This window comes from Bombina bombina, chromosome 4 (assembly GCF_027579735.1).
Source record: "Bombina bombina isolate aBomBom1 chromosome 4, aBomBom1.pri, whole genome shotgun sequence".
Classification (NCBI taxonomy): Eukaryota; Metazoa; Chordata; class Amphibia; order Anura; family Bombinatoridae; genus Bombina; species Bombina bombina.
The window spans coordinates 228,066,658-228,138,746 of record NC_069502.1 but is presented as its reverse complement, the minus strand read 5'-3'; the positions used below and the strand labels follow the sequence as shown (position 1 = coordinate 228,138,746).

Sequence of the window (72,089 nt, the reverse complement as noted above, 5' to 3'; positions counted from 1 at the left end):
GTTAAAAGTAAATGTGTTTCGCTTGCACGCTAATCTAATGCACGCAAAGAGGAGAAATTAGAACATTGTGATCACGTTAACATACTACACCATGGACGTCAATGGATAGAGAAAAGTGGTTTATACTTGATTTATGTAAGTGGTTGGAGAGAGAGTTAGCTAATTAAAAAATAGTTATACCAGTGACCAAAACCAGAATTTAGTTTCAATTGTTTCTTTTGCAGAGTGTATTTTTATAATATTCTAATATAATGTGGTGCTAGTGGTATTCATTGCAATACAAATGCAATATCATATTTGGGGTTTAGTGATAGGATGTTTTTTTTTTAGATTAGGGTTTATTTTTGGGCAGCAAAAGAGCTAGTTGCCCTTCTAAGGTCAATACAGAGCTAAATGCCCTTTTCAGAGCAATGCTAGTTAGGGAGTGAGGAAAAACCCCTAGCTCTCTAGCTAATTTGTATTATAAACTTAGAAAGCGCCAAAAAAGTAATCACAATTGCAATTTTGCCCGTGAAAATAAAAAAGTAACCTCCCTGATTGCGGGGATAACCGGAGCTAAAAAGTAAGTAATTTAGAATAAATAAATGAATAAATCTACAGACCGCTTGTTGCAACAAGAAAAAAACCATGACCCACATAGGGATTCAAATTCTCAACTGTCCGCTTGTAAGGTAAGCAAGTTAGCCACCTAGCTACATCAGCACAGCAAATTCCCCAATAAATACAATTTCCATTCTGAAGCTACATAGACTGCTGAATGGAAATAAAACAGACCTGTCTCATGGCTAATATATATATATATATATATATATATATATATATATATATATATACACATTAAAAACTTTACTAAATAAAGTGCCTTCCATAGCTGAGAGTGTCTTAAAAATTATATATACTTACCATAAGACACCCATCCACATATAGCAGACAGTCAAACCAGTACTGAAACATATCAGCAGAGGTAATGGTAGAGGAGTATAATGTTGATCTGTAAATGGAAGCAGCAGATATATCCCTGTGATCGAATTTACAGAGAGCCTTAGAATAGATTTTCCATAGGCGAAAACATGGTGTCATCAGGCAATATTCACTTCACATCCCTCAGACAGACACTGTACTTAGAGAGGAACTGGGCTTCAATATGCTTAGAAGCGCCTTTCACTGAAGAATTAAGCACATCATGCTTCACCACCTTCTATAGAGGTAAAGTTTATAAAACTGGGGTATGAGTGAGGTGGGAGATGTATTTATAGGCATTTGAGGTTTGAGGAACTTTGCCCCCTCCTGGTAGGAATGTATATCCCATCAGTAACAAGCTTGTGGACTCTCGCCACCTATATGAAAAATATTGATACTTGTTTTTATAAGAACCCAACAGATGGTAATTCCATTTTAAAAAGTCATGTCATCCGAAACATGTATTAAAGCTATCTCTAAGGACCAATTTCTGAGAACAAAAAGAATATGCTCTACCAATTTGGCCTACAATAAACAATGTAGGAGTGATAGGCTTCTGGAAAGGGAGTACCCTAATAGTTTACTTGAAACAATTAGGTCCTTAGTAGACTGTATCCCAAAAGAATCCCTATTGGAGTACAGACAGGAGAAAACTAAAAAAATTTAGACAACTGTCCAATTTTGGGGATAAACTGGTATTTAGTAACCCTACAGTTCAGAGTACAACAAAATTTGTAATGTCATTAAGGAATGCTTACTAATTCTTATTTTTATGGGCTGTAAATTTGTAGCTAGGAAAGCAACAACTATTGGTAATATGGTATCACCATCTTACCTCACTGAGAAAAGTACAAAGGCCTGGCTTGTGAGAAAGAAGGGTTTCTATAAGTGCAGAGCAAACAGATGTAAAATGTGCAGTTATGTCATGGAGGGAGAAACTTTCATTTCATATGTGACTAATAGAACATACCAAATCAGACATATTTTAAACTGTAACTCCAATCATGTAATTTACCTTCTCGCCTGTAGGGGGCGCAATATCCAATACATGGGCAAAAAGAAGAGATTATTGGAAGATAGAGCTCTGTAACATATCAGGGACATAGAGAACCCAGAACCTTTACTCCTGTAGCCAAAAACTATCCATGCAGGGAATGCAGCATTATTATCAATTCAGGCCATAGATTATGTTCCATGTTTAAAAAGAGGAGGTAACAGGGGGGCAATCCCATATATGGCGCAGGTTTCGGTGCAAACGTGGAAACCTGCTTTGCCCGTAATTTCACATCGCACATCGGGGTATTACATATACCCCGCCGGCAGTTCCTAAAGTGCCGTAAGTCTGATAAACTAGCCATGTCCAGAAATGAGCGTAACTACAAATTTCTGAAGTCGCTAGTGACTTACGGCACTTTAGAAACTGCCGGCGCCTAAGAAAAGTAAAGATCATTTTAAATCTCCCGTAACAGTCTAACCTGCCTCCCAAAAATAGCCTGACACGTAAAAACCCCTTATATTCGCAATCCCCCCTCTCACTACTAATAATAAATGTATTAACCCCTAGACCGACAACCCCCCACAACGCAATAAGCCTAATTATTAACCCCTAAACTGCCATAGCCCACAACGCAATTAACCTATTTAAGTATTAACCCCTAAACTGCCATAGCCCACATAGCCTATTAAATGTATTAACCCCTAATCTGCCGCCGCCAACGTCGCCGACACTATAATAAAGTTATTAACCCCTAAACCTAAGTCTAACCCTAACCCTAACACCCCCCTAACTTAAATATTATTTCAATAAATCTAAATAATATTACTATTATTAACTAAATTATTCCTATTTAAAACTAAATACTTACCTATAAAATAAACCCTAAGGCCTAGATTTAGAGTTTGGCTATCAGCCAATCGGAATTCGAGGGACGCCATCTTGGATGACGTCCCTTAAAGGAACCGTCATTCGTCGGGAAGTCGTCGGAGAAGAAGGATGGATCCGCGATGGAGGTCTTCAAGATGGAGCCGGTCCTCATCGGATGAAGATAGAAGATGCCGCTTGGAAGAAGATGGTTGCCGGTCCGGATCTACTCTTCTTCCCGGATAGGATGAAGACTTTGGACCCTCTTCTGGACTTCTTCAGCCGTCGGATGATGGATGCCTAGCCCCCGCTTGGGCTTGGATGAACATTTCGGAGCCTGGAACGATCGGTGATACCTGGCATGGTGAAGACAAGGTAGGAAGATCTTCAGGGGCTTAGTGTTAGGTTTATTTAAGGGGGGTTTGGGTTAGATTAGGGGTATGTGTGTGGTGGGTTGTAATGTTGGGGGGGGGGTATTGTATGTTTTTTTTTACAGGCAAAAGAGCTGAATTCTTTGGGGCATGCCCCGCAAAGGGCCCTGTTCAGGGCTGGTAAGGTAAAAGAGCTTTGAACTTTTGTAATTTAGAATAGGGTAGGGCATTTTTTTATTTTGGGGGTCTTTGTTATTTTATTAGGGGGCTTAGAGTAGGTGTAATTAGTTTAAAATTGTTGTAATATTTTTCTAATGTTTGTAAATATTTTTTTATTTTTTGTAACTTAGTTCTTTTTTATTTTTTGTACTTTAGTTAGTTTATTTAATTGTATTTATTTGTAGATATTGTATTTAATTCATTTATTGATAGTGTAGTGTTAGGTTTAATTGTAGATAATTGTAGGTATTGTATTTAATTAATTTATTGATAGTCTAGTGTTAGGTTTAATTGTAACTTAGGTTAGGATTTATTTTACAGGTAATTTTGTAATTATTTTAACTATTTTAGCTATTAAATAGTTCTTAACTATTTAATAGCTATTGTACCTGGTTAAAATAAATACAAAGTTACCTGTAAAATAAATATAAATCCTAAAATAGCTATAATATAATTATAATTTATATTGTAGCTATATTAAGGTTTATTTTACAGGTAAGTATTTAGCTTTAAATAGGAATAATTTATTTAATAAGAGTTAATTAATTTCGTTAGATTTAAATTATATTTAATTTAGGGGGGTGTTAGTGTTAGGGTTAGACTTAGCTTTAGGGGTTAATACATTTATTAGAATAGCGGTGAGCTCCAGTCGGCAGATTATGGGTTAATGTTTGAAGTTAGGTGTCGGCGATGTTAGGGAGGGCAGATTAGGGGTTAATACTATTTATTATAGGGTTAGTGAGGCGGATTAGGGGTTAATAACTTTATTATAATAGCGGTGCGGTCCGCTCGGCAGATTAGGGGTTAATAAGTGTAGACAGGTGGAGGCGACGTTGTGGGGGGCAGATTAGGGGTTAATAAATATAATATAGGGGTCGGCGATGTTAGGGCAGCAGATTAGGGGTACATAGGGATAATGTAAGTAGCGGCGGTTTATGGAGCGGCAGATTAGGGGTTAATAATAATATGCAGGGATCAGCGATAGCGGGGGCGGCAGAATAGGGGTTAATAAGTGTAAGATTAGGGGTGTTTAGACTCGGGGTACATGTTAGAGTGTTAGGTGCAGACGTAGGAAATGTTTCCCCATAGCAAACAATGGGGCTGCGTTAGGAGCTGAACGTGGCTTTTTTGCAGGTGTTAGGTTTTTTTTCAGCTCAAACAGCCCCATTGTTTTCTATGGGGGAATCGTGCACGAGCACGTTTTTGAAGCTGGCCGCTTCCGTAAGCAACTCTGGTATCGAGAGTTGCAGTGGCGTTAAATATGCCTGTACGCTCCCTTTTTGGAGCCTAACGCAGCCATTCTGTGAACTCTCAATACCAGAGGTATTTAAAAGGTGCGGCCAGAAAAAAGCCAGCGTTAGCTACGCGGGTCGTTACCGACAAAACTCTAAATCTAGCCGTATGATAGCTACAATATAATTAATAATTACATTGTAGCTATTTTAGGATTTATTTTTATTTTACAGGCAACTTTGTATTTATTTTAACTAGGTTCAATAGCTATTAAATAGTTAATAACTATTTAATAGCTACCTAGTTAAAATAATTTACCTGTAAAATAAAACCTAACCTAAGTTACAATTACACCTAACACTACACTATCATTAAATTAATTAAATAAATTAACTACAATTACCTAAAATTAAATACAATTACATAAAATAAACTATTGTACAAAAAAACAACAACACTAAATTACATAAAATAAAAAAAAATTACAAGAAGTTTAAACTAGAAATCCTTCCTGGCCGACGGACTAACGACGAATGAAGGTTCCTTTAAATGACGTCATCCAAGATGGCGTCCCTTGAATTCCGATTGGCTGATAGGATTCTATCAGCCAATTGGAATTAAGGTAGGAAAAATCATATTGGCTGATGCAATCAGCCAATCGGATTGATCTTGCATTCTATTGGCTGTTCCAATTAGCCAATAGAATGCGAGCTCAATCCTATTGGCTGATTGGATCAGCCAATCGGATTGAACTTAAATCCGATTGGCTGATTGCATCAGCCAATAGGATTTTTCCTACCTTAATTCCGATTGGCTGATAGAATCCTATCAGTCAATCGGAATTCAAGGGACGCCATCTTGGATGACGTAATTTAAAGGAACCTTCATTCGTCGTTAGTTCGTCGTCCAGGAAGGATGCTCCGCGTCGGATGTCTTCAAGATGGAGCCGCTCCTCGTTGGATGGAAGAAGATAGAAGATGCCACTTGGATGAAGACCTGTCCGGATGGAGGACCTCTTCTGCCCGGATCGGATGAAAACTTCTGCCCGGCTGGAGGACCACTTGTGCCCGGATCGGATAAAGACTTCTGCCCGGCTGGGTGAAGATGGCTCAAGGTAGGGTGATCTTCAATGGGGTAGTGTTAGATTTTTTAAGGGGGGATTGGGTGGGTTTTAGAGTAAGGTTGGGTGTGGGTAGTGGGTTTTAATGTTGCAGGGGGGTGTATTTCTTTTTTTACAAGTAAAAGAGCTGATTACTTTGGGGCAATGCCCCGCAAAAAGCCCTTTTAAGGGCTATTTGTAATTTAGTATAGGGTAGGACATTTTATTATTTTGGGGGGCTTTTCTATTTTATTAGGGGGCTTAGATTAGGTGTACTTAGTTTAAACTTCTTGTAATTTTTTTTATTTTATGTAATTTAGTGTGGGTTTTTTTGTACTATAGTTTATTTTATTTTATTGTAATTGAAGTTAATTTATTTAATTAATTTAATGATAGTGTAGTGTTAGGTGTAATTGTAACTTAGGTTAGGTTTTATTTTACAGGTAAATTTGTAATTATTTTAACTAGGTAGCTATTAAATAGTTATTAACTATTTAATAGCTATTGTACCTAGTTAAAATAAATACAAAGTTGAGTGTAAAATAAAAATAAATCCTAAAATAGCTACAATGTAATTATTAATTATATTGTAGCTATCTTAGGGTTTATTTTATAGGTAAGTATTTAGTTTTAAATAGGAATAATTTAGTTAATAATAGTAATATTATTTAGATTTATTGAAATAATATTGAAGTTAGGGGGGGTGTTAGGGTTATACTTAGGTTTAGGGGTTAATAACTTTATTACAGTGTCGGCGACGTTTGGCGGCGGCAGATTAGGGGTTAATACATTTAATAGGCTATGTGGGCTATGGCGGTTTAGGGGTTAATACTAGAATAGGTTAATTGCGGTATGGGCTATGGCGGTTTAGGTTTATACAGTTTATTAGTTATTGCGGTGGGGGATTGCGGTTGACAGGTAGATAGACATTGCACATGTGTTAGGTGTTAGTTTATTTTTCAAGGCATTTTTGGGAGTTACGGTGCTCCCATACTCAGCGCAAGGCCTGTTAAAATGGAGTAAGATTTCTCCATTTCCGCCACGTAAGGCCTTGCGCTGGATATTGGATACCGATTTACGATGCGGTCCCATGTTAGCTTATGGGAGTTAAAATTGCGGGCGAAAGGGGAAATATACGTGCCGCATTTATATGCGGCACTGTATATAGGATACCAAAAACGAGCAAAAAACGGCGTTGCCGGCTTTTGCGGGCGATGCTGCATATGTAATGGGGCCAGGGAATATAGATTAAACTATAAGGAAGCACAATGGATCTTTCATCTAAACACCAGACTCCCCTTAGGTATCAATAAGGAGTCATATGTAAACCTATTTATTTAAAACTCTCAATTATTATTTTTCCTTGTCCATATAAGATAGATTAATAAGTATGCTGACTTACATTTGCAAATTTGAGTATTGATTGTAATTGCCACACCTGTTATGCAATTTTGATTTTCACAGGACATGAAAGAGTTAATTAATACAGGTGATTTTAATTGTGTATTTTGCTTTAAATAACATCAGGGAAAGCTATGTTAGGCTGTGAACAAGTGCTGTGGACCCGCACAAAACATGTCTGCTTCCTGCTTTTCCTGCTTTTGTATTGATAGCCTTTTGGCTTTCTATCGGCTAGATTTAGAGTTCTGCGGCCAAAGGGGTGCGTTAGCTACGCGTGCTTTTTTTCCCCCGCACCTTTTAAATACCGCTGGTATTTAGAGTTCACAGAATGGCTGCGTTAGGCTCCAAAAAGAGAGCGTAGAGCATAATTTACCGCCACTGCAACTCTAAATACCAGCGTTGCTTACGGACGCGGCCAGCTTCAAAAACGTGCTCGTGCACGATTCCCCCATAGAAAACAATGGGGCCATTTGAGTTGAAAAAAAACCTAACACCTGCAAAAAAGCAGCGTTCAGCTCCTAACGCAGCCCCATTGTTTTCTATGGGGAAACACTTCCTACGTCTGCACCTAACACTCTAACATGTACCCTGAGTCTAAACACCCCTAACCTTACACTTCTTAACCCCTAATCTGCCGCCCCCGCTATCGCTGACACCTGCATATATTTTTTAACCCCTAATCTGTCGCTCCGCATACCGCCGCCAGCTACGCTATCCCTATGTACCCCTAATCTGCTGCCCCTAATATTGCCGACCACTATGTTATATTTATTAACCCCTAATCTGCCGCCCCCGCTATCGCTGACACCTGCATATTATTATTAACCCCTAATCTGCCGCTCCGTACACCGCCGCCAGCTACATTATACCTATGTACCCCTAATCTGCTGCCCCTAACACCGCCGACCCCTATATTATATTTATTAACCCCTAATCTGCCCCCCACAACGTCGCCTCCACCTACCTACAATAATTAACCCCTAATCTGCCGTCCGGATCTCACCGCTACTATAATAAATGTATTAACCCCTAAAGCTAAGTCTAACTCTAACCCTAACACCCCCCTAACTTAAATATAATTTTAATCTAACGAAATAAATGAACTATTATTAAATAAATTATTCCTATTTAAAGCTAAATACTTACCTGTAAAATAAACCCTAATATAGCTACAATATAAATTATAATTATATTGTAGCTATTTTAGGATTAATATTTATTTTACAGGCAACTTTGTAATTATATTAACCAGGTACAATAGCTATTAAATAGTTAATAACTATTTAATAGTTACCTAGTTAAAATAATTACAAAATTACCTGTAAAATAAATCCTAACCTAAGTTACAATTAAACCTAACACTACACTATCAATAAATTAATTAAATAAAATACCTACAATTATCTACAATTAAACCTAACACTACACTATCAATAAATTAATTAAATACAATACCTACAAATAAATACAATTAAATAAACTAACTAAAGTACAAAAAATAAAAAAGAACTAAGTTACAAAAAATAAAAAAATATTTACAAACATTAGAAAAATATTACAACAATTTTAAACTAATTACACCTACTCTAAGCCCCCTAATAAAATAACAGAGCCCCCCAAAATAAAAAAATGCCCTACCCTATTCTAAAATTAAAATAGAAAAGCTCTTTTACCTTACCAGCCCTGAAAAGGGGCCATTCTTTGGGGCATGCCCCAAAGAATTCAGCTCTTTTGCCTGTAAAAAAAAACCATACAATACCCCCCCCCCCAACATTACAACCCACCACCCACATACCCCTAATCTAACCCAAACCCCCCTTAAATAAACCTAACACTAAGCCCCTGAAGATCTCCCTACCTTGTCTTCACCACACCGGGTCCCGATCTGTCCAGAAGAGCCTCCGATGTCTTGATCCAAGCCCAAGCGGGGGGCTGAAGAGTGACGTCCATCCTCGGGCTGAAGTCTGGATCCAAGCGGCGGCTGAAGAAATCCATCATCGGGCTGAAGTCTTGATCCAAGCGGGCGCTGAAGAAGTCCATCATCGGGATGAAGTCTTCTATGAAGCAGCATCTTCAATCTTCTTTCTTCCGGAGCCATCATCTTCCAGCCGATGCGGAACATCCTCTTCTACCGACGCCTATTTGCTGAATGACGGTTCCTTTAAATGACGTCATCCAAGATGGTGTCCGTCGAATTCCGATTGACTGATAGGATTCTATCAGCCAGTCGGAATTAAGGTAGGAAAATTCTGATTGGCTGATGGAATCAGCCAATCAGATTCAAGTTCAATCCGATTGGCTGATCCGATCAGCCAATCAGATTGAGCTCGCATTCTATTGGCTGTACCGATCAGAAGGTTTAAAAATTGAATCCAGCTGTTTAACAGACTTATTCTCCGGAACTTAGAATCCGGAGCTCCTAAAGTTCACAACACTTCTCTTACAAAAGAACAAAATGTGTTCGAGCTTAAAAGGACATAAAACACAACATTTTTTTTCATGATTCAGATAGAACATACAATTTTAAAAGACTTTCCAGTTTATTTCTATTATCCAATTTTTTTGTTTTCTTGTTATCCTTTGGAAAAAAGGCAGGAAGGTAAGCTCAGGAGTGTGCACGTGTCTGCAGCAGTGATGTGCAGTCACTAGAGGCAGGTGAGGCAGTGCTTCACCTCTCATATGGGCAAAAATATATATTTTTTTATTGGCTTTAAAAAAAAATTTCCCCAGCATTTTTTTTTCACAGCTAGATGTTGTGCAATGGAGAGGCATAAGCAGGTCTGCCCACCATTACACAACATGCTGTGCCACCTACTGGATGAAAGTGGTTAAGATCATTGCATGGCCCATAAGTGCTTTATTTGAGGCAGTCCTATTTGGGCTGAACCAATCCAGTGAGAGGCATAAGTAAGTGGAACTTAGGGTTGGGGCTGGATGCTAAATTATATAAAACAAAACAAAAATGGAAAAAAAAAACTTTCATTTATTTTGTTGCTGTCCTGTGAAGCTGCCAGCTTTTGCTAAAGTGAAAAAGAGAGTTCTGTTCTTCCCATCTAAGTGCAGTGGAATGTTCCACTGTCACTTCCTTAATACAGACAGAGGCAGAGCAGAAAGAGAGATGCAGTCAATGAGCAGTGTTTTAGCCACATCTTAGTAAGTTCTGCAACCTTAGATTTCACTGAAAGGGATTCTGTTAGTGAAAATGATAATTTAATGAATGTGGTTTAGTGTTTTTTTTTTTTTTTACTGTTTTACAACAGTTAAAGGATCGTTTTTGTATTTTGTTTTTTCAAACTTTACACCCACTAATCTAGCAGCTTGCCTCTGTACTAATTTATAGTCTTACTTTCTGAACTCTCTGTAGCTCTGCTGTTTTATTACTTTAAAATGCAATGGTACCTCCCTCCCCACCCTTGTGTGTGTGTGTCTCTCTATCTATCCATCTCTCTTCTTATGTGTTGTTCTCCCCCATGGTCTCTTTCTCTCTCTGTCTCTCTTCCTCCCCCTCTGACTCTCTCATCCCTTATGTGTCTCTCTAACCCTCTGTGTTTGATTGTCTCTCTCTCTCTCTCTTTCTCTCTCTGTCTCTCTTCCTCCCCCTCTGACTCTCTCATCCCTTATGTGTCTCTCTAACCCTCTGTGTTTGATTGTCTCTCTCTCTCTCTCTTTCTCTCTCTCTAACTCTCTGTGTGCGATTGTGTCTCTCTCTCTCTCACACCCTCTGTGTGTGATTGTGTCTCTCTCTCTTTCTCTCTAACCCTCTGTGTCTCTCCCCCCATCTCTCTCTCCCTCTCCCCCGAGTGCTTTTCTGTGTTTCTGTCTACCTTTTATTTATTTAATGAATGAATTGGTAGTGCCATCTGATGGTGTGGCTTTATTTAAAGGGGTGGGGTCAAGCGCCCCACCATCTTTAAATTTCACCAGCCGCCACTGGATCAAGACATTTTTATATTTACTGAATAATGAAAGAATCTATAAGCATAATTTGCAGCATTAAAGTAAAAAATATGTTTTAAACATATTTTAACCCTTTTAGTGCTAATGACGGCTCTGAGCCATCACAGAGTTTCTCACTCTGGTGCTAATGACGGCTCAGAGCCGTCATGAGCACTCTCCCACCTTGAGGGAGATCTGGGGGCTCCATACTGATCCTACCCCAGTGATCGTGCCTGTAGAGTGACAGGCATTGACGGGGCTTCACGTGATGAGCGGTGACGTCACGCGCAATTACGTGATGACGTCACCGCGCAACTTTATTTATACTTAACAATGTTAAGTATAGGAGGAGGGGGCATGCTGCTTAGAAGCCTGTATCTCAGGCATCTAAGCAGCTACAGACCCCCAAGACCCATTGTTGGAAAGGTAATCGCCTAACCTTCCCAACAGTATAAGTCTTGGGGGGTCTGTAAAAAGAAATAAAAAAGTTTAAAAACTTCAAAAATAAAAATAAATAAATAAAATATTAGCACCCAGGTGGGAAATGGCTTAGCAGCCAAAGGGTTAATGGGCATGGATTTCTATATCTCATAATCAGAGCTAGCATTTTGTTATCTGGCAAGTGTTTCTGTTACAATCCTTTAGACTAAAATCAGATGTTTACTAAGTTGACCAGTTTTCCAAGAAACCATTTAAAGGGACATGAAACTCATATGTTTTCTTTAATGATTTAGAAAGAGCATGCAATTTTAAATAACTTTCCAATTTACATCTAATATCTAATTTTCTTCATTCTTTTCATATCCTTTGTTGAAAATCATATCTAAATATGCTCAGTAGCTGCTGATTGGTGACTGCACATAGATACCTCATGTGATTGGCTCACCCATGTGCATTGCTATTTCTTCAACAAAGGATATCTAAAGAATGAAGGTGTATCCTAGCCACTGCCTCACCAGCCTCTGACGTCACTGCACGTCACTGGTCTGCAGTATTATATGGCAGCAGTTTTGCAACATTGTTATACATCAGCAAGAGCACTAGATGGCAGCACTATTTTCTGTCATGTAGTGCTCCAGATATGTGCATGTTACCTATCTAGATATCGCTTCAACAAAGAATAACAACAGAATAGAGCAAATTTAATAATAGAAGTAAATTGGGGGGGGGGGGATAAATTATACTATCTTTCTGAATCATGTAAGAAACATTTTGGGTTTCATGTCCCTTTAAACAAAAAAGAGGAAGATTCAGTTTCCTGGTCAAAGACTTAGAGGATAAAACAGAAGAACCAGGGCTTGGAATATTCGGCATAACAGACATTGACTTACTTAAATCAGATAAGATAGTAGAGGGATTATCAGAAACCAACTTCTTACTCTTACTTGGAGGGGACATGGCCGCCTACATCTCACATATAGTAGAGCGTACAAAATCTTTAAATCCTGGAGCAAAATCTGAAGAACTCCAATGTGTAGAACAAACAGGAGAGGACAAATACCCTTAGAAGCAAGATCAGCATTAGACTGATCAGAATGCGTAAGATGATCTGTAAGTGATTTGCAAAGCTGAGCAGGGGAATTATAAAAGCCAGCTTCTAAAAAAATACACTTAAAGGGACATTAAACATTAAATTAATGCTAGATAGAAATGATGCATTCAAAGAAAAGATTAGTCTGAGAATAACATGTAGATGTAGTATTAAAATTTAATTAGCTGTTTAAATATTGGCAAAGTAAGTGTAAAGTTTTAGTGTCTATAAAACAATGGGAGCTGCCATGTTGTAACTTAGGTTACCGTCTCTGCTGTGACCAATTAGGGACCGTTATAAATAGGTCACTAGAGTGTGCAGCCAATGGCAGTGTGGAATAGAACAGTGTTCTGCACTACCATTTCTAGCAGGAACTGAAAAGCTTACAATTTCAGAATGGAATTACAAAGGGGGGGACAAAAATAATGAAAGTATATTGCAGAGGTTTTTTTATATATAAGATTCATCATTTTATATTACCGTGTCAAAGTGTTTAATATCCCTTTAATATTAATAGGAAAGTGTTCAGAGGATCTGGCTTCTTAGGTACTAGTATTAACAGAAGATGGGAGAGGATTAATATGCTCCATAATGAAAAAGAGATTAACAGGAAGGTAATGAGAAAATCAAAATACAGAAAATGATTTAAACAGAACAATAAAGGCAGGATAGAGACACCTTACCCCCAAATAAATAACTCTAAGTAATGAAAAGACTCCCTTGCCAGAGGCTAAATCAAGTTCAGAAGGGTTAATACTCTATTTAGCATTGGATGAAGAGTCTAAACATAAAGACATACAAAAGAGACTAAGCACATGAAAAAATGAAGCTAAAAACCCAACATGTAAATGACATTGACATACAAAAAAACAAGGCAACGTGTGGAAAAAAAACGGCATGTGCAATCGCGCAGACGCGTGAAAAAAACGACGTGCATCTTAAAGTCAATGTGTAAAGAAAACAATTTGCACAATCAAGCCGATGAATGAAAAAAATTGAAATGCACAAACAAGCCGACGTGTGAAAAAAAGTACCTCAAGGCCTACTTAGTAGAAAGCTACTCCAGTGCTGTGATAGCAGAGAATCTAAATATAGGGAGTAAAACATTGAACCAAAGGGACTGGTCCCAGCGACACCAGTGCAGGTCTGCCACTACTCCTACTCCACAGACATCCCTCTGTCCAAACAGTAATCTTTACAATAAGAATGTCCACAGCACCTGTTCAAGGTTTTGACTTCTTTATTCAGATATGAAATAACAGCGACGTTGAATAAAGAAGTCATAAGCATTCTTATTGTGGGGATTTCGCAGTGTCCCTGGTCGACACGCGCACCTTTCTCTATTCAGTAGTGCAGTGTTACTTATTGTTACATCTTTCCAAACAGTAGCTCTCTGAGGGGAAACTGGGCCTCAAATCAGTATGAGAACTCTTCTCACAAACAACTGAAGCACCGCCCTTCTTTACCTTCCACCTGTGAATGCAAAGACAAGAGTAGTTTCCAGTAAGGTTGGAGAGGTTTTGGGATCTTTACCTCCTCCTAGTGGTCAGGAGTATAACTCCCAGGAGACATGGATCATGGACTCTCATCACCTTAATGAAATAAATAATGGTATCTCCCCTAATCTAAAGTGACAAAAACTGCACAGCCTGCAATGGAACTTAAGTAAGGGTGGGGGTCATGGACTCTCACCATATCAAAATAAATTATGTATCAGGTAAGCATACATTTTGTTTTCTTTCATCAGATGGTGAGAGTCCACAAGATATCACATGTGTGGAAATCTATAACCAAGCAGCGATGTCCACAAATCACCAGGATAGAACAGACCAGAATGGGTTAAGACAACAATTTAAGGCAGGCACATTACTAATCAACTTTCCTGCCAAAATCAGCCTCAGAATAGGCAAACATATCAAAGTTGTCAGTATATCCCAGGTTACAAATATAATTTATTTATTATAAGTCTTTAAAATAACCTCAAATTGAAATGTATATACAAAACAATTGAAATTAATATTTATTCCTAAATTCTTAGATTAGTTAAATTTATAAACACATTGAAAAATATTAAGTAGAGACTAACTTATGAATCAATTATACACGTTTATCCCTTTATAATATTCTATACCACAGATCATAAAAATATATCTCTAAAATGAACCTTACTTACAATAAACACCACACATGAGAATCCCAGCACAGTCTATAATTTCCAGCTTAGTTCACTCCAAATATCAGAATATGGACTATTAGCTTAACAATGCTTAGTTAAACTTCCAAAATCCCAAGCCGCTACAGATGCGGAAGTGGCTGCCGAGTCCGGGGGAGAACAGAGCATACCAAATGCTTAGGCTACAGGGGTGCAGGCTGCCAGTTAAGCGGCCGGTGTGACCGCAAATGCCAACAGAAAAAAAGAGAATAGGCAGCTGCTCAAAAGAGTGAATAAATGTGAGGGCTGGCAAAACAAGGTAAAAACAAATAACCTTTATTGAACCATTAAAAATGCTTAGGCAGTACAGGGCACACAAACTCCCTGACTAGTTTCGTGCTCTGTTGAGCACTTAATCATAGGGTGATTAAGTGCTCAACAGAGCACGAAACTAGTCAGGGAGTTTGTGTGCCCTGTACTGCCTAAGCATTTTTAATGGTTCAATAAAGGTTATTTGTTTTTACCTTGTTTTGCCAGCCCTCACATTTATTCACTCTTTTGAGCAGCTGCCAATGCTTAGTTAAACACTATAACAAAATACTTTAACAGCCAATTGATATGCCAATCTATCTGAGCTGAAATAACCTCTTATTTAGCCACCATAAAACAAGTTTTAAAATATATCACAATAGCTACAAATAACTTAATACACCAGAGAAATTTAACTACAGTAACCAGTTATATGAGATTTCACAATAGTAAAACTGATTTATAAATATAAAAGTACAAATTATTTTCTGGCAAGCAAAAAGTTGGAAAAGGACCAACCAAAGTGGGGGTTTAAACCTAAGCACTCTTCCCTATTAGAATAGTAGTAATGATTATTTAAAATCTATACAATTTAATTAATAATTATTAAAAGAGAGAATCAAATTTCTCCAAATAACCAACAAGTCACAATAACTTAATTAAAAATGAGCAATCCCCCCCTGTTTTCTGGCCGATATCTGGAGCCGTCGGCATCAGGTGTCAGGGGTGAGAGACATGTGGAAAAGTGTATATTACAACAAACGCGTTTTGGCTGTCTAAGCAGCCTTTGTCAATGTTTTGAATTTTTGAAAATAAGCAAACCGAAGCCCGGTGCCACCATGTCTTATACAGCCACAAGCTGCGATATTCAACCAATCAGAGGCTACCTGGTCCAACAACACCCTCATATTGGCCAATTGTGATATAGAGGCTGTTTGTCCAATTGGCACTAACATTTGCCGGTCCGGCCCCTCTGGATGACAAATCATAAGAGCTCATGTATTCAGGGGCATGTACATACATAAATAAAATTATTTAGCATTAATGTGATTAGTTAAAACTGCACAGGACTATGGATATAAATTTAAAATACCAATTGTGCTCTTTAAATTACCAGCTGCAATCTAACTGTAACAACAAAATACCTTTGATTTAAATATTATATATAGAGCAGTCATATACATCACTAAATAACCAAGAGTGTTCAGCTTCCAGAATTTCTTGTGGTCCATCTAAGAAAGGATTTTTCCCACTATTGTGAGGATACAGGCCTCAAAATTGTTATTCTCCTTTGTCCAAGAAAGTGTCCTAAAATGGCAGAGAATAAACTTGGCACAAAACCTGTGTATTTTTCTCTCCAAAAGTTATGCTTCTTTGAGTCAGTCCTGTCTTAGTGTGTGTGTGGGTTCTTATTCAAAATAAAAGAACCCCTCCTCCTTTTCTTTAATCATTCCCACAAGATTTTGATAGGCCCTCTGAGCTTGTCTCTTTGATAGGCCCTTAACGGAGCTTGTCCCTGATTGGCTCTGGGAATGTAAACATCTCATAGGCTATTTGGAAAATGTATAGGCTCCAACAGTCAATTTGTTTTGGCTGTCATACCAGTTTTAGTCCTATAGGGGGTGGCAGACAACCAGAAATGCCATTTCATCATCAATACTGCTACAGCTTAATATCTCGCCCTAATATGTTGATTCATTATGCTATAATTTCTTGTATTAATAATCTTATCTGGTCAGCATATATGTGTCCCATCTAATACAATTTAGCACGTATTTATAGAGACTAAACATGAGTATATTTTTAGTATCATATTAGTAAGCAATTATACAGTTAATTATTTGCTCTCCCCAGAATAATAGCTTTCAACATCCTGGCATTATATTGTATCTTTTTTTTTTTTTTTTGAGGAATGGAAATTACATGAACAAGCATCATGCGATTACAGGTAAACAGAATTCGAGTCATAAAAATGCATGACATACTGATTGTGAAACACCAACATTGTTATTTGATTTTATACCGCAAAAAAGGTGTACATTAAAATTCCTCCTTTTTCAGTTTTATTCTGTTTTCCTTGTTTGGGATAACATTATGGAGTCTCACCATTTGTGTAATAAAACTTGGTTATAAACATTTTCCCCTTAGTAAAACATAACGGCCACTTTTGGACCGCTGACAACCAGGTAAGATTAGGGTGGGGAGTGTGAGGGAAAAGAATTGCGGGGCCACTTTTGGACCCAGTTTGTGAATTATGGGAACCTTGTGGGTCTGAAGTATCGAAGAGCATACAAACTAATATTTGGCAGCTTAGGATCTCTTCAGTAGCTGTAATACATGTTGTAGTGTGAATATATCGTTAACACTGAGGAACTAGTAAAGCATTTGTTGGGACCTTTTACAAATCCCAGAATCCATATTGTTAGCGGGCTGGTATGGTTAAAAAAGGGATGAAGCAGACTTTAACTCAGGTAGTTGCTTACCATCTTGATTATGTTTCTGTGACGGGGTTAAACAATGAAGCACGCCACAGAAGTTAGGTAATTTTATCTCAGGAATTCAATATATGGACAAATTGTGACCTTATTAGGAGGGACTAAATACTTATCAGATGGGTGGGGAACAGGACTCATATATAATAAGACTCATCAGCCCGGTATCTGTAAATCTGTTAGGCTATATTGTCTGTTGTGTGAAGATACTAGATTAATCCCTTGAATCCGGACATGCCTTTATCTCAACTACAGGGAGCTCGGTAGTGACACTAGTAAACTATGGAATATGAATAACAGACTATGTGTACTTGGTAATAGGAGCCCTATGCCAAGGGTTTTGGCCAGCCTCTAATGTTTTCAAGTGGTTATGCCCCAATGAGATTAGGTATATAAATGCAATGCCTGCCTTGTAATTAACCACTATAATAATCCATTGCAGGAGTGAGTAAAACACTGGTGTCTATGTTAGCATGATGCACTAAATATAAATAGTAATGAACACACTAATTACATCTGACCTAAAAGTTTTGCATACATTTCTCCAGTAAGGTTATAGTAAATACTGTAGAGCCCCAATAGATAATGTCCCCTTCATTTCAAGCTTCAGTACCGCAATTAGGATCAATGTATTTTGCGATTAGGTACATAAATCAAGCGGAGCTGAAAGGTACAGAGTCCCCAAAAAAGAGAACCCCTTTTCTCTTTTTGTTGAGAACAGTCCCCTTGGTTATTAATAGTATTAATAGGTGGTTCAAGAGGCGGTAAGAAACAGTTCCTTCACTGTCACCTATATCTCTACAGTCTGCATGGGTTATAGTAACCAACTTATAGGTTCTGTGCCTGAGCAAGTGTAAAAGATATAAGATAGGGCTGGTAAAGTGTAAAATAAAACTAATTGTGTACACATCTTCTAAGGGGAATTAACAAATAAAATATGGGGCAATATCAGCCTTGGGCTTCATGGGAAAAGTTTAATAGTGCCCTTTGATTGGGAGGCGAGTGTGTAGAGTAAGAATTACCAGCTATCAGCTGGAGGTTTAATGTCCTGCAATCACCGTGAGCTGACGTCTGCTAGCCTATGCCAGAGCGGGTGGCATGTACAACACCTCGGGTGCCCTGAGAGCAAAAAGTATACAAGGGAGCTATCAACAGGCCACTATGTAATGTGCGACTCACGCATCTCCAAGGAAGACAAATCCAGCTTCCACATTGACCCCGGGAAGATGACTGCAAACTGAACGCTGACCACTTGTTCCCGTGTCTGCTCCGGGCTTGCAATTTGGGAGATTTCCTCCTGGTAGGACTCGTTGTGCAGATTTCTTTAGCGACTAACCTATGTCGCCAATTACCCTGTGTGAACAGGTAAGGCACTCACTTTCTAGTAGTCAGGGGTAAAGGTGTTCTAGGTGGTGGTTCGGCGCCATCTTGTGTGGAGAGAAACCCCACGTGTGCAGTCTTGCTCCCTGTAATCACCCCACAGGGTCTAGGGTTGCCTTCTTTTATGGGATGTGACTGATGGTCCGAGTAGGTGTCTGTAGTCAGTGGGGTGCTCTGCGGAACAAGGGATACTCCTAATTCAGAGGTATCTGCCTCCTCACTGCCAGTGGAGTCGGGATCCGTATCAGGCCAAATTGTTGTTAAGCTGCATGCAACAGTTGCCTCTAGATCCTCATTGCCGACCATCGACTTATTACTTATATAGATTTTGTTGTCTGGTTGTGTATTGAGCAGGCTCGAATTAACACAGTGTTTGGAGGGCCCGTTGTCTCTTGCCCCTTCTACAACTATTAGGTCAGACCCAGTGATAGGGGTATTTCCATCATATGCCCATGCTGCCTCCATCTTCTTTGTTAGCTGCAAAAAATGTTCATTCAAGAGATTGCATATCCCCTCGATTAGGAAAGCTGCATCAGGTTCCATTTTGCTGAAGTTTTCAGTGTCTTTGCATTGCATACCCGGCTTGCAAGATACCGGGGGGGGGGGGGGGTTGAGAGCCTCTCACTCAGGTGACTGCCTTAGGCCTCAATGAGGTAGATGGATGATCCTCATAAACATCAATAAAAGGCATACTATTAATGCTTCACTCAGAGCAACCGATATCGCTTCCATTCAAGGAGCTGACCAGAAACATGCCCCCCTGGCAATATATTGTATCTTAATATGAATACAGTATATTTCATGTTTCTAATCATTTTTGAGTACATGGACTTATGTTTATGACCAATATTCATAGGACATCTTGTTTGTTTATTACATGTCTGGAAAATAAAGAAACAGATGTTATTTTGAAATTAGTCACACATTTATACATCTATCAAAGCAGCTTTTATTCAATTCACTTCATATTTAATATTATACAAACAGACAATCTCATATCCATTTATTTGTACCTATTATTTGTACAGTCTGATGCATATTTTAAATATTTGAAAACGATATAGATAATTTGTCCAAGCGTCAAATCCTTAAGACTTCTATGCTTTCAAGGAACACTGCTGTTTCGGACGAGTCCATACGGAGCTTGATAAATGGGCCCCTATATGTCCACATGGGGTCATTACCTGATAACTTTTCTTACATGGAAGAAAGATCAGGAAATCAAACTTGAGAGAGCTATGTGATAAAAATCTATTTTAAATTAACTGTCTTCACTAATTGAACCAAATGTTTTCTTTTTGTTCTCACTTGTCTTAAGTTAGCAGTGAGGGGGGCAGGGGCTATAGTGAGACCAATTCATATCAAATTAGATATTAGCTAAAATGAAATATTACATTATGTGATACATCTGTAGTTTATTCAATGTTATTTCACAGGTACCCTGACAAAGTGATAAAACTTTCTAAATAGTATGCAAAGTAGCTGCCATACCAATTTGATCAATAGAAACCTCATTACAAAAGGCCAAGAAGTGGCAACTGCTCTAAAAGAATGAGCAGTAGTATGTTCAGGGGAGTTTTCCCAGTAACCAAATATGCCTTACAAATGAAGGCCTTAAAGCCAAGAAGTTAAGGTAATAGCCATAGGTTTCTGAACTTTGTTTGGCTTCCATATAATATGTGAGAGCTCTGACTACATACAAGCTGTGAATAAGTCGCTCCTTTGAATTATTAGGAGCTGGTCAAAAACAAGAAATTAAAACCATAACAGAAATTTCTATATCTTAGCCTATATCCTAGTTAGCATTTACCGGAGGAGAGGTCCCCTTTCTTGGGGGCATGGACAGGGACATACCATGCCCATTTTAACTAAATATAAGCAAAAACCTCCCTCCCTTGTCATTCCTAGTTATGTCCATCATAGGAAAGGACAGTAAGAAAAGGGTAGGGAACCGCTGGTAAGTGCTAGCTAGGATATAAGCTAAGATAAATAAATTTCTGTTTTTATGGTTTTCATTTCTTGTTATCATAGCCTACCTAGCTTTCACTTACCAGGTGAGAGATTACCAACACTTAATAGAAAAAACAGGGTGGGGGAAAAAGCAAGACCGAAAATATACTGCATAAAAAGACAGAAATGTATTCAACAAAGCACTGAGATAATCTCTGACAAAACTTATTTGAAGATGACTGGACTACAACCAGCTTATGATGGTAAATATGAAAAAGACTTTCAATCTACTGTTCGGCAAGTTACATCATAAAATAGCCAGGATGATGTTATTGCCTAGGCTAAATGTGTTTTAACACCTTAAGGACACAGCTCTAATTTGCTCAAATGTTCCATAACAGAATAATTCATACATAAGTCATTAAAGGGTTAGACTTTCAAGAGCTTAGAATACCCCTATTGTTAGTTCCTAAATTACAGAAACCTTGTAATGGATAATATTTATCTAATCGAGTATTGAAATAGTCAAGGTCCTAATAAATCATATTTGTAAAATAGGCAAAACATATACAAAGTACAAAAAAGTCTTCCTTTATCTTGTGCATAATGAAAAAAGGTAATTTCTTTAGAAAAAAAGAAAATAGGTTTACCTCAGACAAGAATAAAAGAACCAAATTTAGAATGGGACATTCCCAAAGAAAATATTTTCATGTTTCTCCAGAAAACACAGAACTTACAATCTAAGAATTGAAGACAAATATTAGCATGTCAGACTAGCAAAATTTAGGCTCTTAATCTAATGACCCATCTAACAGATGACTAAAGAAACTAGAAAACTATTCTAGCTCCAAAATAACACAATGGCAGATTTAAACAATAACATTTCTAGCAGCTTAACTATTGTGGTATTATAGTTGCCAAGAAATAATAACCAGATTTCTGTAAAATCAATTCTAATAAAGAAAATACAACCTCTGTAACAGACTAAATTCTCCATCCCACTCGTAATAATGGAAAATATTGCTTGGAGTTCCAGAAGGATTCTGGGTAGCCTCGCTTCCCAAGGAGACCATGCTCCTTGCACTCTGAGACACCCAGCCTGCAACCCCAGCCTAGCAGGCTGGCATCTGTGGAAATCACTACACACACTGGCCTAAAAAAAGAGGCTCCTTTAACTTTCTCTGAAACAGACCCTTGTGATCCCCATTCTACTGATGCAACATTTGCAATTGGAGGGACTGAAGATGAAATTTGGAAAACAAAACTGCATCTGAAGCAGCCGCCATGAGACGCACAACTTCCATGCACAGAGCAAAAGAAAAAAGGATTGAGTTGAAGATAAGCGCAAACCTGTTGCAGTTTTAGCCTGAATTGATAATAAGCCCCAGAAAAGAAAAACGGATATGAGGAGTCAAGGAGCTCCTTGGAAAATTGCTTATACAACCATGACTGCAAAGCAATTGAAGAACCACTTGAGTGTGGGACACAGCCAGATAAAAAGAGGGTGCCTAAACTAAAAGATCATCCAAGTTGGGAACTGCAGAGATTGCATGAACTTGAAACACAGTCAACAAATTTCCTAGAACTTTGGAACACACTCTTGGTGCTGTTGCCAGGCGAAAATGAAGGGCCACAAACTGAAATTTGTCTAGAAAAACAAATCTAAGGAAGATGACTTGATCCCTGTAAATGGAGATATGTAAATAAGTATATTTAAGTCTATGGTAGACATAAACTGACCGTACTGCACTACAGAAAATAAAGTGCAAAGTGTCTCTAGTTTATTTGTATTTACTTAAAATAGAAATTATTGACCTGATAGAAGTTGATTACCATTGACCATGAATATGCTCTATTTAAAGGGACAGTCAACCGTCAACACCAGAATTTTTGTTGTTTTAAAAGATAGATAATCCCTTAATTACCCATTCCCCAGTTTTGCATAACCAACACAGTTATTATAATACATGTTTTAACTCTGTAATTACTTTGTATCTAAGCCTCAGCAGACTGCCCCCTTATTTCAGTTCTTTTGACAGACTTGCACTTTAACCAATCAGTGCTCACTCCTTGGTAAATTCACGTGCATGAGCTCAATGTTATCTATATGAAACACATGAGTTTACGCCCTCTAGTGGTGAAAAACTGTCAAAATGCATTTAGATTAGAATTACATGCTCTATTTGAATCCTAAAAGTTTTTTTTGGACTTTTAGTGGCCTATTTTGGCCTCAACCACTAGAAACATGTCTAGGGCAGCAGATTAAGCAGGGTAGTTTTATATAATGATGCTTTCCCACTTATATCATCTCCAAATGTTTATTTATTTATTTAATTGAATGATACCTGGGCTGTCTATTGGGGTGCATAACCTTTTCATGTAATCCTAATCGCTCCCTGTTGTGAAAAATATGTCCAATTTTAGCTAAAATGTTTGGGGGGAGGTCATTTAGTGAGCAGCAGGTTTCCTTGTCCAACAAACTACATCTGTGAGCTACAATATGGAAGACCCAACAGATTTGTTTTAATATTAAAGGGACATTAAACCCAAATTTTGTCTTTCATGATTCAGATAGAGAACACAATTTTAAACAGAATTCCATTTTACTTCTATTATCTAATTTGCTTCATTCTCTCGATATTCTTTGTTGAAGAAATAGCAATGCACATGGGTAAGCCAATCACACGAGGCTTCTGTGTGCAGCCGATCTATCAGCAGCTTTTTTTTTTCAGCAAAGGATATCAAGAGAATAAAGATAATTAGATAATAGAAGTAAATTAGAAAGTTGTTTAAAATTGCACACTCTAGATTATGAAAGAAAAGTAAATTTATGCTTACCTGATAAATTAATTTCTTTTACGATATGACGAGTCCACGGATTTCATCCTTACTTATGGGATATTAACCTCCTGCTAACAGGAAGTGGCAAAGAGCACCACAGCAGAGCTGTATATATAGCTCCTCCCTTCCCCTCCACCCCCAGTCATTCGACCAAAGGTTTAGGAAGAGAAAGGAAAAGCTAAAAGGTGCAGAGGTGACTGAAGTTTAAAAAAAATAAAATAAATCTGTCTTAAAATAACAGGGCAGGCCGTGGACTCGTCATATCGTAAAATAAATTAATTTATCAGGTAAGCATAAATTTACTTTTCTTTTACAAAGATATGACGAGTCCACGGATTTCATCCTTACTTGTGGGATACCAATACCAAAGCTATAGGACACGGATGAAAGGGAGGGACAAGACAGGAACCTAAACGGAAGTCACCACTGCTTGAAGAACTTTTCTCCCAAAAACAGCCTCAGAAGAAGCAAAAGTATCAAATTTGTAAAATTTGGAAAAAGTGTGAAAAGACGACCAAGTCGCAGCCTTGCAAATCTGTTCAACAGAAGCATCATTTTTAAATGCCCATGAGGAAGCCACAGCCCTAGTAGAATGAGCCGTAATTCTTTCAGGAGGCTGCTGTCCAGCAGTCTCATATGCCAGGCGGATAATACTCCTCAGCCAAAAAGAAAGAGAGGTAGCCGTAGCTTTCTGACCCCTACGCTTTCTAGAAAAACAATGAATAATGAAGATGATTGATGGAAATCCTTAGTCGTCTGCAAGTAAAACTTCAAGGCACGGACCACGTCCAAGTTATGTAACAGACGCTCCTTCTTAGAAGAAGGATTAGAACACAAGGAAGGAACAATTTCCTGATTAATATTCTTATTTGAAACAACCTTAGGAAGAAATCCAGGTTTTGTACGTAAAACCACCTTATCAGAATGAAAGATAAGATAAGGCGAATCACATTGTAACGCTGAAAGCTCAGAAACTCTTCGAGCAGAAGAAATAGCAACTAAAAACAGAACTTTCCAAGATAACAATTTAATATCTATGGAATGCATTGGTTCAAACGGAACCCCTTGAAGAACTCTAAGAACTAAATTCAAACTCCAGGGAGGAGTAATTGGTCTAAATACAGGCTTAATTCTAGTTAGAGCCTGACAAAAAGACTGAACATCCGGCACATCTGCCAAACGTTTGTGAAGCAAAATTGACAAAGCAGAAATCTGTCCCTTTAAGGAACTTGCTAATAACCCTTTCTCCAATCCTTCTCGGAGAAAGGACAGAATCCTGGGAATCCTAATTTTACTCCATGAGTAATCCTTGGATTCACACCAATAAAGATATTAATCCATATCTTATGATAGATTTTTCTAGTGACAGGCTTTCGAGCCTGTATCAAAGTATCAATGACCGAATCAGAGAATCCTCGCTTAGATAGAATCAAGCGTTCAATCTCCAAGCAGTCAACTGCAGAGAAATTAGATTTGGATGTTGGAAAGGTCCTTGAATGAGAAGGTCCTGTCTCAAAGGAAGTTTCCACGGTGGCAGAGAAGACATGTCCACTAGGTCCGCATACCAAGTCCTGCGTGGCCACGCAGGCGCTATCAGGATTACTGAAGCTCTCTACTGTTTTATTCGAGCAATCACGCGTGGAAGGAGAGGAAACGGTGGAAACACATAAGCTAGGCTGAATGACCAAGGCACTGCCAGGGCATCTATCAGTTCGGCCTGTGGATCCCTTGACCTGGATCCGTAATGTGGAAGCTTGGCATTCTGACGAGATGCCATCAGATCTAATTCAGGTCTGCCCCATTGGCGAATCAATAAGGCAAACACCTCCGGATGGAGTTCCCACTCCCCCGGATGAAAAGTCTGACGACTTAGAAAATCTGCTTCCCAGTTCTCTACTCCTTGTTCCCCCCTGATGATTGATATACGCCACAGTCATGATATTGTCTGACTGGAATCTGATGAATTTGGCCGAAGCCAACTGAGGCCACGCCTGAAGTGCATTGAATATTGCTCTCAGTTCCAGAATATTGATTGGAAGTAGAGACTCCACCTGAGTCCAAACACCCTGAGCCTTCAGGGAATTCCAGACTGCACCCCAGCCCAGAAGACTGGCGTCCGTTGTCACTATCACCCACGAGGGTCTGCGGAAACATGTCCCCTTGGACAGATGATCCGGTGACAACCACAAAAGAAGAGAGTCTCTGGTCTCTTGATCCAGATTTACCTGAGGAGATAAATTCGCATAGTCCCCATTCCACTGTCCGAGCATGCACAGCTGCAGTGGTCTGAGATGAAAGCGGGCAAACGGAATTATATCCATTGCTGCTACCATTAATCCAATGACTTCCATGCACTGAGCAACTGATGGCTGATGAATGGACTGAAGTGCTTGGCAAGTATTCAGAATCTTTGTCTTTCTGACCTCCGTCAGAAATATTTTCATGTCTACCAAGTATATAAGAGTCCCCAAGAAGGGAACCCTTGTCCATGGAACTAATAAACTCTTTTCTATGTTCACTTTCCAACTGTGAGATCTCAGGAAAGACAATACTATGTCCGTGTGAGATTTTGTCAATTGATAAGTTGATGCCTGAATCAGAATATCGTCCAGATAAGGCGCCACTGCTATGCCACGCGGTCTGAGAACCACTAGAAGAGACCCTAGAACCTTTGTCCAGAAAGGCAAACCTTAGGAACTGATGATGATCATTGTGGAAACAATGAACAGAGTCTATGTTAAGTTTCCTTTTTTTCTTGCCAATCTTTTGAATTTATAGGATATAATATATATAACAAATTGTTGTAAAAGTTTGATGCTATAAAGATAGAGTAGAAACTCTGATTGATAAGAGAACTATTTAATCGAAATCTATTTAATTGTATATCTGTTGCATATTGTAAAAGAAAGGAGTAATCTGTTGCTCCACCACTAACCATTTTTTAGGCACATAAAAGACACCTGAGTAAACTTTAATATCCAGGCTTAAAAGGGAAAGGAAAGAGGGGGAAAGGAAGGGAAAGGAAGGAAAAGGGGAAGAAAGAGGGGAAAGGAGGGAGAAAAGAAGAAAGGGGGGAAGGGAAGAGAAAGAGAAAAAAGGATCAGGTTAAACTGGCCCTAGTACCAATAACAGGAATCAAGGAGTGGGTGTCACTCTGGAGAACATAGAGTAACCATTTAAGAATTCTAATTATATTACCTAGAGCACTAGTCTGCACTTGCACTTATCTTAAATAACAGGAATTAAGGAATAGGTATTTTTAGAGAACATAGGATAACCATTTAGGATTTCTAATTATATCACCTAGAGCACAAGGTTACACTTGCACCGTTTTTAAATCACTAAGCACTAATTTAAAACACCTAAAGGTATCTAACTACACACTTTATTTTTTTTCATTTTTTTTTCTCACAAGCACTTTTTGCACAGGGAACCTCTGTTCTATATTAATAGTTGATGGATAGATTCCTGACTGGTAGTAGGGGTAATTACGAGACCATGCCTCCTAAACAATTAAAAGATAGAAAACCACGCAATAGTATGGGCACATTAGATATAGAACAGACTTATAAGACTAACAGTATGAGCAGTCAAATTGATACAGACAGTTTGGTTAGACAAATCTCTGATATCTTTCTGCCACAACTTGAAAACATAAAAAGCGAGATATCATGTATGTCTAATGAAATCAAGCAGTTCTCAAATAGACTTTCAGAGATTGAAAATAGAATTTCCGATATAGATGACCTACAATTTAGCCAGCAATCTTCTTTAGACTCACAAGCTAAATTAATACAGTCCCTACAAATGCGAATAGACGACTTAGAAGATAGGTCTTGTAGAAACAATTTAAAATTTATAGGAGTTCCAGAATCTCAGGAATTTGCTGATATTATAGAATTTGTTGCGTTAACATTACCCAAGGCATTGGGGGACCCCCCGGATCAGCTCCCAATAACTATTGAAAGAGCCCATAGAATAGGACCCGCCAAGCTAAAGGAAGTCTCTATGACCTTAAAAAGACCAATTATAGCAAGATTTTTAAATTTCCAAGATGTAAGATCCTAACTCTATACCGTAAGCAAATCCCTCAAATGTAATAATAAACGTATCCTGATTTTTCAGGATTTCTCTGCAGAAACATTGAATAAAAGAAAGGAAATTGCCCCTCTATGCACACAAATAATAGACATGGGAATAAAAGCTACTATGATCTATTCGGCTAAATTGAAAATCTTTTATAATCTTTTTCCTACCTTAATTCCGATTGGCTGATAGAATCCTATCAGCCAATCGGAATTCGAGGGACGGCATCTTGGATGACGTCACTTAAAGGAACCGTCATTCGTCGTTAGTCCGTCGGTAGAAGAGGATGGCTCCGCGTCGGCTCGTCTGAAGATGGCTCCGCTCCGGATGGATGAAGATTGAAGACGCCGCCTGGATGATGACTTCAATTGGATGGAAGACTTCTTCAGCACCCCTTGGATGAAGACTTCAGCCGCTGCGGCTGTCCTCTTCTGTTCCATCGGTGGTTGGCTGGCTGAAGACGGCTAAAGGTAGGATGATCTTCAGGGGGTAGTGTTAGGTTTATTTAAGGGGGGTTTGGGTTAGAGTAGGGGTGTGTGGGTGGTGGGTTTTAATGTTGGGGGGGTTGTATTTTTATTTTACAGGCAAAAGAGCTGTTTTCTTTGGGGCATGCCCCGCAAAAGGCCCTTTTAAGAGCTGGTAAGGTAATAGAGCTGTTAACTTTTTAATGTAGAATAGGGTAGGGTATTTTTTTATTTTGGGGGGCTTTGTTATTTTATTAGGGGGCTTAGATTAGGTGTAAGTAGCTTAAAATTGTTGTAATATTTTTTAAATGTTTGTAACTTATTTTTTTTTATTTTTTGTAACTTATTTTTTTTTATTTTTTGTACTTTAGTTAGTTTATTTAATTGTATTTAATTGTAGTTATTTGTAGGTTATTTATTTAATTAATTTAATGATAGTGTAGTGTTAGGTTTAATTGTAACTTACGTAAGGATTTATTTTACAGGTAATTTTGTATTTCTTTTAGCTAGGTAGTTATTAAATAGTTAATAACTATTTAATAACTATTCTTACTAGCTAAAATAAATACAAAGTTACCTGTAAAATAAATATAAATCCTAAAATAGTTACAATGTAATTATTAATTACATTGTAGCTATCTTAGGGTTTATTTTACAGGTAAGTATTTAGTTTTAAATAGGAATAATTTATTTAAGTATAGTGTAGTGTTAGGTGTAATTGTAAGTTAGGTTAGTTTTTATTTTACAGGTAAATTTCTCTTTATTTTAACTAGGTAGCTATTAAATAGTTAATAACTATTTAATAGCTGTTGTACCTAGTTAAAATAAATTGAAAGTTGCCTGTAAAATAAAAATAAATCCTAAGATAGCTACAATATAATTATTATTTATATTGTAGCTATATTAGGGTTTATTTTAAAGGTAAGTATTTAGTTTTAAATAGGATTAATTTAGTTAATAAGAGTTATAATATTTAGATGTATTTAATTAATATTTTAAGTTAGGGGGGTGTTAGGGTTAGGGTTAGACTTAGGTTTAGGGGTTAATAATTTTATTATAGTGGTGGCGGTATAGGGGGGGCAGGAAAGGGGTTAATAAATTTATTATAGGTGGCGACGGTGTAGGGGGGGCAGATTAGGGGTTAATAAGTTTAATATAGGTGGCGGCGGGGTCTGGGAGCAGCGGTTTAGGGGTTAAACAATTTATTTAGTTGCGGCAGGGTCCGGGATAGGCAGGATAGGGTTAATAAATTTATTATAGGTGGCGGCGGTATAGGGGGGGCAGGATAGGGGTTACTAGGTATAATGTAGGTGGCGGTGGGCTCCAGGAGCGGCGGTTTAGGGGTTAATACATTTATTATAGTTGGGCGGTGTCCGGGAGCGGCGGTTTAGGGGTTAATAACTTTATTTAGTTGTGGGGGGCTCCGGGGGTGCCGATATAGGGGGTAGAACAGTGTAGTTTAGTGTGGGTGCTTAGTGACAGCTTGTCAATAAAGCTGTCAAAAAGCCGAAGAGCAGCGAGATCAGATGAGTGATAACTATCACAGTCCGCTGCTCATCGCCCCGTACTTGGTGCGCAGCTTTTTGACAGCTTTATTGATAACTTTGGAGAGCGTATTCAGGTCCGCGGTGGCGATGGTAAGCGAGCGTATTGGGGCCGGCGATGGCATGTAAGTAGACACGTTGATAACTAGAGGCCTAAATCTGTAAAAACTTTTGACTCTTTGGTTAAAGAATACAATTTGAAAAGAGTTCAATTTTTTGCTTATTTACAAATTCGCCACTTTGTGGACTTCAATAAATTGGCAGATTACAATCCAAACAGTCTCAGGAGTATAAACGCAATTATAGATATCTATCGGTCTGGGAAACACTCAATTTCTTTTTTATATAAAAGCATAATTTCCCTAGAAGCTAAAGATAAAATATTAGATTTGTATGCTAAATGGCGTTTAGAGATTAGTAATCTAAAACTAGATCACTTTAAAAAGGGGTTCAGATTGATCACAAAGTATACACATGCCATCCCATTTAGGGAATCACATATAAAATTATTAAACAGAGCTATTTAACGCCGAAGCGAATGTCTAAATGGAATAGACAAGGTCCTACTAAATGTCCAAGATGTAATTTTATAGAAGCTGATCTACCACATGCTTTCTATTTCTGCCCGAAGATTCAGCAGTTTTGGTGTAAGATAGTATATTGGCTGAATAAATTTACACCTATTAGAGCCAAATTTAAATTAGAACATGTTTTACTTCTCGTGGATGAGAAAGATATACAAAATAAGCATTTAGTTAATACAGCTATATTAGTGGCAAGACAGATGATTCTTAGAAGTTGGAAAGATAAAAGAGCACCTGGTATTTCAGCTTTTGTTAATAATATGCTGTTCCAACTAGCAACAGATATAAAAGACCCTTTAATCTTTTTAGACACTAAAGTAATAACCTTCCTGGCTAAATGGGAAAACCTTATACTATCACTCCCAGATCAGACATAGATACAAATGATATCTCCATTAAGGGATTCTCTCCTATTCCAACAACTGATATTATCAAATAGATACCCAATATTTTGGAGAAATAGATAATTGGATAGGTAAGAAAAGGGAAGAAGAAGGAGAAAGGAGCAAGAAAAATTAGTGTGAAGGGGACTGGGGGAGACGAGGACTATTGTGGTTTTTCCCTATTTATTTATTTTTTTCTTCTCTCCCTTTCTTTCTTTTTTTTGTCTTCTGTAAGTTATGTGTGTAGCTATCTGTTTAACGATTTGCTATAGCTGGTCATAGAGCCTTATTGTTATACATACTAGAGGTACTGTTAGCTTATTATCTTTATATTAATGGTAGATGTATGTTTATAAAACTTTGTAAGTTCAAAACCAGCAATAGTATTAATTAGTATTAATGTATGAATAAAATACGGAAAAAAAAATCTCCAAACTTAACTGTTTTATTATAATATTTGTCAATGCTTTGTTTAAAGGATCTTTACGGCAGAGCTTTTTTTAATGCAGGCCATTAACGTATATTGTCAAAATATTATTATTATGTATAATTCTTATGGTTATAGAATATGATGCCCTGCATGGTGCACAATTATGTAAATTGTCTATTTATTATGCTGGAGAACATTAATTTAAAAAAATTAAAAAAAAAAAAAAAAAAAGAAAGAAATTCCTTGTAATTTAATTAATATCACTAATATTAATTGCAAATATTATTATTATTAATAAAAAATCTAATTAATATTAATTGCATTAATTTTTGTGATGATTATTTTTGTTATTATTATTATATGAATACAGGTTCAAAACCCTTTATTCAAACTGCTTGGGACTGGAAAAGGTTTGGATTTTTGAATATTTGCATGTATAAAATAAGACAGCTTGTAGAGGGGATGGACCGAGTGTAAACAACAATATCATTTTAGAACACACAAAAAATAAAAGATGCAAAAAAATTGGTAATTTTTAATAATTGATGGTGATGATGATGATTATTATTTGTATTACTATTAATTCTAAAGAAATCATTATCAAGAATTCTGTATGTGAATCAAACTCCCCAATTGGGAGAATGCAACATTTTTTTTAGGATTTATTTTTTGTTACTGTCCTGTCCCTTTAGGTGCTATACAACTAAACCATATCCAACATTCCCCTATCTACTGTAATAAATGAATACATGCAAGAAAAAAATGGACCACATGCAAAAACATAACAATTCAGTTCTTGTTTAATCACAATATACCAAAAATAGCTCATTAGATCACCCATCAGAAATTGCTGTCAAATAGTCCTGCAAAGCATTGCTGAGCACTGTTATGTTTTGGGACAGCAATATAAGTAGCGCCACAGTATATCTCAGGGGAGTTGTGTTATTATTGATACTCCCAAATGCCAGACCATACAAGCTCTGCTTTCCTTGACTTTTCCTAACATTTACTGAGTTCATTGGCTTTTATTTTTTGATGGTGTATTCTTTTCTTTTCACGGCCTCTCCAGGGCTTTTCTTCGGGCTAGTACTGTTTGAGGAGGTTGGGTTTTCAACAACTTTTTTAGATGAAGTGACTTTCGTGGCTTTTCCCTTAGGGGTTTTGTACTTGCCCTTCTGAGAGTAAAGCAAGTTCCTCCTGAACAGCAGAGGGATGTTCCCTTGATAAAGGAAGAGAGCCAACATCATGCCTGAGAAAGAAGATATAACAATGTATTATACGCAGTATTTTGTTGTGTCACAGTCAGAATGAGCATGGATTTAACTGCAATTTTCAATTTGATACTAAAAAAATGTCCACACGCCATTTGATAATTTGGCCCCTATGACCCTTTGAGGATGTTAAACACAGAGATGCAGATTCATCAATGATACAAATACATGCTCTCATGAATGAGATCATGTAATTATTTCCACTATATTGACATTGGTTATCAATCTTTTCTTACTCGAAATGGGGTCATATTAAGTGATGATGGATATACAGCATTGTGTCTTCTTATAGAAGGATACAATTTAACAGAAATCAAAACACCACCCCCCTCCCATAAAACTCTCCAATTTCTTATGACATTCCTATTTATCCAAGCTAGGGTCTTTTTGGAAAGAGAAAATAGTATCAACATTTTAGAAGAGGATACGGCTTAAAAGCACAGTAAAGTAAATATTAAAGTTAGAGCATGCACTTTTAAATGTCTTTCCACTTTACGTCTCTTATCAAATGTGCTTCCTTCTCGTTGTATCCTTTGTTAAAGAGTAAACATAGGTAGGTTCATAGGAGCTCATGAGTATACTAGCACTCTATGGTAGCAATGTTTGCAACAATGTATGTAGTAGATTTATACAATGTTTAAAAAAAATGCAATAATAGAAGTAAATTGTAAAGATGTTTAAAATTGTATGCTCCTCTATCTGAATAATAATAGCTTCATTATGACTTTGCTGTCCCTTTAAAGGGACACTCATGTCAAAATTAAAATTTTCATGATTCAGCATACAATTTTTTTTAATTTGTTTTTAAAATAAGTTTTTATTGAGGCAATCACATGTAACAACGGTAATTATTTAGGAAACATCAATATATAGTAATGACATTACAACTTTATTCAGAAACCTTGAAAATAGAGCTGCCACATGTATAGGTGTATATTGTTGAACCCTAAGAATTATATTAAAGGTGGGTACTAGTAATCAGAACTACAGGAGATGAGCTGGACATAGATGAGTGAAGCTTCGGTTCCATTATTTATGAGTCCTCTAGGGCTAGCACGGTCACTTATGGACCTAAATGAGATATATTGCAGGAAGAGGAGCCCATATGTGATTTATAATCATTTTCAGACCTCGGAGGAAGTAGTATACATTATGAGCTAGGGGAACAGTACATATAAACAGCAAAAAGTGGCAACATATGAAAGGGGTAATGAGGCATAGAGAACTAAAAATGAGGCCTCATTTTTATATATTGGTTATGGTTCCCAATTGTACTTAGGGGTCACACTTGGACCAGAGAGGGTTAATGAAGAAAGGTATGGGAAATCTACAATTGTATAGGCCACTATTGGGCCTTAATAATAAATATGGGTGGGGAAATTAGCGGGCAAGAGCCGCTCTGCATCATAGGAAGGGGGTTAGTGACTGTTATTTAAAGGGACATTAAACCCACATTTTTTCTTTCATGATTCAGATAGAGAATACCATTTTAAACAACTTTCTAATTTACTTCTATTATCTAATTTGCTTCATAATCTTGATATTCTTTCCTGAAAAGCATATCTAGATAGGCTCAGTAGCTTCTGATTGGTGGCTGCACATATATGCCTCATGTGATTGGCTCACCAATGTGCATTGCTATTTCTTTAACAAAGGATATCTAAAGATTGCAGCAAATTAGATAATAGAAGTAAATTGGAATGTTGTTTAAAATGTTATTCTCTATCTGAATCGTGAAAGACATTTTTTGGGTTTAATGGCCCTTTAATGTCAAAAAGATTAATAGAGGATAATATAGTTATAATTCTATTGGAAAACGGAGACTTCTGGAATCGAGAGGGGAGAGACGGTGATCATAACAGATCATCATCAGACAGCCGTTGGTCATACATATACTTAGGGATGGATATAGTCCTGCTCTTTATAAATCTCATCAGCCTATAATGTTAAATTATACAACATTAACAGGGAGAGGAGAGAAGAGGAAGATGGAGCTTAAAGATATAGAGAGTAATGACGATGTTCCTCTTAGTTTAGAGAGATTACACATTAGCACTATATGAATCAATATGATGTCAGCTAGCTGCAGATTAATAATGTTGTAGAGAGTTAGTATAACTAATACAATGAGACTATGTAAAGTTAAGAGGCTATGGGTAACAAGTGACATCTAATTTCCCCATGTCTTTGGTGGTTAATAGCAGGGATGCTATGAGTAGCACTGTAACGCCAGTTGGGGATAGTGTAATAAATTATTTGTGCAGGGGCGCATCAAAGGGGACAATAATATTCCATATTGAGTAAGGGCATTGAGATAAAATGGCAATGTGACTCAGGGGAACCCTAGATCCCAATATTACAATATGTATTGGTATATCTGCTATGTCTGGAGAAATTTGCAGTGCTCAGGCATATAGGGTATGGGGAAGGGAATGAGTGTCTTTATTAGGTTAGTCCAGTCTTATAGGATTCCGTTACCATGGGATCACTGGGTAATCTAAATCATTTTATGGCAGGTAGTTTCCTCTGGGATTTGGGGACCTATAGGGGGTGTGATTGTGGGCATACATAAGAGTATGGGGTACTATGGTTTAGGATGGAATCTCAAACGTGTAGGGGACACTATTATAGAAAAACACAACTCTTCAGACGAGATACTAGATACTAACATGATGATCTTACAGCTGATTAGACACAGTTCGAAGGTATGGCAGGAATAAGATCTGGCTGTATATACAGATATAAACTTCTACCGTATAAACACTACTTTCTAATCAAAATACATGAGCAACCCTAACATAGTATGATTAGTTAGAGCATTAAACTAGAGTGAGAACTATATATGAATCCCTCAACTGAAGGTAATAATAAGAAAAATAAGAGAAGACGACAGTCTTCAGTATGAAATACGAGTCAGCATGGTGATTGATTCCTCATGTATTACTAGCAGTGGAATGTGGGGGATATTTTAGTCAGAGGAATTGCATACTGCATGGTATACCTGTAGGCTATGATGTGCAGATAGGTAAGTCAGCAGGGCCTAATGTCGCCAGTTCTGGGAGAGGGGAGAAGGTATTTGCTGTGGGTAGAATTAAGACTACCTAATAGTTTGGCGGCTTAAAGGGGGTGTGATGTGTTTGTTAGGTTTAGGTAGCAAAAGTATATTACTACTAAAGAACAGTCTACCGGATAAGATAAAAACCACCGTAATGCAAAATCTCTACAGGATGTATTAAAACACACTATAGAGTAATAAAGACTGGTTTATAGAATTCAAAGAGTCATTGGTGTAAAGGAGAGAGATCTCTGGGCATCATAACTAGATTCCTGTCACATAGGTATGATAATATGAGTTGTGAAGTTTGCAAAACACCCCTGTGACAAATCGTCTGAGGGTATCTTATAGAATAACGGCTTCCCCATAGTCGCATCCTATGCAGGTAACACACTGTGGGTTCTGTAGCATAAGAGCAGCTAAAAAGTCGTCAGGGTCTAAATAGTCCTCAGCCTACGCCGGTTCTCAGTAAGGGTCTGGAGTATGTATCCTGGAGGGGCTGTAGGGCCTGCTCCGCATTCCCTGGAGCAGAGAGGGTGACACAGCAGTATACAATGACAGTGGTTCCATATCTGAGGGACCAGGGATAGGGGACAGCAAAGAAAACTGGCCAACGGTCTGAGCTTACCACAACATTAGCATACCAGGTAAACATCTGCAAAGTCCTCAACTCTAGACCTCGAGTTACTCTGTAGGGTGCGGGTAAGTCGCTCTTGATTGCAGCGTGGTATCTCTCCCACTGTGTGATAGAGGCATCTAGGGTGAGACTGCTCTTAAGTAGCGCTGGAGTACGTGTCTCCTTTACCTCCGTAGCCTTTAAGAAGCTGACTTCCGTATCGTCTGCGGAGTCGACCTTTGTAGTAGTTTGAGGCTCTGTATAGGGTAAAGCTACCTCTCCATGTTCCGCCATTTTAGGTGTGCAGCTGTCTCCTTCTCCACCGGCAGTCCTCATGGTATGCGTGAGATCCCTGAAACAATTATCCATCTTCCGATCTAGTTCCATTAGCAGCTTATGTGCCAATAAGAGCAGGTCTCCCTCCATGAAGAAGTTAGATGTAGCAGTGTGGTCTCAGTTTTGGTAGTCAGGCTAATACCGCTTTAACCTGGGCGGCCGGGGGGGGTTTGTATTATAATCTTTAGGCTTTACTCTTCGGAGGCTGAATCAGATCTCTGGAAATCTGAGTGAGGTGTCCAGGTCACCCCACACAGCGGCTCTGGTATAGGAAGGATCTGGGGTAAAATAGATTGGATCTTCATATGTTTTTAAAAGTTTGTGTAGTGGAATTCAGAGAGCTTCATAAAGTGTGACTTATCATGGTCGCTGCATAGCCACGACCTCTCAGCATACAATTTAAAAAAAAAACTTTCTAATTTACTTCTATTAATAAAATGTCCAGTCTTTATATTTATACTGTTTGAGTCACCAGCTCCTACTGAGCATGGGCAAGAATTCACAGAATATACGTATATGCATTTGTGATTGGCTGAATGCTGTCACATGATACAGGAGTGGTGGAAATAGACATAACTTTGAAATTTGTAAAAATAAAAATCTACTACTTATTTGAAGTTCAGACTAAGATAAGTGCTTTTGCATTGTCTTTTTATTTGTTTGTTGATTATCCGATCATTTAAAAAAATCTATAAATCTAAGATGAAAAATAATGGCTTCAATAAAGCGTTAAAAACTTGACTCAGATTGTTCACTTATGAATAAATTTGTATTTTTATATTGCTGCCCATGCAATACTTTACAATCATTTGCAGATTTTAAAAATACAAAGAAATAAGCAGATTTAAACATGAAAAAATCCTACCTGCACAGTACATCATATAAGATGATGCTGAATAGATCATTGTATAGCCCATCTGTATATTCGCATAGTACATCATATAAGATGATGCTGAATAGATCATTGTATAGCCCATCTGTATATTCATACAGTACATCATATAAGATGATGCAGACTAGATCATTGTATAACCCATCTGTATATTCATAGAGTACATCATATAAGATGATGCTGAATAGATCATTGTACAGCCCATCTGTATATTCCACTCCGTGATCTATTGAGAGTTACTTTACTCACCATAATTTAAATGAAGATTGGTTTAAATACCCTATAAGACAAAATAAGCTCACCTGCCACATTCAAGATAAAACCAATAGTCAGCTCTTATTCCAATGCTTTTAAATATGTGACACATTTTGCCAAAAGTTATACTTTTACTAATAAATTAATTTCTTTCATGATGGTCCACAAGTCATCACGTGTGGGAATATTCCCATCCTTCCAGCAAGGAGGAGGCAATAGACACCTTAACACAACAGAACTATGATCCCATGATCCTCAGTCATACATATAGCCAAGTAAATGAGAGGGAAAAAACAGGAAAGAAAAAGTGGGGCAAAGAAGTGCAAACAAGTATTGATGCCACCTGAACAAGAAGAAAGGTTGGGCTCATGGACTTGCACCATCATTAAATAAATTAATTTATCAGGTAAGCATAAATTATGTTTTCTTTCAGCAGATGGTGAGACATGTGTGAATCAATATCCAAGGCATGGAGTCCACAGGACCACCATGAATAGGGGGGACAAATTATAAAAGCAGTCCACTACTATTTAGCCTCTATGGTCAACAGAACTTTGCTGCCAAAGGCAACCTAAGATGAAACATGCACATCAAAGTGATACAACTTAGAAAAAAAGTGTGTAAAGAAGACCATGTATTGCCTTACAAATCTGATCAGTAGAAGCGTCATTATGAAAGGCCCAAGAAGTAGCAACTGTTCTAGTGGAATTAGCAGTAATGTGCGAGGGGGGAGTTTTCCCCACAAATAAATAAGCCTGGGTTGGGTTGAACAACCAAGGGACCACTAGGGCATCTATCAATCTTGCCTGATGGTCCTGAAACCTGGTACAATACTGAGGCAGTTTGTGATTCAAGTGAGAATCCATGAGATCTCTTGCAGACCCCAATGTCTGTCATGATCCTGTCCACTAACAGGTTTAGGGTGTGTATGGAACTCAAAATGCAGGAATAGATACACAGGAGAAAGAAAGTATTTTCTTGTGAACACTTTACTGAAGCATAAGATATAAAGAACAATATTCTGGAGTTGAGGAAAAAGGGGATAGAATACACAAAGAATAATAGTCACAAGTCTCTCATCAAGCACAGACTACCCAGCGAGCACTATTGGTGAGGATTTGGCTTTCAGGATGCCGATAAGCATACACAGGTATAACAGTAGAGGTACTTGATTTCAAGAGCAAGGTGAGCATACGTGGGTATCAAGGTAAGTATGCTTGGTTAAAGAGCAAGGAAAGCATATGTGGGTATCAAGGTAAGTATGCTTGGTTTCAAGAGCAAGGAAAGCATACATGCGTATCAAGGTAAGTAGTATGCTTCGTTTCAAGAGCAAGTTGAGCATACGTGGGTATCAAGGAAAGTATGCTTGGTTTCAAGAGCAAGGAAAGTATACATGGGCATCAAGGTAAGTATGCTTGGTTTCAAGAATAAAGAAAGCATACATGGGTATCAAGGTAAATATGCTTGGATTCAAGAGCAAGGAAAGCATACGTGAGTATCAAGGTAAGTATGCTTGGTTTCAAGAGCAAGGAAAGCAAAGGTGGGTATCAAGGTAGGTATGCTTGATTTCAAGGGCAAGGTGAGCATACACAGGTATCACAGCAAGGGTTCTTGGTTTCAGGATCAAGTGAGCATACACCGGTATCACAGCAAGAGTACTTGGTTTCAGGATCAAGTGAGCATACACCGGTATCACAGCAAAGGTGCTTAGTCTCAGCAGCAAGGTAAGCATACACAGGTATCACAGCAGATGTCTGGTCTAAGCAGTAAGGTAAGCATACACATGTATCACAGCAGAGGTATTTGGCCTATGCAGTAAGGTAAGCATACACAGGTATCACAGCAGAGGTCTTTGGTCTCAGCAGAAGGTAAGCATACACAGGTATCAAGGCAGAGGTCTTTGGTCTTAGCAGTAAAGTAAGCATGCACAGGTATCACAGCAGAGATGTTGGTTTCAGAAGCAAGATGCTGCTGAAAAGCCCACTTCAGGGCTAAGGACTGAAGTACACACTTCTGGGCAAAACAAAGGAAATGCTGCTCCTGGGCAAAACAAAAAGGAAAGCCCGCTTCTGGGCTAAATCAAAGGTAATACAATGTGATGAATGCAAGCTGCAAGCAGCAGCAAACTCAGTGCTGGAGACAAAGTAAACACATAGGCAAAGCAGGCAAAAATGTACTGGACCAGGTATAACTGCAACAGGGAAAGTCAAAGCAGTAATACTAACTGTGCCAAATGCAGAGACAGTCCAAGGTTCAAGACAGGCAGTATGTTTCCAAACACAGACAAGGTCACCAGCAGGAAGTCCAGCAACAAACAAGAAGCAGGAACAAAACAGACCTTAATGCAAAAGCAAAGGTTGAAGGCATAGGTTGCTATATATGTAGTCAGAGACCAGCTCCCTAATTGGTTAGCATCCAGAGAGGGTGGAGCTGAGACACACACTTACTGCTAATAATATTCCTGCATAAACCCCTGCAAGTCCCAGGTTCAATACCAGGCAGGGTCCAGCCAGGGGGTCATTAGCAACGTCCCCGCCGTGTGGTTTGCATTTTAGTACAAGCAGAGCTTACAGGATCCTGACCACGTCTCACAATGTGTCAAAAACTTTCTGATTCAAAGACCCTTCCCCTGGTTGAAGAGACTGGCGACTAAGAAAGACTTCCTCTCAATTGTTTACACCTGGAATGTGGATGGCAGAAATCCTGCAATGATGGCACTCTGCCCAACTGATGATGTGGGACACTTCCCTCATCACTAAGGAACTGTGAGTTCCTCCCTGATTATTTACATAAGACATTGTCTGACTGGAACCTCAGAAAAAATGTGCATCTGAAGTCGGGTAGTTGCAGAAGGGTACATGCCTGTTGCAGCTTCAGTGTGTGTTGACCTGTCAGAGACAAAAACATTGTCATGAAATTGATTACGCACTCCAGTAAAGACACACAGGTTTATGAAGTTAATAAGCTTTCTTGAAGATTTATTATTCAACAGTAAATCTGAAGCATTTGAAGAACCATCTAAGTGTGAGAGACAACCAGATGATAAGAAGGAGCCTAAATAAGAATGTTTTCCGAGTAAGGAAATACAGAAATTCCTTGAGCTCGAACTACAGACAACAAAGCTCCCAGTACCTTTACAAACATTCTGGGACCTGTAGCCAGACAAAAAGGGAGGGCCACAAACTAATAATGCTTGTCTATAAAAGCAAAGCTCAAGAACTTTACAAGATCCCTGTGTATAGCAATATGCAAATAAGCATATTTTAAGTCTATTGTAGACATACACTGACCCTCCTGCACTAAAGGAGGTAAAGTGCTATCTTGAAAGTAGGAATTTGTTCAATATTTTGAGATCCAAAACAGGTACTCTCTTTCTTTGGTACTATAAAGAGATTTGAATAAAACCCCTGATTTAATTCTGAAGTTGGAACTGGATTAATCAAACCATTAATTCCAGATCTCTCACACAAGCCAAAAAAGTTTGGGCCATTAATGAATCTTAAGGCACTCGAGACAGAAAAAAAATCTTCTCCGAGGAGATCTTGAATGAAAACTTACTCAATACAACTGGGAAAGGATTTGCAAAACCCAGGATACTCAACATATCTCTCCCAAGCCTCTTGAAAGAGACTTACTTTGCCTTAACCAGAGACTGATCTGGTATGGGGGCAGCACCTTCATTTAGTCTAGGGAGCTGGGTGTTTACTTCTTGGACCAAGAAGAGTGGGAATCTTTCTGAGCATTGGCAAAAGATACAAAAATGCTCAGCAGATCTAAGCTTACCCTTAAAATGTTTATCCTGGGGCAGAAAAGTTCCCTAAACCCCCTGTGACTGGGGCAATAATAGATCCAGTCCAGGCCCAAACAGAGTTTTACCTTGAAAAGGGAGAGAAAGCAGTCTGGGCTTAGAAACCATATCAGCAGACTAAGGGTTCGATCTACCATCTGTCAAACGGACATGATACGCTGTAGCGATCATGTCCGCCCGACATCGCTGAATGCTGACAGCATACACTGTCGGCATTTAACATTGCACAAGCAGTTCTAGTGAACTGCTTATGAAATGCCTCCCCCTGCAGATTAGCGGCCACTAGCAGGGGGTGTCAATCAGCCCGATCGTTTAGGATTGGGCGGATTGATGTCCGCAGCCTCAGAGGTGGCGGACCAGTTAAGGAGCAGCAGTCTTAAGACCGCTGCTGCAGAAAAGCCTGAGCTTTTACTGGATTTACAGGGAATGCGTGAGAGAAAAAATCTTCTCACAGGAGGTCTTACTTTGAATCCTATTCAATACCCTTGAGAGACAATGCTCTGAATCCAATGATTTTGGACAGATTTTATCCAAAAATCCTTGAAAAACCTTAATCTGCCCCCTACCAGCTGAGCTGGAATGAGGGCCGCACCTTCATGCGGACTTAGGGGCAGACTTTGGTTTCCTAAATGGCTTGGATTTATTCCAATTGGAAGCAGATTCCTTGGGAGGAGGATTGAGTTTTTGTTCCTTATTCTGACGAAAGGAACGAAAACGGTTAGAAGCCTTAGATTTACCCTTAGGTTTTTTTATCCTGAGGCAGAAAAACTTCTTTTCCTCCAGTGATAGTTGAAATAATAGAATCCAACTGAGAACCAAATAAATTATTACCTTGGATAGTAATCTAGATTTAGATGTCATATCAGCATTCCAAGATTTAAGCCACAAAGCTCTTCTAGCTAATACAGCTAAAGACATGGATCTAACATCAATTTTGATAATATCAAAAATGGCATCACAAATAAAATGATTAGCATGTTGCAGTAAGCGAGTAATGCTAGATATGTCAGGATCCAATTCTCGTTGCGCTAAATTCTCCAACCAAAAAGTTGAGGCAGCCACAACATCAGTCAAAGAAATAGCAGGTCTGAGAAGATGACCTGAATATAAATAGGCCTTCCTTAGATAAGATTCAAGCTTCCTATCTAAAGGATCCTTAAAGGAAGTACTATCTTCCATAGGAATAGTGGTACGTTTAGCAAGAGTAGAAATAGCCCCATCAACTTTGGGGATTTTTTCCCAAAACTCTATAGATTTTGCTGGTAAAGGATACAATTTTTTAAACCTTGAAGAAGGAATAAAATAAGTACCTGGCTTATTCCATTCCCTAGAAATCATATCAGAAATAGCCTCAGGAATAGGAAAAACCCCTGGGGAAACCAAAGGAGGTTTAAAAACAGCATTTAAGCGTTTATTAGACTGAACGTCAATAGGACTGGTTACCTCAATATCCAAAGTAATTAACACTTCTTTTAATAAAGAACGCATATACTCTATTTTAAATAAATAAGTAGATTTGTTAGTGTCAATGTCTGAGGAAGGATCATCTGAATCAGATAGATCCTCATCAGAAGAGGATAAATTAGTTGCTGGTCATTTGAAATTTCATCAGCTAAATGAGAAGTTTTAAAAGACCTTTTACGTTTATTAGAAGGTGGAAATGCAGACAAAGCCTTCAGAATAGAATCAGAAAAAAATTATTTAAAATTTACAGGTATATCATGTACATTAGAAGTTGAAGGAACTGCAACTGGCAATGTACTATTACTGATGGAAACACTATCTGCATGTAAAAGTTTATCATGACAACTATTACAAATGACATTTGGTGGAATAATTTCTACACTTTTACAACAAATGCACTTAGCTTTGGTAGACCCGATGTCAGGCAGCAATGTTCCAGCAGAAACTTCTGAGACAGGATCCGATTGGGACATCTTGCTCAATGTAAGAGAAAAAACAACATATAAAGCAAAATTATCTATTTCCTTATATGACAGTTTCAGGAATGGGAAAAAATGCAAAAGCATAGGCCTCTGATAGAGAAAAAAGAAAGAGGCAAACATCAATGGGGTATTGAAATAATGAAAAAAATTTGGCGCCAAGTATGACGCACAACGTAACGTAAACTTTTTTGGCGCCAAAAATAACCGGAAATGACACACTCGCGTCACTAATGACGCCGCCGTGTGAAAGGTCTCGGCGTCACGTATGACACCGGAAATGACGAAGTTGCGTTATAAACATATTTTTTTGCGCCAAAAATATTTCCGCACCAAGAATGACGCAATAAAGTTTAGCATTTGAGGCACCCGCGGGCCTAATACCCGCAATAGCAAGAAGTAGTCAATTGAAAAAAAGACTAAACCCCAGGTAAGAAATACATTTCTTAAAATGTTTAAATTCCCCAAATATGAAACTGACAGTCTGCTAAAGGAAATACATGAACCTGACTCATGGCAAATATAAGTACAATACATATATTTAGAACTTTATATAAATGCATAAAGTGCCAAACCATAGCTGAGGTGTCTTAAGTAATAAAAAACATACTTACCAAAAGACACCCATCCACATATAGCCGATAGCCAAACCAGTACTAAAACAGTTATTAGTAGAGGTAATGGTAAATTGAGAGTATATCGTCGATCTGAAAAGGGAGGTAGGAGATGAATCTCTACGACCGATAACAGAGAACCTATGAAATAGACCCCCGTTAGGGAAATCATCGTATTCAAATAAGTGATACTCCCTTCACGTCCCTCTGACATTCGCTGTACTCTGAGAGGAATCGGGCTTCAACAATTCTGAGAAGCGCATATCAACGTAGAAATCTTAGCACAAACTTACTTCACCACCTCCATAGGAGGCAAAGTTTGTAAAACTGAATTGTGGGTGTGGTGAGGGGTGTATTTATAGGCATTTTGAGGTTTGGGAAACTTTGCCCCTCCTGGTAGGATTGTATATCCCATATGTCACTAGCTCATGGACTCTTGCCAATTACATGAAAGTAATTTAGTTTTAAATAGGAATAATTTAGTTAATGATAGGAATTTTTAGTTAGATTTCTTTAAATTATATTTAAGTTAGGGGGTGTTCGGATTAGACTTAGATTTAGGGGTTAATAACTTTAATATAGTGGCGGCGACGTTGGGGGCGGCAGATTAGGGGTTAATAAATGTAGGTAGGTGGCGGCGATGTTAGGGATGGCAGATTAGGGGTTAATAATATTTAACTAGTGTTTGCGAGGCGGGAGTGCGGCGGTCTAGGGGTTAATATATTTATTATAGTGGTGGCGATGTCTGGTTCTGCAGATTAGGGGTTAAAATTTTTCTTTTAGTGTTTGCATTGTGGGAGGGCCTCGATTTAGGGGTTAATAGGTAGTTTATGGGTGTTAGTGTACTTTTTAGAACTTTAGTTAAGAGTTTTATGCTACGGCGTTGCAGTGTAAAACTCTTAACTACTGACTTTAAAAAGCGGTACCAGTCTTGACAGGAGAGGGTCTACCGCTCACTTTTTGGCAGACTCGTAATACCGGCGCTATGCAAATCCCATTGAAAAAAGAGGATACGCAATTTACGTAAATTGATTTTGCGGTATTTCCAAGTCTGGCCAAAAAAGTGAGCGGTACACCTGTACCTGCAAGACTCGTAATACCAGCGGGCGTTAAAAAGCAGCGTTAGGACCTCTTAACGCTGCTTTTTAAGCCTAATGCACAACTCATAATCTAGCCGATTGTGAGTAAGCAGAGAAGTATTCCAAAACAAAGCAATCAGCAACAGCGTTTAGAAAAATGTAAACTTTGGTTTTTATTTACGCAGTGTTAAAAACCACGGCATATCACTTCAAAGGGATTTAACCCCAAACATGCCAACATAGTGGGCGGGTCATTACGCATTTCGGCTTTTCACCGTAGTTGTAGGATACTCCCTCATCACCTTTACTCCTTTTTTTAAACCCCAAAAACAATCCTATTGGGTAATTAAAAACAGGTAAGTTATCCATATGAAAGAGTGAAAGGGGTGTAATGAGGTCAATAATAAAAATGGAAAAATACATATTAAAATGAGAAACAAATAGAAGATTAATAATAATAATCAGAAGGGGCATAGGCTATGTTTCCTTAACAGATGTTATACATAATTCAAAAGAAAGACAAAAAGAGGTGCCAAGTAGGAGAAACACGTAAATGTTCTGAATATATTTATTCCCAAAAATGTATCAAATCATACTCAGAATTTAACCCTAGAGGTAAACTAGTACGCAATTTACAAATTCAAAACACCTCTCATTTCTGCAAAAGTCTTATTCTATCTTCTCATTTTGGAGCTGACACTTGCTCTATAGCCTTCCATGTGAAAGCATCTGCCCTGCTATAGTGTCAGGGGTCAGCAACCTTGGCACCCCTGACATTTTGGAACTACATTTCCCATGATACTCAGACACACTTTAGGCTGGCTGAGTATCATGGAAAAGGTAGTTGCCAAACATCTGGAGTGCCAAGGTTGCTGACCCCTGGTGTAAATTAAAGTGTTTGACTATAGGTGCTGATGATTACCTATATTTATATTGGAGAGATGCTCTCTGATTCTAGTGCTTATATCCCTTGTTGTTAGACCTGTATACTGTATTTTGCACTCTTGACAAATAATCAAATGATTAAAAAATTTAGATGAGCAGTTCATACAATTTTTTATTTCAAATCTTTGTCCTGTCACAGTGGAAGAAAAAAATGTGTCCATTTCAATGAAATCACATGATCTACATGATCTATGACTTCCACAAAGTTAGATGCCAGGATGAAGCCAGTTTTGTCAATTTGAATTTGTTAAGGGTATAGTATGTTGGCGTATTTGGGGTGAAATCCCTTTTGAATTGATGTGCCATTGGTGGATAAGTCCACATTTCACCTGGGAGGCCTGCAACATTTTTTCACCGATAAATTACCTTTTACTGCCTGGCTGCCCCTCTGAATGACAGGTTACTGCAAGGAGGATTCGGACCTCAGATCAGTTAAAGGATCTTGTAGAGTAGATCTTGAACTTTACTTTCACCTCACTCTTTATCAAGGAGGCAAAAGAAAATTAATGAGGATCATGAGAAGTGGGAGAGATTTAAAGATCTTTGCAGCTGCAACTCACACGGGATCCCCCCATGCGCAGGATCACCCCAAGAGGCAGAACACTTAGCTGGTTATGACGTTGTAGGAGCCGTGGTGTAAGGGACACAGGTACATGGTAATTGACCAGTGGTGTTGGGGGATGCTTCAATGGCGGTCAAACCTGTTGATACGCTGTATATGGGTTCCTCTTTTCTTTGCTAGTGTGTATAAAAAGGCCTTTAGTTTGGGGTTGATGCCTGTTACTCTTGGCTTTTTTGTGCACATATCGATCTGAATTGAAGTATGACAAGGCGTTTCAGCTACAACACTGTTTTTTCAGCATCTGACTGATGATTATAGTATACAGCTTTAACGCTCCAATTTGGATTTGGATATGATTCACAGTGAATTTTTCCTGTGGTGCACCATTCATTCGTTATAAAGCTGGCATATATAGTTGATACTATGGGATCCCTAGTATGTGTAGTTTAACTTTTATATATATTAAAGTGTGTTTTGTATTTTTGGTATAATTTAGTCTCTGTATTATCTATCTATCTATCTATCGGGTACTTATAGAGCGCAAACTAATCACCCGTGAGAGTCTAAGGGCGCTAATTATCATTATGCAGTTGTGCTATACACTAGACATTTAGACACTCCTTATCTGGAGTAGCTACTCTCTTTTGTCCTGTTTTATATGATTGTTTTCTAGGCAGCACCTGCTGTATATAAATTTTATTTGAAGTAGGTGTGAGCGAACCCATCTTATCCTTTTTCTAGGATTTAACGATCGGCTGTGTTGGGATGTCTTTTGCATCCTCCTGGTGGTCAGGAGGGGGAGTATTTTCACATGTGATTGCTCGTGGACTCTCACCATCTGATGAAAGGAAGTCAAATATTCCTGGACCCTCTGATTATCAACTAAATAATGTGAAAATTGCAGTTCTCTAACCTATGGACAATAGGTTTTAAATGATGAATGTGGGAGGGACAACAAATTAACTCATACACACACATTAAATAAAACTAATGCAATATAATTAATACAACTGATAAAAAATGATGAGTAGTCAGTTAACTTGACTCTCAGTTCAGTAAAGTACAATGGATTAAAAAGACCAAGGAGACGATGAGTCAACACAAAATGAAGTCACATTATAAGGTGCAGAGTCTTTTTTCTTCAATCATATGGTTGATGTATAAATGGCAATTAATGTTTTATTATACAATATGCATTTTTTTTAATCCCCTTTGATATTATTATGAATGACCATGCTATCTGGGCTCCTTATTCTGTGCAAATGGAAAAAAAAATCCACTATGGTCATTCATGAGAAACGTTTGGACATCTCTTTGTACCACTCCGTTACCTTTAATCATACGTACCAACACTTATTAACCCTATTTATAATTAATTTCAGTTCAAACAAGTAACTTACCAATCAAGGATCCTCCCCAATAAACTAGTGCATATTCCTTAAGTGTGTTTCCAGAGCAGTGAAATGTAAGAGAAGAAGCTAACGTAGGGTTAAAGAAAGCAGCAGTATATGGACCAGCTAGAAAAGAAAGAAAACATAAAAAGGTTTTAGGCATGGAAAAGGTACTTGTATTGGGCATGCACTCTGTCACAAACAAAAAAGTTCACGTCTTGGTCTATATTACTAGTAAGAGAGACCGTGCACACAGAAATGCTATGTTACAGGGTACAATGCTTTCAAGACTATTACTGTAGAGCTGTCATGTGACACCTCCATTTCCTGTTAGTTGTAATACTAATGTAAACCTCTAAACTTAAACGGAAAGTCTACCCCAATGTTTGTATTGTTTAAAATTAGATAGATAATGACTTTACTACCCATTACCCAACTTTGCACAACCAAAATTGTTATATTAATATACTTTACGACCTTTAAAACTCTAATTCTCTGCCCGTTTCCAAGCCCCTGCAGGCCACCTTTATCTAAGTGAATTTTATTAGTTTTCACAGCAAGACAGTGCAAGTTAAAGGGACATTAAACCCAAAAAAATGTATTACATAATTCAGACAGAGAATACAATTTTAATCAACATTCCAATTTACTTCTATTATTTAATTTGCTTCATTTTTTAGATATCCTTAGTTAAAGAAATAACAATGCACACGGGTGAGCCAATCACATGAGGCATCTATGTGCAGCCACCAATCAGAAGCTACTGAGCCTATCTAGATATGCTTTTCAGGAAATAATATCAAGAGAATGAAGCAAATTAGATAATAGAAGTAAATTAGAAAGTTGTTTAGAATAGTATTCTCTATCTGAATCCTGAAAGAAAAAAATTGGGGTTTAATGTTCCTTTAACCCCTTAATGACAAGTGACGTACCAGGTACGTCCTGCAAAAACTTGCAGTTAGTGACAATGGACGTACCTGGTACGTCACTTGTCTAAGAGAGTGCTGGAAGCGATCGCAAACGCTTCCAGCAGCTCTCAGGGTATTGCAGTGATGCCTCGATATTGAGGCATCCTGCAATACCCTTAGAAAGCATCCGATGCAGAGAGAGCCACTCTGTGGCCCTCTCTGCACCGGTAGCGATGCGGCCGGTTCGTTGGTGGGTGGGAGCGCAACTGGGAGGCGGGTGGGCGGCCCATCGCTACCCGGCATCCGGCTCCTGTTAGTGCAATGTGCACGCCGGGTGCCGGGAGCGTGCGGGTGCGCGCACGCCCGCGATCACCTACCCACACTGACACCAATGAGTGGGAAGAGGGGGGGAAATATATATATATGAGGATCTGGGAGGGGGAGGGGGTTGGGGTATTGTGGGGGGCTGCTACACTACAGAAAAAAATAAATTAGTAATAAAAAATAATTAAAAACACTTTTTTGGGGGGCAAATTGGGTACTGGCAGACAGCTGCCAGTACCCAAGATGGCGGCAATTAGGTAGGGGAGAGGGTTAGATTGCTGGGGGGGGGGATCATGGAGGTTGGGGCTAAGGCAGGAGTCCATCACAGCTAAAACATTTTATTTTTTTTTATTAAAAAAAATAAAAACTCCTTTTATTTAGTACTGGCAGACTTTCTGCCAGTACTTAAGATGGCGGGGACAATTGTGGGGTGGGGGAGGGAAGAGAACTGTTTGGGAGGGATCAGGGGGTGGGATGTGTCAGGTGGGAGGCTGATCTCTACCCTAAAGCTAAAATTAACCCTGCAAGCTCCCTACAAGCTACCTAATTTAACCCCTTAACTGCTGGGCATAATTTACGTGTGGTGCGCAGCAGCATTTAGCGGCCTTCTACTTACCAAAAAGCAACCACAAAGCCATATAAGTCTGCTATTTCTGAACAAAGGGGATCCCAAAGAAGCATTTACAACCATTTGTGCCTTAATTGCAGAAGCTGTTTGTAAATAATTTCAGTGGGAAACCTAAAGTTTGTGACAAAATTTGTGAAAAAGTGAACTTTTTTTTTATTTGATGACATTTGGCGGTGAAATGGTGGCATGAAATATACCAAAATGGGCCTAGATCAATACTTTGGGTTGTCTTCTAAAAAAAAATATATACATGTCAAGGGATATTCAGGTATTCCTGACAGATATCAGGGTTCCAATGTAACTAGCGCTAATTTTGAAAAAAAGTTGTTTGGAAATAGCAAAGTGCTACTTGTATTTATGGCCCTATAACTTGCAAAAAAAGTAAAGAACATGTGAACATTGGGTATTTCTAAACTCAGGACAAAATTTAGAAACTATTTAGCATAGGTGTTTTTTGGTGATTGTAGATGTGTAACAGATTTTGGGGGTCAAAGTTAGAAAAAGTGTGTTTTTTTCAATTTTTTCCTCATATTTTATATTTTTTTTTATAGGAAATTATAAGATATGATGAAAATAATGGTATCCTTAGAAAGTCCATTTAATGGCGAGAAAAACGGTATATAATATGTATGGGTACAGTAAATGAGTAAGAGGAAAATTACAGCTAAACACAAACACTGCAGAAATGTAAAAATAGCCATTGTCATTAAGGGTAAGAAAATTGAAAAATGGTCCGGTCATTAAGGGGTTAATATGTGTCATATAGATAACATTATGTTCACTCTTGTGGAATTATGAATGAGTAAGCACTGATTGGCTAAAATCCAAGTCTGTAAAAAGCTCTGAGATAAAAGGGCAGTATGCAGAGGCTTAGATACAAGGTAATCACAGAGGTAAACAGCATATTAATGGTATAAAGGTATAGGTGTGTGTGTATATATATATACAGTATGAGCAGACTTTATTTTAAATGGATACCAGAGTCAAAACTCTGATATTTTGATTTTAGAAGTATTTTTTGAATGCACATGCAGTGTTCTCTGCAGGACCTTTTTAATGGGTGCACCATCCAACTGATTCTAGCCTATATTAAATTAAAATGTGCTATTAATAAAATGTTTCTATGGTTATTGGTCAAATTATCCTTAATGTTATGTATGTTGAATTATGCAATAAATGTGTGCTTTGCCCGGCTGGCAAAATTTTCGGTGGAGAATACTGCACATGTATTAGCAAAAGTGACTCTAGTAATTGTTATTACTGTTTCAGAGACTGTTACATACACAACATACAGTATATATATATATATATATATATATATATATATATATATATATATATATATATATATATGTCTTGTGAAAAGATTTAACATGTTTACTTCCTACTTTTTCATATGAATTATATTTTTTTGTTTAATGTCTATTTAAATAACTGTATTATGAACTACATTCCCTCTAAAAGAAGAACAAAATGGAATTTGTATTAGATCACCATGAAAATAGTTGACTTTAAAAAAAGAAATCAGTGGCTTGTCAAGTTGCCAATGTTAGAAAGCAATATAGTTTGTTCGTAAAATATGAATACATATGTATTCCATAAAGTCACACATTTTAAGAAAAGCCTTTTTGGGGACAACATTATTATCTTAAAGTATGCTCATGAAACAATATATACAAGATAGATTTTTTTTTTTTTACAGACGTAAACTGACATTTAAGATGAACAGATAAGAACATTTCAATTCCTATAGGCAACAAAATCAATAGTGGAAAACTGTGCACAATTGTTTAGGACACAGAATCCTGGATTAGCCACATCCAAACACAGAATAAAATTAAAAAGATTCCAGCATCTATATTTAAAAAGGGAGCTTTATTGCTCTTAGTCATGTGATGACTAAGGGCCTATAGCAGGTCTTAAACATTGTCTTTTTCCCTTGGACCCTGATATGAAACAACAATGGTCCTTTTTTTAAATATAGATTATGGAATAATTTAATTTTTTCTGAATTCCTATAAGCAAACAGCAGTAAAACAATGGAACACTATTTGAGCAGAGGTTGGAGAAGGGCACTAATTATAGGGAACTTAAAGGGACGTGAAAACCCAAAAACATAATTTATGTAAGAACTTACCTGATAAATTCATTTCTTTCATAGTGGCAAGAGTCCATGAGCTAGTGACGTATGGGATATACATTCCTACCAGGAGGGGGCAAAGTTTCCCAAACCTAAAAATGCCTATAAATACACCTCCCACCTCACTCACACCTTAGTTTAACGAATAGCCATGAAGTGAGGTGTATAAAAAGGAGTAACAATTATACAAAAAGAGGAACTGGAAAAAATAATGTGCTTTATACAAAAAAATAACAACCACAAAAAATAGGGTGGGTCTCATGGACTCTTGCCACTATGAAATAAATTAATTTATCAGGTAAGTTCTTACATAAATTATGTTTTCTTTCATGTAAGTGGCAAGAGTCCATGAGCTAGTGACATATGGGATATAATACCCAAAATGTGGAAATCCACAGAGTCACTAGAGAGGGAGGGATAAAATAAAACAGCTATCTCCGATAGAAATTAAATCCTAAAAAATAATTAAGTTTTCTTAATAATTTTTTTTTTTTTTTTTTTAAACTCAAATCAAAGGCATTAGAATCAAGCTGAGACAACTGCCCAAAGAACCTTTCTACCAAAGACTGCTTCTGAAGAAGCAAACACAAAAAAAGTATTCAAAGAAGACTAAGTTTCTGCTTTGCAAATTTGATCAACTGAAGCTTCATTCTTGAGAGTCCAAGGAAGTGGCAACTGATTTAGTAGAATGAGCTGTAATTCTCTGAGGCTGAGACTGCCCCGCCTCCAGATAAGCTTTGTGAATCTAAAGTCTTAACCAAAAAAAAACAGAGAAATAACAGAGGCTTTCTGACTGTTCCTGGAGCCAGAAAAAAATAACAAATAGACTAGAAGTCTTTCTGAAATCTTAAGTAGCCTCAACATAAAATTTCAAAGATCTTACCACATCCAAATAAAGTAAAGACCCTTCAAGAGTATTCTTAGGATTAGGACACAAAAAAGGAACAACAATTTCCCTATTGATGTTTGTTAGAATTCACAACTTTAGACAAAAATTTAAATGAAGACCACAAAACAGCTTAATCTTTATGGAAAATCAGATAGAGAGAGCAGACAATACATGAACTCTTCAAACAGAAGAGATAGCCAAAAGAAATAACACTTTCCAAGAAAGTAATTTAATGTCCAGAGAATGCATAGGCTCAAAAGGAGGAGCCTATAAAATCTTCAAAACCAAAATCAAGACTCCAAGGAGAAGAAATATATTAAAAAACAGGTTTAATATAAATCAAAGCCTGAACAAAACAGAGAATATCAGGAAGTTTAGTAATCTTTCTATGAAATAAAACAGAAAGAGCAGAAATTTGTCATTTCAAAGTATTTGCAGACAAACCTTATCCAAACCATCCTGAAGAAACTATAAAATCCTAGGAATTCTAAAAGAATGCCAAGAATAACCATGAGTTGAACATCATGAAATATAGATTTTCCAAACCCGAAAATAAATTCTCCTTGAAACAGACTTACAAGCCTGTATCATAGAGTCAGAGAAACCTCTATGACTAAACACTTAACATTACAATTTCCATGCCCTTAAATTTAGAGATTTGAGATCCTGATGGAAACTAATGGGCCCTGAAACAGAAGATATGGCCTTAAAGGAAGTGGCCAAGGCTGGCAACTGGACATTCTGACAAGGTCCGCATACCAAAACCTGAGAGGCCAAGCTGGTGCTATCAGAAACACATAATATCGTTCCATTATGATCTTGGAGATCACCCTTGGAAAAATAACCAGAGGTGGAAAAATGAAAGCAGGTTGGTAAAAACCAAGGAACTGCTAGAGCATCCACCATCTCCACCTGAGGATCCTTGGACCTGGAAAGGTATCTTAAAAGCTTCTTGTTAAGATGAGAGACCATCAGATCTATTGCTGGAAGACCTCACATCAGAACAAGATGAAAAAAACACATCTGGATGGAAAGCACTCCCCCAGATATAAAGTCTGACGGCAGAGATAACCCCCTTCTCAATTGTCTATACCTGGGATATGAATCGCAGAAATTAGACAAGAGTTGGATTCTGTCCAAGAAAGTATCCAAGATACTACTTCCATAACTGAAGTACTGCGAGTCCCTCCTTAATGATTGACATATGCCAGTGTTGTGATATTGTCTGTTTAAAAACAAATGTAAAAGTTGTCTCTTCAATAGAGACCACACCTGAGGAGTCCTGAAAATAGCATGGAGTTCAAAAATATTAATTGGTAACCTCACCTCCTGAGGTTTCCAAACCCATAATGCTGTCAGAGACTCTCAGACAGCTTCCCCACCTCAAAAGCTTGCATCTGTTGAGAATACAGACCAGGTAGGATGAACAAATGAGGCCCCCTGAACAATAAGGTGATAGTCTAACCACCAAATCAGAGAGAAAAGAGTGTTGGTATTTAAGTATAACAGTTGTGATATCTGAAAATAATCCCTACACCTATGGTGCAACATGCAAAGCTATAGAGGCCTCAAACGAAATAGAGAAAAGAGGATTGCACCTGATGCTGCAGTCATGAGACCTAAAACTTCCATGCACATAACCACTAAAGGAAATAATAGAGACTAAAGGTTTTAGACAAACTCAAATTAACTTCATTTGTCTCTAGTCTAAAAGAGAAAGAACCATAAATACCAAAATCTATCTGGAAATCTAAAAAGGTGGCCCTTGTTTAAGGAATCAAGAATCACTATTGCAAAATGATTCTCCAACCATGTCTTAAAGAAACCACACTAGTTGTTTCAAGTGAGATTCTGCTGAATGAAAAGATTAAAGCTTGTACCAAATATCATCCAAATAAAGAAACCATGCAATACCCTGCTCTCTAAATACAGATAGAAGGGCACCAAGAATCTTTCAAAAGAATCTCTGAGCTGCCGCTGGCCCAAAAGGTCATGCAACAAATTGGTAATGCTTATCTAGGAAAAAGAATCTCAGAAAAAAATAGTGGTTTGAAAAAATAGAAAATAAGCGTCCTGTAAGTCTATTGTGTACATGAAGTAACCTTGCTAAACAGAAAGGCAGAATAGTCCCTATAGTCATCATTTTGAAAGCTCGGACTCTTACAAAACTATATAAAAATTTCAGATCCAGAATTGGATTTTTTTTTTCCTTTAGGACAAAGAATAGATTTGAATAGAAACCCAAAACTCCATTCCTGCAGAGGGACTGAAACCATCACCCCTGAAAACTGAAATCTGAAACACATTTCAGAAAAACCTGAGCTTTCACAGAGTCTGTTATAACATGGAAAAGAATCTTCCCATGGGAGGTTTTTATTCTGAAACCTAAACGATACTCCTAAGAAAAATAATATTCTGAACCCACTGATTTGAACAGAAACTGTCCAAAAGTGTTGAAATAAAAACAACCTACCACCCCCCCCACCACCACCACCACCAGTAGAACTGGATAAAAGGCTGTACCTTTCCCCAGAGGCCTTAGGGGAATGAAAAAAACAATTAGAAGTTTAAAAAAATTACCCTTAGATTTCTAAACTTGGGACAGAAAATACACCATTTCCCCCAGTAATAGAGGAGATAAAATCTAATAGAAAACCTTTAAAAATTACTATCCTAAAATTATAAGATAGTAATCAAAATATAAACACCATATCAGAGATTTAAGCCATAAAACTCTTCTAGTAAAAATAGCTAAAAACAAAGGTTTAATATCAGATAAAATTACATAAAATACAACATCATAAATGAAATGATTAGTATGTTGAAGTAAAAGAACAATGCTTAGACAAATCAAGATCTGACTGTCCAAGCAAAACGTTTAAATAGCAGCAACATTAGTTATAGAAATGGCAGGTTAAAAAATATGGCCAATATGTAAATATGCTTCTCTTAAGATAGGAAACAAACTTCCTATCTAAAGGATCCTTAAAAGAAGAAATATCTTCCATAGGATAGAAGTACGTTCGGCAAGAGAAGAAATAGTCCCACCATAGGTAAAGGATATAGCTTTTTTAAACCTAGAAGAAAGGTAAAAAGAAGCACTAAGTTTAGAATCCTTGCTCAACATATGATAAATTACTCATGGGTCTCCCTAAGAGTAATGGGGGAAACCAGAGGTGGACTCCTTGCACACATGTCTTAGAGAGATACAACTGCACCTCACTGCAGAGGTCCACAGAAGGCTGAAACTATCGTCTGGGATTGTTGTTTCTCTTGTTCAGAGAAGAATTGCCTGGTATTTCGGCGCTGGACTGTCATTGGGCAGGGTCAGACTGATATGCTACAGGACATTTTTTCTCTGTGAAAAGGCAATGTGTGCTAAAAGAACGTGCACCCTTAGTTGCAATGGAAATGAACAGGCATGGAAGGTATTCTAGCTTTTGTTCTCAGTAGTGCTGTTCTCTCTCTTTTGATATGATAAATAGCATCTGGAATAAGAAAAACTTCTGAGTTACCTCAGAAGCTTAAAAAAACAGGATTCAAACATTTACTATTCTTGTTATCAAGAGGACTAGATTCCTCAATACTCAAAGTAAACAATACTTTAATTTAACAAAATTAATCTCTGAAATAGGATCCTCTGAGTCAGAGAAAACCACATCAGCAGAAATACTACAGTATGCGGTCAATCAATACAAACTTCATAGGTATATGAGAAGTTAGGAGAGGTCGTTTACGTTAATTTGAAGGCGGAATAGCAGTCATAGCCTTCTCTAAATTATTTGCAATAATTTAGGAGAGATCGTTTACGTTAATTTGAAGGCGGAATAGCAGTCATAGCCTTCTCTAAATTATTTGCAATATAATCCTTTATATCAACAGTAATATAATGTACATTAGACTGTGAAGGTAAAACAGTAGATGCATATGTACTATAGAAACATTATCAGTATGAATAATAAAACATAACAAGTGCCACATAATGAAGCTAAAAAAATAAAATCAGCTAATTAAACAAAATACACATTTAGTGTTAATAGAAATTGTGTACAGGCAGTATAGTTTCTACAGTAACATCAGAGGCAGGATCAGTTTGAGACATCTTACAAAATGTAAAGAAAAAAATAACATTTAAACAAAATATCAAATTTCCTCAAAATAGCAGTTTCAGGAATGAGAAAAAAATGCTTATATGAAAAACAAAAGCAAATATCATAGCCCCCTGTAACAAATGAAAACAGAGAACAAAAGAGGGAGAGACAATATAATAACATTTTTGGCGCCAAAAATGACGCCAACAAAGATGACGCAAATTCTAAGAAAAATTTTTTTGGCACCAAGGTTAACAGGAAATGACACGATTCACGTAATAACTGACAAAATTTTGCACCAAAAAAATTAGCATCAACAAAGACTCAAGAAATGACATGACTCGCGTCACAACAAACCCAATCTTTGCGGCAAAAACATTCCTGCGAAGAATTACGCAATAAATAGAAACATTTTGCACCATCGTGAGCCTAATATGCCCACGAAAATTTTGAAAAAATTATACTAAATTTCTCTCAAACATAATTTCCCATGCTGAAACTGTTAGACTGCAAAGGGAAATAAAGATAGACCTGACTCATGGCAAATATATGCAATATATATTTAAAATCTTTAACAATATAAAGTGCCAAACATAGCTGAGAGTGTCTTTTAAAAAAAAAGATATATACTTACCTGAAGACACCCATCCGCATATAGCAGACAGCCAAACCAGTACTGAAAAATATCAGCAGAGGTAATGGTATAGAAGTATAACGTCGATCTGAAAAGGGAGAGGGGATTAATCCCTGCAACCGATAACAGAGAACCCTTGGAAAGATTTCCCATGAGTGAAACCATAAAATCAACAAGCGATACTCCCTTCACATCCCTATGGCAAACACTGTACTCTGAGAGGAATTGGGCTTCAAAATGCTTAGAAGTGCCTATCATAGAAGAAAACATAATTTATGCTTACCTGATAAATTTATTTCTCTTGTAGTGTATCCAGTCCACGGATCATCCATTACTTGTGGGATATTCTCCTCCCCAACAGGACGTTGCAAGAGAATCACCCACAGCAGAGCTGCTATATAGCTCCTCCCCTCACTGTCATATCCAGTCATTCGACCGAAACAAATCGAGAAAGGAGAAACTATAGGGTGCAGTGGTGACTGAAGTTTAATTAAAATTTAGACCTGCCTTAAAAGGACAGGGCAGGCCGTGGACTGGATACACTACAAGAGAAATACATTTATCAGGTAAGCATAAATTATGTTTTCTCTTGTTAAGTGTATCCAGTCCACGGATCATCCATTACTTGTGGGATACCAATACCAAAGCTAAAGTACACGGATGATGGGAGGGACAAGGCAGGAACTTAAATGGAAGGAACCACTGCCTGTAGAACCTTTCTCCCAAAAACAGCCTCCGAAGAAGCAAAAGTATCAAATTTGTAAAATTTTGAAAAGGTATGAAGCAAAGACCAAGTCGCAGCCTTGCAAATCTGTTCAACAGAGGCCTCATTTTTAAAGGCCCAGGTGGAAGCCACAGCTCTAGTAGAATGAGCTGTAATTCTTTCAGGGGGCTGCTGTCCAGCAGTCTCATACGCTAAACGGATTATACTCCGAAGCCAAAAGGAAAGAGAGGTTGCCGAGGCCTTTTGACCTCTCCTCTGTCCAGAGTAAACAACAAACAGGTTAGATGTTTGACGAAAATCTTTAGTAGCCTGCAAGTAAAACTTCAATGCACGGACTACATCTAGATTATGCAAAAGGCGTTCCTTCTTTGAAGAAGGGTTAGGGCATAATGACGGAACAACAATCTCCTGATTGATATTCTTGTTAGAAACCACCTTGGGTAAAAACCCAGGTTTTGTACGCAGAACTATTTTATCTGAATGAAAGATCAGATAAGGAGAATCACAATGTAAGGCAGAAAACTCAGAGACTTTTCGAGCCGAGGAAATAGCCATCAGAAAAAGAACTTTCCATGATAGAAGTTTGATATCAATAGAATGAAGGGGTTCAAACGGAACCCCTTGAAGAACTTTAAGAACCAAGTTTAAGCTCCATGGGGGAGCAACAGGTTTAAACACAGGCTTAATTCTAACTAAAGCCTGACAAAATGCTTGAACGTCTGGAACTTCTGCCAGACGCTTGTGTAAAAGAATAGACAGAGCAGAAATCTGCCCTTTTAAAGAACTAGCTGATAATCCTTTATCCAAACCCGCTTGGAGGAAGGACAATATTCTAGGAATCCTAACCCTACTCCATGAGTAATTCTTGGATTCACACCAATGAAGATATTTACGCCATATCTTGTGGTAAATTTTCCTTGTGACAGGCTTTCGTGCCTGTATTAGGGTATCAATTACTGACTCGGAGAAGCCACGCTTTGATAGAATCAAGCGTTCAATCTCCATGCAGTCAGTCTCAGAGAAAGTAGATTCGGATGATTGAAAGGACCTTGTATTAGAAGGTCTTGTCTCAGAGGCAGAGTCCATGGTGGAAAGGATGACATGTCCACTAGGTCTGTATACCAGGTCCTGCGTGGCCACGCAGGCGCTATCAATATCACCGATGCTCTCTCCTGTTTGATCTTGGCAATCAGACGAGGGAGCAGAGGAAACGGTGGAAACACATAAGCCAGGTTGAAGAACCAGGGCGCTGTTAGAGCATCTATTAGTGCCGCTTCTGGGTCCCTGGACCTGGATCCGTAACAAGGAAGCTTGGCGTTCTGGCGAGACGCCATGAGATCCAGTTCTGGTTTGCCCCAACGGAGCACCAATTGAGCAAACACCTCCGGATGGAGTTCCCACTCCCCCGGATGAAAAGTCTGACGACTTAGAAAATCCGCCTCCCAGTTCTCTACCCCTGGGATATGGATCGCTGACAGGTGGCAAGAGTGAGTCTCTGCCCAGCGAATTATCCTGGAGACTTCTGACATCGCTAGGGAACTCCTGGTCCCCCCTTGATGGTTGATGTAAGCCACAGTCGTGATGTTGTCCGACTGAAATCTGATGAACCTCAGTTTTGCTAACTGAGGCCAAGCTAGAAGAGCATTGAATATTGCTCTTAACTCCAGAATATTTATTGGGAGGAGTTTCTCCTCCCAGGTCCATGAACCCTGAGCCTTCAGGGAGTTCCAGACTGCACCCCAACCTAGAAGGCTGGCGTCTGTTGTTACAATGGTCCAATCTGGCCTGCGAAAGGTCATATCTTTGGACAGATGGACCCGAGATAACCACCAGAGAAGAGAAGCTCTGGTTTCCTGGTCCAGATTTAGTAGAGGGGACAAATCTGTGTAATCCCCATTCCACTGACTGAGCATGCATAATTGCAGCGGTCTGAGATGCAGGCGCGCAAATGGTACTATGTCCATCGCCGCTACCATTAAGCTGATTACTTCCATGCACTGAGCCACCGTGGGGCGCGGAATGGAGTGAAGAACACGGCAAGCATTTAGAAGTTTTGATAACCTGGACTCCGTCAGGTAAATTTTAATTTCTATAGAATCTATCAGAGTCCCTAGGAAGGGAACCCTTGTGAGAGGAAATAGAGAACTCTTTTCTTCGTTCACTTTCCACCCATGCGACCTCAGAAATGCCAGAACTATCTCTGTATGAGACTTGGCAATTTGAAAGCTGGACGCCTGTATCAGGATGTCGTCCAGGTAAGGAGCCACCGCTATGCCTTGCGGTCTTAGAACCACCAGAAGTGAGCCCAGAACCTTTGTAAAAATTCTTGGGGCTGTAGCCAACCCGAATGGGAGAGCTACAAACTGGTAATGCCTGTCCAGAAAGGCAAACACTGTGGTCATGTACTGACCCTCTTGGATCATGGGTAGGATGGTTCGAATAGTTTTCATCTTGAATGATGGAACTCTGAGGAATTTGTTTAGGATCTTTAAATCCAAAATTGGTCTGAAGGTTCCCTCTTTTTTGGGAACCACAAACAGATTTGAATAAAATCCTTGTCCTTGTTCCGTCCGCGGAACTGGATGTATCACTCCCATTACAAGGAGGTCTTGCACGCAGTTTAGGAATGCCTCTTTCTTTATCTGGTCTGCAGATAATCTTGAAAGGTGAAATCTCCCTTGTGGGGGAGAAGCTTTGAAGTCCAGAAGATGTCCCTGAGATATGATCTCCAACGCCCAGGGATCCTGAACATCTCTTGCCCACGCCTGGGCGAAGAGAGAGAGTCTGCTCCCTACTAGATCCGTTATCGGATAGGGGGCCGCTCCTTCATGCTGTCTTGGAGGCAGCAGCAGGCTTTCTGGTCTGCTTGCCCTTGTTCCAGGACTGGTTAGGTTTCCAGGCCTGCTTAGATTGAGCAAAAGTTCCCTCTTGTTTTGAGGTAGAGGGAGTTGATGCTGCACCCGCCTTGAAATTTTGAAAGGCACGAAAATTAGACTGTTTGGCCCTTGATTTGGCCCTGTCCTGAGGAAGGGTATGACCCTTACCTCCAGTAATGTCAGCAATAATTTCTTTCAAACCAGGCCCGAATAAGGTCTGCCCCTTGAAAGGAATGTTAAGTAATTTAGACTTTGAAGTCACATGAGCTGACCAGGATTTAAGCCATAGCACCCTACGCGCCTGGATGGCGAATCCGGAATTCTTAGCCATTAGTTTAGTCAAATGAACAATGGCATCAGAAACAAATGAATTAGCTAGCTTAAGTGTTCTAAGCTTGTCAATAATTTCCGCCAATGGAGCTGTATGGATGGCCTCTTCCAGGGCCTCAAACCAGAATGCCGCCGCAGCAGTGACAGGCGCAATGCATGCAAGGGGCTGTAAAATAAAACCTTGTTGAACAAACATTTTCTTAAGGTAACCCTCTAATTTTTTATCCATTGGATCTGAAAAAGCACAACTGTCCTCAACCGGGATAGTGGTACGCTTTGCTAAAGTAGAAACTGCTCCCTCCACCTTAGGGACTGTCTGCCATAAGTCCCGTGTAGTGGCATCTATTGGAAACATTTTTCTAAATATAGGAGGTGGGGAAAAGGGCACACCGGGTCTATCCCACTCCTTACTAATGATTTCTGTAAGCCTTTTAGGTATTGGAAAAACATCAGTACTCACCGGCACTGCAAAGTATTTATCCAGCCTACACAATTTCTCTGGCACTGCAATTGTGTCACAGTCATTCAGAGACGTCACCCACAGACTGAAGCTCTCCGTCCTCAGGTTCTGCATAGTGTGACGCAGTATCAGACATGGCTCTTACAGCATCTACGCGCTCTGTATCTCATCTAACCCCAGAGCTATCGCGCTTGCCTCTTAATTCTGGCAATCTGGCTAATACTTGTGACAGGGTATTATTCATGATTGCAGCCATGTCCTGCAAAGTAATCGCTATGGGCATCCCTGATGTACTTGGCCATATTAGCGTGCGTCCCTCGAGCGGGAGGCGAAGGGTTCGAAACGTGGGGAGAGTTAGTCGGCATAACTTCCCCCTCGACAGACCCCTCTGGTGACAATTCTTTTATAGATAAAGACTGATTTTTACTGTTTAAGGTGAAATCAATACATTTAGTACACATTCTCCTATGGGGCTCCACCATGGCTTTTAAACATAATGAACAAGTATTTTCCTCTGTGTCAGACACGTTTATACAGACTAGCAATGAGACTAGCAAGCTTGGAAAACACTTTAAACCAAGTTAACAAGCAATATAAAAAACGTTACTGTGCCTTTAAGAGAAACAAATTTAACAAAATTTGAAATAACAGTGAAAAAAGGCAGTTACACTAACAAAATTTTTACAGTGTATGTAACTAGTTAGCAGAGCATTGCACCCACTTGCAAATGGATGATTAACCCCTTAATACCAAAAATGGAATAATAAATGACAAAAACGTTTTTAAACACAGTCACAACAACTGCCACAGATCTACTGTGGTTGTTACCCTCCTCAAACACGACTTTTGAAGCCTTTTGAGCCCTTCAGAGATGTCCTGTATCATGCAGAAGGAAGCTGAGTGTCTCTGTCAGCAATTTTAGCTGCGCAAAAAAGCGCTAAAATAGGCCCCTCCCACTCATATTACAACAGTGGAAAGCCTCAGGAAACTGTTTCTAGTCAAAAATCAAGCCAGCCATGTGGAGAAAAAACTAGGCCCCAATAAGTTTTGTCACCAAACATATATAAAAACGATTAACATGCCAGCAAACGTTTTATATTACACTTTTATAAGAGAATGTATCTCTGTTAATAAGCCTGATACCAGTCGCTATTAAATCACTGCATTTAAGCTTAACTTACATTAGTCCGGTATCAGCAGCATTTTTCTAGCAAATTCCATCCCTAGAAATATGTTTACTGCACATACCTTATTGCAGGGAAACCTGCACACCATTCCCCCTCTGAAGTTACCTCACTCCTCAGAATATGTGAGAACGGCAATGGATCTTAGTTACTTCTGCTAAGATCATAGAAATCACAGGCAGATTCTTCTTCTAATGCTGCCTTTGATAAAACAGTACACTCCGGTACCATTTAAAAATAACAAACTTTTGATTGAAGTTAAGAAACTAACTATAAAACACCACACTCCTCTTACTACATCCATCTTTGTTGAGAGTTGCAAGAGAATGACTGGATATGACAGTGAGGGGAGGAGCTATATAGCAGCTCTGCTGTGGGTGATCCTCTTGCAACGTCCTGTTGGGGAGGAGAATATCCCACAAGTAATGGATGATCCATGGACTGGATACACTTAACAAGAGAAATCAAGCACATCTTACTTCACCACCTCCATAGGAGGCAAAGTTTGTAAAACTATGGTGTGAGTGAGGTGGGAGGTGTATTTATAGGCATTTTGAGGTTTGGGAAACTTTGCCCCCTCCTGGTAGGAATGTATATCTCATACGTCACTAGCTCATGGACTCTTGCCACTTACATAAAATAAATGTTCTTTCATGATTCAGATAGAGAATAGAATTTTAAACAACTGTCCGATTTACTTATATTATTTAATTTGCTTCATTATCTTGGTATCCTTTGTTGAAGAAGCAGCAATGCAGTACTGGGAGCATTAGGTGAACCAATAACATGAGACATATATGTGCAGCCACCAATCAGCTGAGTCTACCTAGGCATCCCTCCTTTCAATTAAAGGAATAATGAGAACAAAACAAATCAGATAATAGAAGTAATTAGGAAAGTTGTTTAAAATCACCTGTTCTATCTGAATCATGAAAGATATTTTTGGGGTTTATGTCCCTTTAATACACACTTAGATGCTGTATTTAAAAGGATATGAAACCCACATTTTTTTCTTTAATGATTCAGTTATACTTTTTTCAGCAACTTTTCAATTTATTTATTTTATCAATTTTGCTTCATTCTCTTTGTATCCTTTATTGAAGGATCAGCAATGAACTACTGAGAGCTAGCTGAACACATATAAGAGGTATATGTATCCCAGCTCCTGAGCCTTCCTACGCATGCTTAGCAAATTATATAATAGAAGCTGAAAAGTTGTTTAAAATTGTATGTTAAATCATAAAATACCTTTTTGGGGTTTCATGTCCCTTTAAAGACCAAATCTAATATTAAAACAGTATAAAAAATACAGAAAATTGATTAGATATTTGTAACTTCTGATAAAAACATATTACAATTTATATTTTGCTAGAAATTTGTCTTTCACAAATTGTAGGTTTAAAGGGACATTCCGGTCAAAATGTAAATGCACATAGATGAATTACATTTTTAAATAGAAACATATTTGTAATATACAAGTATTGGCAAACATGCTTCTAGTAAAAGTTATCACTGTTTAAGTAGTCATTTTTCTCTGCACATGCATGTGAAGCAGTGCACCAGCATTTTAAATGCTGCAGCTGCTCAGAGCACCAGTGAGGCTTGCATCATGTAAGCAATTAAACTAAGTAATTACCAGATGCTACAAGCACCTTAGGTTCTCTAAGCAAATACTGTGTTTAAAATGCTGGTGCATGGTGAATACTTAAACACACTTTTGAAACAGCTTTTATTAGAAGCATTTTTTGTGAATACAAGAATAGTAAAAAATGCTTTTATTCAAAACTGAAATGCTTCCATGTGGATTCCAATTTTGTCTGAAATATGCCTTTAATATTATTTTAAGGATTATAACTGTACATTATATATTAATCTCATTTAAAGGACCAATCATTTTTTTTTTGGTTTATGAATTTATGTACATTGTAGTTAATAAAATGCATTTTCCTTACCTGCATATACCAGAAAGGTGACTGTAAGTGCAGTTGCAGGCACCCTGTAAATTGCTTTAGAGTTCTGAAGACGAAGAATAACCAAATGGTAGCAAAAAGCACATATTGCCTCCACAAAGATGCCATGAGAAACCGATGTTTGCAGAGACGAACTGCAGTCTTGTGACATTATATTTTGAAGCATATGAAATTCTGTCAGCTCCAGCACCCAGTATTGTTTGGTCAACACCTTGGCAACCTCCATGCCTAGATATTGGGTCAACAGTTTAGCAATTGTGTCAATAAGAGGAGAATTCTGGAGCAAGAGTTCCTGTAGTGAGACTGCAGAATTAGCTGATGCTCCATCAAAAGTGAACCCATGGGTCACAAATAGGAGAAAAAGGAGAGTCATAACTACATCAGGACCAAAGCCACCTCCCCACATACCAATATCCACCAACATGCGGAGCTCCATGCAGCAGGCACATAACTGTAAAGAGCTGGCCAGCTCACTAACCGTACACCTGTGGAGCCTGGTGGGTAGGAATTTTTTAGATGCCCAACGAAGGAGCTGGCATATGGCTACAGTGGAAATAAAAAATGCCACCAATATATTTAGCCCAGCCATGGTGACAAAGAAAGAATAGAGAGAGATGAAGACAAAAAGGGTTTTTTTGTTTGTTTTTTTTTACTTATAGATCCTGATAAGGAAACGTGGCCCAATCTAAAGCAAAGCAATTCAAGGTGACAGCTGTGAATTTCTGCAGGTGGAACACAAGAGATTACACTGGCGTTACATACATGGCTATCTGAGCAAGGTAAAATTGACCTTTTGAATTCTAGCTAAAAGTAATTTTATACAGACATCAACAGTGAAATCTGTACAAGTTAAACGCATTTATTATTTAATATAGATATTATTTCAAGTTTTAAGATATTGTTAGTATGAAACAATGATACATTCATTTAAAAACTACATAGAAACATTTGTTCTTTAGTTTTAATCATATTCTATACAAAATGTTATCTATTTTTTTTAAAAGCAAAAACTACAAATTAATAATTCAGAAACTACATAGTAGCATTTTTATTGGTTTGTAATCTCATTAAAAACGTTTTCTTTTCCACTATACTCTAGGACAGGGTTCAACAAACATTTTCCGCCAAGACCTAGTGCCATGATACCACATACCTTTGCGACCCTATTTTTATGCAAACCTGAAAATTATTGAAGTAATATACAAGATTGCTGCAATTTCTGGCAAAGTGACTAAAATGTGTGCATACTTTACTCCTGATTGTAGTAGAACTTGAAAGTGTTGTAAAAGGTAATACGTTATATAACACACCACAGTCTCATACAATATACACACACACACACACACACACTCATACAATATACACACACACACACACACATACAATACACACACTCATACAATACACACACACTCATACAATACACACCTACCCACACACACACTCATACAATACACACACTCATACAATACACACACACTCATACAATACACACCTACCCACACACACACTCATACAATACACACCTACCCACACACACACACATACAATACACACACTCATACAATACACACACACTCACTCATACAATACACACACACTCACTCATACAATACACACACACACTCATAGAATACACACACACTCATACAATACATACACACACACACAATACACACACAATACACATAAACACAATACACACACACTCATACAATACACATACACACACACTCATACAATACACACACACAATCATACAACACACACACACACACACACTTATACAATACACACACTTATACAATACACACACACTCACATACAATACACACTCATAAACACACACACATATATATATATATATCCATACATATATATATATACACACACACACTCTGCTAATCCGCATCTCCGGACCAAAAAAAAAAAAGTTATTTATAAAAAAAATGATCACAACTTTATTATGAAGAGAAAAATTATCTTAAAATCCTTTACATGTAAAAACATGAGAATTCAGTTACAAGCCTGTAACCGAATACAACAACAGCAGCCAAACATGTTTCGGACCTAATTTCAGCCCTTGTTCACTGGCATAACTTGTGCTGTGTCAGAGCTCTATTTAAAGGCATAGTTAATTATCAATTACATGCACCTGTTACACAATTTAACCCATGACCCTCTCTTTGGTCACAGTAAATATCTCTTCCTTTATGCCATATTAAGGCCATAAAATGTTCATTATAGAAAGAGAAATGTAAATATAAGAACTGTCATTAAAGAAGAATAAATATAGTATGCTATCCTTACTTAGAGGATATGAATATATGTTCAAATTTATCAAAATATAATTTCATTCAATATTAAAACTATCATATTAACTTTTAGTAAAATAGATCAACATCCATTATTGAATTTAGACCAAAGGGGTGCTTGGTCTTAAGATTGAAAATAAAAAAAACACTTCTCTTTGGTCTAAAAGTCTCTCTCTGTCTCCTCCCCTCCTGTGCCTAGGGACATGTTCTATACCTTGTACTGTTAAAAGGGAATCATTTGAGTTGTGTTCCTGCCTAAAATGTTTAGCTATAGGTGTAGTACTATTTGGGTTACCTATATCTCTCAAATGTTGAAGAACCCTATCGCATAAAGCACGTTTCGTGCGCCCTATGTACTGTTTCTTGCAGCCTTGACATGTTAGTAGGTAAATGACAAAATTAGTATTGCAAGAAATACTAAAACGTGTGTCAAACTCCCTGTTGGTGGTACTGGATACAAATTTAGGTCCCTGTTGTATTTGTGTGCAAGTTTTACAGATATTTCCTTGACATTTAATGCAACCTATTTTCCTCCTTAACCAAGACTGATTCTTATTGGATGGTAACATAGAAGGAGCTAATAGGCTTCCTAAGGTCTTAGCTTTGCGGGCTGAGAAATTACAGCCTTCGCAAAAGATTTTGTTTAATTTAACATCACTTTTTAAAATTGGTAAACATTTACGTATAATGCCACACATTTTCTTGTAATCTTTACTGTAATTTGTTACAAAGTTGTTATTTCTCTTATTCTGTTTTTTTTTTCTTTTACATTTTGTCACTAATAAATCCTCTCTCTTCAATGTATCCACTTTAATTTTAGTTTCTGCCAATAATTTCGTGTCATAGCCTCGCGCTTCCAATCTCTGGCTGGTATTGGATACATGTAATTGATATTTGTCTTCTATGGTACAATTTCTTTTAGTTCTAACCATTTGGCCATAAGGTATAGAATTAGTGGTGTGCTTTGGGTGACAAGAAGAAGAGTGAAGAATAGTGTTTCCTGCTGTACTCTTTCTATAAAGTTCTATCTCCAAAGAGTGTGTGTCAATGTGAGTGTGACATCCAAAATGTTAAGACTGTCCACACTGTCCATCATAGTGAACTCCAAATTTAAATTGTTGCTATTGGCGTGGTCAAGGAACTGGTGCACAAGAGAACCATCCTCATCTCACACCAACAGCAAATCATCAATATATCTACCAAAGTAGACAATATTTTCACGAAAGGGATTAGTATCTCCAAAAATGTGGCACAGCTCCCAAAACCCCATATACAAATTAGCATATGATGGTGCAAATTTGGCACCCATGGCTGTGCTACGTTTCTGGAGATAGTACTTGCCCTCAAACAAAATTGTGAGTGAGTAAATATTCAACTGCTGAATGCAAAAATGTAATGGTGAAAAAATCCTATGTAGTGAAATTTGTAAGAAAAAACATTAACGCTTCCAATCCCTTATCATGAGGGATGGAAGTGTAAAGTGATGTCACATACATTGTGACTAATCTATAATTATCACACCAGGTTATGGGGGGTAGTTATCAACGTGTCAACTTTCCTGCCTTCTCCAGCTCAATACGCCCGCCTAAGCTCGCCTACCTTCGCCGCCGCGGACCTGAAAAAATACGCCTAAGTTATCAAAAAAAGCTGTCAAAAAGGCGCGGGGCGATGAGCAGCGGACTGTGAGAGTTATCACTCATCCGATCTCGCTGCTCTTCGGCTGTTTGACAGCTTTCTTGCTAGCCTGTCACTAAGCACTCACACTAAACTAAACTGTTCTACCCACTATACCGGCGCCCCCGGAGCCCCCCGCAACTAAATAAAGTTACTAACCCCTAAACCGCCGCTCCTAGACCCCGCCGCAAGTCTTATAAATGTATTAACCCCTAAACCGCCGCTCCTAGACCCTGCCGCAAGTCTTATAAATGTATTAACCCTTAAACCGCCGCTCCCGGACACCGCTGCCACCTACATTATACCTAGTAACCCCTATCCTGCCCCCCCTATACCGTTGCCCTCTATAATAAAGTTATTAACCCCTATCCTGCTGATCCCGCACCTCGCCGCAAATAAAAAAATAGTTTAACCCCTAAACCGCCGCTCCCTGAACCCGCCGCAACCTATATTAAATTTATTAACCCCTATCCTGCCCCCCCCTACACCGCCGCCACTGTAATAAAATTATTAACCCCTAAACCTAAGTCTAACACTAACCCTAACACCCCCCTAACTTAAATATTAATTAAATAAATCTAAATAATATTTCTATTATTAACTAAGTTAATCCTATTTAAAACTAAATACTTACCTATAAAATAAACCCTAATATAGCTACAATATAAATAATAATTATATTCTAGCTATCTTAGGATTTATTTTTATTTTACAGGTAACTTTCAATTTATTTTAACTAGGTACAATAGCTATTAAATAGTTATTAACTATTTAATAGCTTACCTAGCTAAAATAAAGAGAAATTTACCTGTAAAATAAAAACTAACCTAAGTTACAATTACACCTAACACTACACTATACTTTAATAAATTATTCCTATTTAAAACTAAATACTTACCTGTAAAATAAACCCTAATATAGCTACAATATAATTAATAATTACATTGTAGCTATTTTAGGAATTATATTTATTTTACAGGTAACTTTGTATTTATTTTAGCTAGTTAGAATAGTTATTAAATAGTTATTAACTATTTATTAACTACCTAGCTAAAAGAAATACAAAATTACCTGTAAAATAAATCCTAACCTAAGTTACAATTAAACCTAACACTACACTATCATTAAATTAATTAAATAAATTACCTACAAATAACTACAATTAAATACAATTACATAAACTAACTAAAGTACAAAAAATAAAAAAAATAATTCACAAACATTTAAAAACATATTACAACAATTTTAAGCTACTTACACCTAATCTAAGCCCCCTAATAAAATAACAAACCCCCCCAAAATAAAAAAATGCCCTACCCTATTCTACATTAAAAAAGTTCAAAGCTCTTTTACCTTACCAGCCCTTAAAAGGGCCTTTTGTGGGGGCATGCCCCAAAGAGTTCAGCTCTTTTGCCTGTAAAAGAAAAATACAACCGCCCCCAACATTAAAACCCACCACCCACATACCCCTAATCTAACCCAAACCCCCCTTAAAATAACCTAACACTAATCCCCTGAAGATCATCCTACCTTTAGTTGTCTTCACTCAGCCGAGCCACCGATGGAACTGAAGAGGACATCCGGACCGGCAGAAGTTATCCTCCAAGGGGCGCTGAAGAAATCTTCCATCCGATGAAGTGATCCTCCAAGCGGCGCTGAAGAAATCTTCCATCCGGGCGAGGTCATCTTCCAAGAGGCGCTGAAGAAGTCTTCTATCCGGGCGAGGTCATCTTCGAAGCCGGGTCTTGAATCTTCATCCCGCCGACGCGGAACATCCTTCTTTCCCGACGAACTACCAACGAATGAAGGCTCCTTTAAGGGACGTCATCCAAGATGGCGTCCCTTCAATTCCGATTGGCTGATAGGATTCTATCAGCCAATCGGAATTAAGGTAGGAAAAATCTGATTGGCTGATGGAATCAGCCAATCAGATTCAAGTTCAATCCGATTGGCTGATCCAATCAGCCAATCAGATTGAGCTCGCATTCTATTGGCTGATCGGAACAGCCAATAGAATGCGAGCTCAATCTGATTGGCTGATTGGATCAGCCAATCGGATTGAACTTGAATCTGATTGGCTGATTCCATCAGCCAATCAGATCTCTCATTATGTGAACCAATACCAGCCACGATTGGGCGACCAGGTGGATTAGTGGAATCTTTGTTAAGTTTGGGTAAGTGGTGGAATATGGGCATAGATGGATATTTAGGTAATAAATATTCCACCACTTTCTCAGAGATCACACCATCCAATTTGGCTTTGTGGACTACCTCTGCCAGTAATCTTCGATATGTATCAGTTGGGTCACAAGCTAAGGGTTGGTATACATCTGTGTTAGCAAGTTACCTATTGGCTTCAGCCACATAGTCGCATTTGTTTAAAACTACTGTGTTACCACCCTTATCTGATTCCCAAATCACTATATTTGGGTCATTTTTGAGATCATTAACTGCTTTTCTTTCAAGTACAGTTAAACTATTGTTTCTGAATCCCTTTATTTTGGTGCTTTTATTCTTTTTATCCAATTCAATAAGCTGGGTTTCAAGTGTTTGTTGGAAAACCTGTAAATTTAAACCCCTGCTATAAATGGGATAAAAATTAGTTTTTTCTTTAAATTTATTAAGGTCAATATCTTTCTCTGAGGGGCCAAACTGTTGTTCAGTATTACTTTCCCTCATAAGTTCCTGCATGCCTGTCATAGCTGCTTGGTCATTAAAATTGAAGTTAAGTCTAAGTTCACATTGTGTGTTATCAGTATCCTCCTCATGTGTTCCTCTAGCTCATTGCTATAAAAATGTTTTTTCAAGGTTAAGTCCTATACAAATCTGTTAACATCTAAAATAGTGGAAAACAGATCAAAGTTACAACTAGGGGCAAAACTTAAACCTTTTTGCAAGAGTGACATTTCTTGATTGTTAAGGTTTCTAGAGGATAAGTTAATAACATTG

At 38.0% G+C, this 72,089-nt stretch overlaps 1 protein-coding gene across 1 annotated transcript; it reads right to left on the bottom strand.

Annotated features, from left to right (window-relative positions):
• Positions 1 to 32,048: 32,048 nt before the first annotated feature.
• On the bottom strand, positions 32,049 to 65,760 carry LOC128655319 (aquaporin-12). The gene is made up of 3 exons (XM_053708968.1): positions 65,134 to 65,760; positions 48,003 to 48,119; positions 32,049 to 32,475 (listed from the first exon to the last, which is right to left on the bottom strand). The coding sequence occupies exons 1-3, from the start codon at positions 65,738 to 65,740 to the stop codon at positions 32,252 to 32,254; spliced, it is 948 nt and encodes a 315-aa protein (XP_053564943.1). The 5' UTR covers positions 65,741 to 65,760; the 3' UTR covers positions 32,049 to 32,251.
• Positions 65,761 to 72,089: the final 6,329 nt, after the last annotated feature.

What these genes read in the sequence shown, in the direction of transcription:
- LOC128655319 (XM_053708968.1), bottom strand. Translation starts at nt 65,740, where the DNA reads ATGGCTGGGCTAAATATATTGGTGGCATTTTTTATTTCCACTGTAGCC. An exon ending in CACCTTTCTGGTATATGCAG is followed by an intron (nt 48,120 to 65,133) that starts GTAAGGAAAATG and finishes TTTCTTTTCTAG; the next exon opens with CTGGTCCATATACTGCTGCT. An exon ending in TTGGGGAGGATCCTTGATTG is followed by an intron (nt 32,476 to 48,002) that starts GTAAGTTACTTG and finishes CTTCTTTCTCAG; the next exon opens with GCATGATGTTGGCTCTCTTC.